At 36.0% G+C, this 72,089-nt stretch overlaps 2 protein-coding genes and 4 long non-coding RNA genes across 12 annotated transcripts; 2 read left to right on the plus strand and 4 right to left on the minus strand.

Moving 5' to 3' along the window:
- Positions 1 to 10,369: 10,369 nt before the first annotated feature.
- On the minus strand, positions 10,370 to 20,823 carry LOC147476364 (uncharacterized). Of its 5 annotated transcripts, none has more exons than XM_086582645.1 (4): positions 20,177 to 20,235; positions 17,894 to 17,961; positions 13,407 to 13,487; positions 10,370 to 10,905 (listed from the first exon to the last, which is right to left on the minus strand). In XM_086582645.1, exons 1-4 carry the CDS (start codon positions 20,205 to 20,207, stop codon positions 10,477 to 10,479), a joined length of 609 nt encoding a protein of 202 aa, XP_086438771.1. In that variant the 5' UTR covers positions 20,208 to 20,235; the 3' UTR covers positions 10,370 to 10,476. The 5 variants fall into 5 exon arrangements, 2 of the variants coding, with proteins under 2 accessions (XP_086438771.1, XP_086438772.1); XM_086582646.1 differs by lacking the exon at positions 10,370 to 10,905 and adding an exon at positions 11,321 to 12,679; XR_015207700.1 differs by lacking the exons at positions 10,370 to 10,905; positions 13,407 to 13,487 and adding an exon at positions 16,924 to 17,114 and having other exon boundaries at positions 20,177 to 20,823.
- Positions 14,486 to 17,968, plus strand: LOC147476365 (uncharacterized). The gene is made up of 2 exons (XR_015207702.1): positions 14,486 to 14,545; positions 15,268 to 17,968. It is a non-coding gene; the product is annotated as an uncharacterized LOC147476365 (long non-coding RNA).
- Positions 20,824 to 23,330: 2,507 nt separating the features above from the next.
- LOC147476366 (putative hexosyltransferase MUCI70) lies at positions 23,331 to 30,020 on the minus strand. The gene is given in 10 exon segments (XM_086583199.1): positions 23,331 to 23,738; positions 24,218 to 24,417; positions 24,509 to 24,696; positions 25,870 to 25,973; positions 27,722 to 27,921; positions 28,012 to 28,121; positions 28,281 to 28,494; positions 28,682 to 29,041; positions 29,585 to 29,804; positions 29,807 to 30,020. Coding segments are annotated over 10 exon segments (1,887 nt in total). The 5' UTR covers positions 29,882 to 30,020; the 3' UTR covers positions 23,331 to 23,522.
- A 13,950-nt stretch (positions 30,021 to 43,970) lies between these two features.
- LOC147476367 (uncharacterized) lies at positions 43,971 to 55,480 on the minus strand. 2 transcript variants are annotated; one of them, XR_015208250.1, is made up of 6 exons: positions 55,357 to 55,480; positions 55,188 to 55,253; positions 54,903 to 54,979; positions 54,627 to 54,680; positions 54,071 to 54,195; positions 43,971 to 44,414 (listed from the first exon to the last, which is right to left on the minus strand). It is a non-coding gene; the product is annotated as an uncharacterized LOC147476367 (long non-coding RNA). The 2 variants fall into 2 exon arrangements; XR_015208251.1 differs by lacking the exon at positions 54,903 to 54,979.
- A 7,490-nt stretch (positions 55,481 to 62,970) lies between these two features.
- LOC147476368 (uncharacterized) lies at positions 62,971 to 63,580 on the plus strand. Its single transcript, XR_015209100.1, has 2 exons — positions 62,971 to 63,012; positions 63,091 to 63,580. It is a non-coding gene; the product is annotated as an uncharacterized LOC147476368 (long non-coding RNA).
- Positions 63,581 to 64,675: 1,095 nt separating this feature from the next.
- On the minus strand, positions 64,676 to 65,666 carry LOC147476369 (uncharacterized). Of its 2 annotated transcripts, none has more exons than XR_015209142.1 (4): positions 65,585 to 65,666; positions 65,418 to 65,473; positions 65,187 to 65,327; positions 64,676 to 64,966 (listed from the first exon to the last, which is right to left on the minus strand). It is a non-coding gene; the product is annotated as an uncharacterized LOC147476369 (long non-coding RNA). The 2 variants fall into 2 exon arrangements; XR_015209141.1 differs by having other exon boundaries at positions 65,118 to 65,327.
- Positions 65,667 to 72,089: the final 6,423 nt, after the last annotated feature.

The following is a 72,089-nucleotide window of genomic DNA, read 5'->3' on the forward strand; positions in this document are numbered from 1 at the left end:
AATCATGATGTTTACAAATATAGAAAGTTTATTATAAAGTAGTGACAAAAGTGGGGAGTTTAGACAAATTAATCCTTCTTTTTTAACAAGGATCACCTTAACAATTGAATGTTGTGAAGAATCTCCAAACCATAGAAGCGGTTTTTTCGGTTGATACAACCATAGTTTAGGATTTTGGATTCCAACTTCTAAAATCGGAATTCCAACATATTCCGACCAAAATTTGGAATTTGCATTTTTCAACCCATACTGTTAGGGGTATGCATAAAACCATATAAACTGTTCAAACCAACCGAACCGAACTGAACCACGTGAATTGGGTAGGTTATCCATCTATAATCGTTTTGGTTCGATTTAAAAAAAATACAAAACTGACATAGTTGGTTCGGTTATCGGTTTTTAGAATTAAAAATCATATATAACCGAACCGAACCATATTATTACCAATATTAGCATATTATTACCAATATTAGTAAAGTCGATTTTTTTTACTTATAACATGCTTGATTATTCAACAATAATTTTCGGTTTGGTTAAGGTTAAGGTCGGTTTGGTTACATAATTGTTCAGATCAGTTTTCAATTATGTAGAAATAGGGAGGTTTAGTTTTGGGTCGGTTAGCCATAGGGTGACAGTTTGGTTTGGTTTTTGTAACACCTAAACCAATAATATCAGTTCGGATATCGGTTTCAACCTAAAACTGAACTGACCCGACCCATGCACACCTAAGACCTACATACTTTTTTTTTGCTGGAAATAAACTTTATTTATGTAAACATAATACGAGATTTACAAAGTCCCTGAGCATTAAATGCGATATCTCTAGCCGCAAAAATAGGTGCTCTAAACAACCATACAAAAGAAAACTGAGGCAAGAAATCTAAATTATCTAACGTCCACGTCGAGGTTTCAGCAGTGGGTTGTTGCCTCCAGGAATCCTTGGCCGCCAAATTTGCAGCGTAAGATGCAAAGCTATTGGCACATGAGTTTCCTTCTCTATAACACCACTCAATCTTATACTCTTCAAAGGTGGTTAGCAAGGAAATAATCTCAGTACTGATTTTTCTCAAAAGCTAATGTAGAAAGCTCCCCATTAATAAGAGATTTGAATAACATTTGCGAATCCGTCTCCAAGATGACTTTTCTTATTCAAAGTCTGCCCAACAATTTAATCCCATAGAGCATAGTAAGAAACTCTGCAAGGTTGTTTGTAGTATGTAGAATTGGTATTGCTGCCCCCATGATGAAGTGTTCGTTAGCCTTGCGAAGAACACACCCCACACCTCCAAATCCTAGATTTCCAATAGCTGCTCCGTCTGTGTTTAATTTTTCCTAATCATCACTAGGGGGATGCCATTTAACATACAAAGCAATAGTCTGTTTCTAAAGTCCCTCTGCCAAAATATTATGCAGTAATTGCATCATACCATGATCAATCTTCCTGACATAAAGAATAGGATTTGGTGTGCTATGATTGAATCTCGAATCGTTTCTAGCCAGCCAAATATGCCATAAGCCCATACCCAGCAAGCAAACTTGCGTAGTTCCTTCATGTTTTGTCCTGATTTTATCAAGCATCTTAACCATTCTTAAAGGAAAAACATGCCCAGTAGAGTAACTCACATCTGTCACCATCTCTGTACAATTAATACCACACCAAACGGCTTTTGCAAAGTTGCACTCAAAGAAAACATGCAATGGCGTCTCCGGAGCAATCTCACATAACGTACACTGATCATACACTTGAAAATGGAGGGATGCCAAATGATCCACAGTCGGGATGACACCTTGCAAGCATTGCCACAAGAAAAATCTGATTTTAAACGGTAACTTTATTTTCCATATAAACTTAAACAGAGCACACTGCTCCCCCTCACCATTGTTCACATGATTCACCAATTGAAGGCACCCATTATAAGCCGATTTAACTGAAAAGCACCCCGAAGTGGTTCACTTCCATTCCAATTTATCCGTTTCATTTGTGTGAAACAAAGGAATTGAAGCAATTCTATTGACAAAAGTAAGTATTTAGTAACTCTAACTTCCAAGTTCTGTTTCCCTGATCTATAAAATTAGCAACCAACTCCAACAGACAATCCTGAGGCTTTGAAGGCATTGTCATGTTATTATCCAAATTTAGAACCCAACAATCCTCCCACGCATTAACAGATTCACCATTTGCTATATTCCAAATACCACCTGCGCGAATCACCCTCCGCATAGCACATAATTGTTTCCATATGATAGAATCCAAACATCTTATTCTTGCTTTGAGGAAACTTGTTGAAGGAAAATATTTACCCTTCATTTGTGTTGCCCATATAGATTTTTGCTGTAACAAAACCCATGCTTTTTTTTTGCAAAGAGAGCATAATTTTGGAGTTGAAGATATTTAACACCAAGTCCTCCATTGGACTTTGTAATACAAGCCAGCCTGCAAGGAAAATAATGCAATTTTTGATCAGTTGGAGAGTGTCCCCAAAGAAAAGACCTTTTAATAACTTCCATATCATCTATGATCTTTGCAGGGAGGATTGCACAAGACATGGCATGTGTCGATAAGGAAGATAAAACTGAATTGACTAAAGTTAGTCTACCAGCTTTAGATAAAATCTTCGACTTCCAGCCCGCCAATTTATATTGGAACCGCTATAGTAAATGAGCAAATTTATGAATGTGGCCTCTACCAGTGAGATTAGGTATCTCTAGATATGTCGGCATGCAACTTGTGGAAGTCATTTGGAAGGATCTTCAAGGAAAAAAAACAATTCTCTGATGTAGCTTGGGATGATGAATAATCTGTGATTTTCCTCTGTTGATTGTTTGGCCCGACACTCGACAATATTCTTTCAACAAATTGTTCAAAAGATATTGCTCATTGAAACCACATTTGCTAAAGACAAAAAGATCATCTGCGTACATGAGATGTGAAACAGGCTCAGAATGCCTTCCCAGCTTGCAACCATGAATTAAACCTTCCCTTTGCATCTTCAGAAAATTTAAGGATAAAATCTCTATATAATGAATGAACAGATATGGAGATAAAGGGCTCCTTGCCGAAGACCACTTGTTGGCTTGAAAAAACCATGAGCTGTACCATTTAACAGGATAGAGTAGGACACCTTTTCAACACAAAACATGATACGGTTGATCCAATCCATAGGAAAACCAAACTTTATAAGCACCATTTTAAGAAAAGGCCATTCAATTTTATCATAAGCCTTCTGCATGTCAATCTTTAAAGCAAAAAATTATGAATTCCTATTGCCACGCCCCCGAATCTTATGATAGAACTCATTTGCTAAAAGTGCATTATCATGTATACTCCTCTGGGGAAGGAAAGCCGTTTGAAAAGGGCTGATGACTCTTTTAAGAATAGGTCTCAGTCGGTTTACAATGATTTTGGAAATTATCTTGTACACTACATTGGTTAAGCTGATGGGGCGAAAATGTTCATGAGATGAAGGGTTTGGTATTTTTGGAATTAGAGCAATGAAAGAATGGTTTAATTGAAGTGAAAAAACTCCATGACTAAAGAATCTTTTTACTACATCACAGACCGGAGACCCAACAATGTGCCAAAACTGCAGAAAGAAAATTGCATGATAACCATTCGGCCCTGGCGCCTTGAAAGGATGGAGTTGCTTAAGAGTAAAAAGAATCTCCGCATTATCAACAGGCTTCATAAGACTAGAATAGTCATCAGGAGAGAGAGAGAGCTGGTGTCTCAATATTTAGTACTTCAGAGTTTAGGCAAGGCTCAGAAGTAGTCATTATATCTGCAAAATAGTCCATCAATCGATCACCAATTTGCTTCCTCTCTGTAAGTATAATGCCTGTAGGATCTCTAATCCTGTGAATAAAAGATTTCTGTCGACGACATTTGACCATGGTGTGGAAGAATTTAGTATTTAGATCACCAAATTTGTACCACTCTGAACAAGATTTCTGTCCTCAATAAGTAGCCTGCTTGACAAGCAAGACATTGTGTTCTTGCATCAACCTCTGTTCTTCCGCAATCAATTCATCCGCTGGATCCGCACTAGCAATAATAATATCTTGCACGCTCTGAAGTTTCTGCTGAATATCCTTGAACCTATTTTCTAACTGTCCAAAAATGTGCTTGTTCCACCATTGTAAATTTCGCTGACAGTGTTTCAGCTTGTTGTACAAGGTAAATGATAGAGAGCCAACAGTATCAACATCGAAAGCCAAACGAACTTGTCATGAGCAGCCACTATCCTGTAGCCACATAGCCTCGAAACGAAAAGGTCTAGAAAGACGATCATGTACATTATCAACTTTAATGATCAGAAACTTATGGCCTAAGCTAGTAGCCATTTCATGATAAACTTTGGTATTTACAAACCTCAACATCCATGCAGTATTAGATAAACTTCTATCAATCCTTTCCCAGATTCTGCGACGCCCTTTTTGTTTGTTTGTCCATGTAAAGGTGTTACCCATGAAGCCCAAGTCGATTAACTCACAACCATCAACCATATCCCTAAAAGGCATAGCTTTGAGATAATTAAATGGGCGACCCCCTTGCTTTTCAGCCTAATTTAGAACTTCGTTAAAGTCCCCCATCACCAGCCATTTAACATCATTATGAGGTTTTAACAAAGAGAAAACAGACCATTGTATCTGCAGAATAGAGAAATTTGGATTCCCATACACACAAGACAAAACAAAGCTTTCATTTATCCCATTCAACATTAATTCAATCTTACAGTGAATAAACCAACTATCTGAGTTCAGTACCTCCACTGTCACAAAACTTTCCCATATTAACCACATACCACCAGCTAGACCAATACTTGGAACCACAAAACAACTATAATCTCCTAATCTCCTGATCATACTAGTTGTTTTACTTACATTACTACATTTAGTTTCCATTACCAAAATAACAAAAGGCCCAACAACAGCAATCTTCTTTTTAAGCTCCTCCAAAGTCGAAGGTCAGCCACACCCTTGACAGTTCCAACTTATGAAATTCATGACTTGGGTTGGAGCTGTTTTGCGTTAAAAGTTGCCTTCATTTGTCGACTTCTCCTACTACTACCGCCGATAGGCACAAGGTATTTCCATTCGAAGACATGGAGTTTTCATGGTCCTCCCTGATCATGTTTAGAGGAGTTTTGCGCCTCTGCTCCCTTTCCCTGTTGTAGCTTTCCACTGCTTCATTCTGAACTTGGACATAAGTTTCATCAACCTCAGCCGCTTTTCCTTGACTAACTTCCTGTCTTTTGAGTTGATTTGGTTGTCCATCAGCACCTTCAACCTATATAGTAAGATCAATCAAAGGAGCATTATTTTGAGTAGAAGTTTCTACTTGCGAAGCATCATAGTAAGCTTGATGGGGAAGTGTGGTGTTGAACTGGAGTACAGGGAGTTGGGTGGTGAAAACCATTGAATCAGGAAACTGGTTTTCTATGTTAACAAGGTTGTCATTGATCATCCATTCTCCATTGAAATGTTGACCGGTTCCCAAATTTGACTCAGGCTAAGTCCAATGGTGCGGCAAAAACACCAAATTTAACGTAAAATGTGATCCAATGGTACGTTAAAACGTTATACCACCAACGCTATCTTTATAAATTTCTCTATTTTTGCAGTCAATTTTAACGTTATAGTGTATGCTCTATACGCCATTGCCAGTGGCGGGCAAGGAAAAAAATCCAAATTACTCTGCACGCCGTAGCCAGTGGCGGTTAGGAATGTGATTTAATTCAAATAATAACCTACACGCCACTCACAATGGCGGACATAATTCAATTATGATTTTCCACCCGCCACTCCCAATAGCGGTTAAAATTGATTTCTTTTTTGTTTTGTTTTTTTAATAACTTAATTTATGCAATTACCATTCTATCCTACCCTTTTAAATTTTTTTTGATTTAGTTGTATTTCTTTGTTATAATTTCAATTTTAAGATTAAATTTATTCCAATTTGCAACAACTTAATTAATTATTTAAATAAAACATTTATTGAAAATAAAAAAAAACAACAAATTAAAAGGAAATACATTAAAAATACATCAAATACGTACGAAACATTTAAAATTCTTAATCAAATTAATCAATCGCTATCTCCGTATTCTTCAAAGTGCAAATTTCTTGAAGGAATCCGTGCATTGCGAAGAGTTTGATATTTCAAAATTTGTTTCTTTGTGTTTTTGTACCATTCTTTTCCTTGAGGTGTCATAGTCGATGTATTTGTGCTCATGATCTCCTTTTCCCATGCCATTGTCTCACGGAATTCTTTTTTTTTTGCAAGTTTAATCCTTGAAGGATTAAACGGTTCACTTTCATAGAATTTTTTCCCACGGTTAGTTGCTGCCTCAATGGCTTCCATCGCCCGTTGAGATTGTCGCGTTAATTCTTTGAGAGAAGTTTCGTTTTGACTGTCTTTTTTTTTTTTGTTTTGATTTGTCTCTTCCACAATCCGGTCTTTTAATGAACCAGTCTTTGCATTTCAAATCAGTGTTTCCCCATGCCATCTTGTTCGCTTAATGGAGCTGGAGACCCATTATGAAAATTAGTTTGAGAGAAATCAGGTGTAGTTGGAATTGAATGGCGCGCCCATTTTTCGTAGTCTTTCAAAATAAACCACGCATGATCAAATTTGAAGGGTTTATTATTTGAAGACCTGGTGACATACAACTTCTTTGCTTGCTCCATCTGTAAAAGAAAAAAAAAATAGTTTGAGTTTAATCAATTATATTCTAGCTAAATAATTGATATATATATATATATATCTTACAATGTCCATTTCGTTAGTTCCTGATCTGTTCATATCTTCGGCTTGATTCAAACATCCACGAAATAAAGTAACTGCTTTATTTATAAGTTGCCAACGACTTGTAACACTTCTCATAGTTCTTACCTCTGTAAAACCCCGTATCATCCTCTGATTCTCAAATTGTTCTTTAATTTTATCCCACAATATGTTGCCTGATTGATTTGTTCCGGTAATTGGATCAATTGAATTATCCAACCATGCTTGGCATAATACTGTGTCTTCATCAATGCTAAATGATGATCCTCTGCTTGACATTGTTACTGAAAGAGTGAAAGAGAGAGAGATAAAGACAGTATTATTGATAATACAAAAATAAAATATTACTGATGTTTGCGGGAATGTGCCTTTGAGAGAGGAAAAGATATTCTTTTTATAGGGTCAGATTGAATTATTGAATTTTACTTTCTTGTGGTCTGTACGCTATTGATTAGGGTCATTGGGTTGTGGGCAAGATTGTAATGAATTATGTAAGAAATTATTGGGGTGTGTGCAAGATAAATAATTGTGGGCAAGATCGAAATGAATCATGCATGCATGGAATCTATTTATTGGGGTGTGTGCAAGATAAAAAATTATGTAAGAAATGCATGTAATCTATCTAGAGTACTAGAGTACGCATGTTGCATGTGTACTCTCCTGGCCCTCCGCCAGCATATATAACATAACTCTCCACAAGAAATTAAACCAATTTGCTATCTCACACAATTTTTAATATTTTCAATTTTTATTCCATAATTTATTTACTAGCAAAATGAATTCTGATAGTGATAATGATTATGATTCTGATTCCCAGAGAAGACGACGTATTGAAAGACACTTCATGCATGAACAAGAAGTGTTGACAGCAGCTGCACTCGTAATTCAAATGAATCTTGTTACAGCAGCTCATATCATTGAAAACTCTAATCAACCAACTCTCCAGATTGGGTCGTCCGTGACGCTTATAGGAATCGTAATAGGGCAACGGGAAATGCTCTCTTAAAGGCCGATTATTTCGGTGTCAATCCCACATATGATGAAGTTTTATTTCGGAAGTGCAACAGAATGAGCAGTCACCTATTCTTGAGGATTAAGAGTGGTTTTAAAGAACATAGTGATTTCTGGATGAAGAAATATGATGCAGCCAATAAACCCGGTTTGTCGTCACACGGCAAAATAATGTGTGCATTGCAAATGCTAGCAAACGGAAGCCCAGCTGATTCAATGGATCAGTATTTTCGTATTGCGCAGTCAACAACACTCTCCTTTGTTAAAATGTTTTGCAAACATGTGGTGGAGAGATTTGGTGCACAATATCTGAGATCTCCAAATGAAGAAGACATTGCCAGATTGCTCCGTGTTGCTGAGTTAAGAGGTTTTCCTGGCATGCTTGGCAGCCTAGACTGTATGCATTGGACGTGGCAAGCATGTCCAATGGAATGGGCGAGACAAGATATCTTGGGCGACATGGATCAGCAACTCTTGTACTCGAGGCAGTTGCTTCTTTCGACATGTGGATATGGCATGCTTACTTTGGTTTACCAGGTACTAATAATGATGTTAATGTTTTGTGGCGCTCTAATCTTTTTCACAAACTAACATTAGGTTTAACCCCTCCGGCAAACTATTCTCTCATGGGTAAGGACTATACTGTCGGTTATTACTTGGCTGACGGTATATATCCTCAGTTGTCTACACTAGTGAAGGCGAAAAGGAATCCTAAATCAAGAAGAGATAAAAATTTTACGCTGATGCAAGAATCTTATAGAAAAGACGTTGAACGAGCATTTGGGGTTCTTCAATCTCGTTTTGCAATTGTTAGAGGCAAAGCTCGCTTGTGGGACAAAGATGTGCTCCATGATGTTATGTCGGTGTGCATTATTTTGCATAACATGATTGTTGAGGAAGAACGACATAACTATTTGAACGCTTACGTTTATGGAGACTCTGAGCCTATTATTAACCATGATTACTTTGAAAATCCTAATATAGCAAAAATTGTTCTCGACCGAAACCCCAATTCAGCTGAATTTCGCAGAGTCTTGCAACACGTGGCATATGTGCATAATAGGCACGAGCATGTGGAATTAGAGCAGTGTCTGATTAACCATTTATGGGAATGGCGTGATCAGAATTAAGATGTTTTTATGTCATGCATTTCTTATATGTTTCTAGTGTACGTTTACTCGTGCATTTATGGGAATGGTAGTATTTAGTAGCAACAATACATCATCTCATTATTATCAAATTTCGGTCTCGAGATATTAGAAATACTCCACAATGATAATACACTGGGTGTCTGGGTTGAAACACGCACTAAATAGATGCGCTGACAAAATGGGCAAAAGAGATATCCAAATAACTTTCAGTAACATAATTAAAATGACCAGTAAGTAGCAACAAGGTTTTTAGCACCCGTTTTTAGCAGTAAGTCTTAAAATTGCTCGGAATTCCAACTTCCAACAACTCATTGCGCCTAGCTCCAAGCGCCTAGCTAATTTTTTCTTGATCTTCGCAATAGCAAAACTTTCTTCTTTTTTGTCGGTTAAAACCAAACTTTCTCCCATAGAAAAAATGAATCAAGATGGGGCGACTCTTGCTTACAATCTACACGCAAGGAAGGCTAATTCACGATTAAAATCGATAACTTCCAAGATACTCATGACTCATCCCGTGGTGTCCCGAAACACATCGATTCGAAATTTGGCCACACAAGGCCTTCATAATACCGTTTGATCAAGTTCTAAAAAATCAGCCTATTCTCGATTGGAAATAAAAAACTGTCAATTTACATCTCATGGTCCAATCAGTGTGAACACAAAATAGAGGTATCAGCTATAAGAATATGGTAACACAATGAAGTTACAGTACACTTTTTTTGTTTTTTTTTCAATGAACATCCATTCCCAGAAGTTACAGTACACTTATTTACTGTAGTCTTTTGAAAAGGCATAATTTAGATTGTCGTTGGATAGAATTCCACCACATAGTTTTGAGAGTGAATGAAGGAACAGATGTCAACTTATGAAGCTTTTAAAGACAATGTCTCAGGGCCATTCTTAACAAAGTTGAGTGCAAGTATATGACATAACCAACATACATTAAAACGGAAAGCACAAACTCTTCAGATACAAGTATACAACAAGTGAACCTCGCGCTTCGTCTTCCTCGAACTTCCTTGAGGCAAATTCATTAGGCCCCGGTGGCTAGCTATTGAGTGCCCAATCTAGGAAACTTTAACCAATAAAATGGGCATGTCGAGCATTGCCAGTTACATTGAAAAATATCGGTGTCATACAAAAAGTAAGGAATGAAAGAAATTTAGCATATGAGTCTGAATTTTTCATAAATGGAACTTCAAGTACTATGAATGACTTCCATGTAAGGATCGCGATCCAACAACAACATTAAAATGTAAAAATAGGCTTAAGAAGGAACTCATCCTTTACGTGTTACTTTCATCCGAAAAGACATGACATAACCAGTTCAATACAACATATATGATAGTACAAGTTAACTAATACAACCGCATAAGGTCGAGCAACTATGGCAGGCACTATGAAAGTTTATATCCATGAAAAAGTTCCTATTGCTTATAAAATAAAATATAAAATTTCCAGGAAACAAATTAATAGTAAGTAATGCATATTGAAGAATGCAATAACTAAATGTTCAATAACAAACTTTCACTAAGATAAATTATATGCAACTTTGAGAGATAAATTGGATGTAGCTTTGAGTTCGAGTAACGCATACCTGCTACTTCCTTCTCCCTGTGAGCTCGAGTAAATACTAATAGAAACCATAACTGCTACTTCCTTCTCCCTGTGAGCTCGAGTAACGCATAGATGGATCAGTTGATTCACCCGCAAAATGAGGGACATATACATCCTCCCTTGAGATAGATGGCCGAGTTTGAACTTGTGGGGGGGGGTCATCTGAGTCGCAACTACTTCAGTGTATTCAGAATATGAAATGTCATGACTATTCAATTCTTGACGAGCGTATTCCAATATATCATCCTTATTAGGGTGCAACCCACTATTCATTTTGCCAATAAGACTAGCCATAGAAGTCGTGGCATGCATATAGTCCTCTAACATCATCTTCAACTGTGCCTAAATTGATACCATAATTAAATAAATTAAATATTGATACAAAAAATAAAATAAAATAAACTATTTAATTTACTTACTGGTGTCAAATTGGCATCAATAGAGAGATGTGGCACCAAATCTTTATCAATTGGTGGAACACGTAAATTAAAGATTTCACCATTACGACAAGTAATAGGGATAACCCAATTGGCTTTAGGAGTAACAACTGCCTCAACTTGTGACAATGGGGGATATGATGAGCGATTAAGGGTTGCCCCCATCGGCTGTGAGATACCTACATCCTCCTTAAGACCAGATGCACCAACAAAGTCCACATTCACACCTTTATAAGTTGGGGGTAGAAGCATCCCCACAGAGACACGAGCCCAATAGTCGATTAATATTGTTTGCTTTCACTAACCTGTCTAATCAAAGCATCAATAGAAATGCCGCCACTGTTGTACCATTGGAGCAATACATCAGTCTGGCATCCGTTAAGATTCATATGCGAAGGGGGATCACAAGGAACTGAAGGAACGCCAGTGACTTGGCGACGACAACGCTTTCCTAAATACCAAACATTTAAACATGGTCCAAACAAGATGCATCACCGACTAGTCAACTCTAATGCTTTCCGAACATATGGATGATTTATGCGTATGCATGTGGAATCTACCCATGGTAGCCATACAATAGAACTCCGAGTACGAGACTCTACTTGCTGTCACGCTAGACTTAGATTACAATGGGTTTCACCCGCAACCTTATAACGGTAAGTTGGACCCCAATTATTTATAGCAGGAAATTGGTCGGGCTCTTCAAGTATCCGAACGTGCATGCCATTTCGAAAATATGAATAATACCAGTACTGAACAAAAACAAATATATAAGCACATAACTAACTAATCAAATCCATTTAAAAAATAATTAACTTTAATTACCTCAATGACTTGCCACATCCCCACCACAGCTTTACTACCATTGACAATGCCAAAACGGCATACCAAGTCCAAAGACCCGATCAGATGCGTATATGCAGCTCCTCCCCAGTCATAACTACCGATCTCATCTATCTGAATAAGACTAGCTAGATATTCCAAACGAACCTTGCTGTGGGAATTTGCTAACAATACATTTCCAATAACATACAACATGAAAGCACGAAACCCTATTTCTCTTTCATTAACATCATCTTGCACTGCATAAGCTGTATACATCTCTAAATGACTTAGTTTGATGCTACCACTATAAATCTCATCCTCCGTTAAAAAAGGTAAATATTTGACAACTTCATCAAATAACTCATATTTTGAATCAAAAGCTACAATCTTTCTTTCTCCAACACGCAACCCCGTAAGCATTGAGAAATCAAGTGGCGTAAAGCCTATCTCGCCACATAGAAAATGAAATGTGTGGGTAGAGTCCCACCATCTCTCTACAATTGCTTCAACTAACTATCTATCGGACTTTTCAATGTCAATTTGAGCAAAGACGTCAAAACCAACATTCTGAAGCATCAATTGAAATTCTCCAAAGTTCACTTGGCTCAACCATTCCATAACAGGGGCCAAAGTCCCTTTCTTACCGACTTTTTCCTTCGTTTCACCACATTCACGAAGAGTAAATGATATGTGTGTACTTTCCTCTACAACAACACGGTGATAAGAACTAGAATCAAACTCAGAATAAGAAGTCCCTACACGTACATCTTCTGGATTTGGGGCATTTGGTGTCCCTGACTTTTTCGACTTTGTACCCTTACCTCTGAATTTGTGTAAAATGCCGAACATTGTAACTGGTGAGAAATAAATTAACACCAAAATCAAATATAATTTATAATATGAAACTAAATAAATTGGTCTTGCATTACGACAAATAAAATTAAGTGTCGCATTTTCTTTCTACTGAAGGTATGACACAAAACTAGACCACAATATAGTATTCTACGTATATCAACACACAATCGTAGTCTCCTTAACCTAGAAAAACTTCAGTTATCCTTCAAAAGGATACTAACACATCATTTACCAAATCAAGTGGACGTATTGCTGAGACTTAGACAATGTGTTTCTAACCTTGGCTTTGAATGAAGGAGCAGCTCGCTCTTGGATTTCTTTGGGTAATATGTATTGAGAATCCAAGTCAAAGTGCTTGAAGAACTAGCTTGCTGGGAAGTTATTAGTACTAAATTGTCCCACAAAAACTTATGGCGTGCCCAATATAACATAGCAAAAAACAAATAGGTTTGGGAAAATAGACTTTTAAACATATATTCGATCTTAGACATTCTACTCATTGATTTTTCTCCAAAAACAAAAAATTAAGATTCAGCAAATAGTAGTTGGAGAAAATAGCAAAAATACTTAAAAAATACCTCATTATTTAAAGTTACAGGTAAAAACCATGATCACCTAGGATTATTTTGGAAAGGCCAAAGACAAATATATGGAAAACCAAAAAGTGACTGCACAGTTTAGGTGTACCACCAGATGCAAGGCTCTATAGCTTATACTCTATCTTACCTCTAGATCTTTCGTTGCTTGTTCTCTTGAGATTTCTTTGTGTTGTCGAGCACATTTAAGAAAACCAATGCATAGTACTCCCTGAGAAATGATTGAATAAACCATGGAACTTCAGCAACTCAAATTCCAAATATAACTGAGAACTACAATTAGAATTAACAAAAAATATTTCATTGTCAAGTACATAAAACTTTGCAGTTTAAATACAATAAATAATCACATAGAGTGGCAATGCATCCTAATCAGAACAGATGTTGAACAGGAAGATCACTAAGAAGTGTTGCGATCTACTCGCTATCCTCATCCAATCCTCCGACGGCGAAAAACTCCCACAATTTTAAAATCGGTTCAAAAAAAAACATGCTTTAGAGGAAATTGAACAAACAATTGTCGCTCAATCAATGAAAACAACTATAAATCAAAACAAAGGGATTTCTTTATTCACATTTACAAATATAAAAGGGATTTCTTTATTCATCATGTTATCAATCTTTACTTGTTTGTCAAGTTTCTAATCTGTTTTCATGTTATTTCAAAAAATGGACCTTGAAAGTTTCCATTCACTGTGAAGGCTGCAAAAGAAAAGTCAAGAAAGTATTGCAAAACATAGACGGTACTACGTCTATTAGGTGTATTTTGTCTCTGATCAGTTTAGAGACAAAATCCCAATTCCAATAACATAACCAACATGCCTTTTCTTCTCCACAACTGTTCTCACTTTAAAATACCCAATCTTATTCTCATCAGGGCATCTCCAATGGGGGGTGTAAACCGTATAGAGTGGAAATTTTACACCTCAAATATCAAAAAACTCTCTCCAATGGGGGTGCTAAACCGTAGGTAATAGTGTATTAGCTAATAGAGAGGGTGGGAAATTCCCCTCTCACCAACAATAAAAGCCCGAATTGGGTAATCAATCTTAAATTAAAGAGGGGGGCGTAAAAATCAATACCCAGTTATACAATACTATACAATTAGAGGTGTAAAATCCCATTAAACACACTAACTAAAGATTGAATTGGGTAATCAATCTTATAACAATACCCAGTTTTATTAAACACCGAACCCCAACAACTACAAAAAATCTTCACATGCAACTAAACTATCCATCTGTTCAAACTCCATTAACTTTTTATAAGGTAAGTCAACTCCATTTCTTCTTAATGTAAAATAGTATATACCATAACCATAAGCTCCTACATACTGGACAAAAGTTATGCTACTTATTTCAAGAAAGTAAACTAACACAAACTAAAATTTGTTTTTATTTAATAGGCACTTCATTTCAGCTCAAAACTCAAAAAAAAAAAAAAAAAAGGTTCATCAAAATCATACCTATTTGTGGGAAGTGGCGATGAGAGATCCAAAATTCGCGCCAATTCTAGATTTCTATTTTTCTCGCACCAAAGTCATGTTGAATAGTGAGAATGAGTAATTTATTTAATTTTTTTTTTCGGTGTTTTTTTCTTTTTGATGAGAGAGACCGAGAAGGGTAAAATGGGGAGATAATTATCTACACGCCTGTGGGAGGCGTATACAAAAACTTGTTTTTTTTCTCTTGTCCGCCACTGCTGATGGCGGATAACAAAGATCGATATTTCGGCGGACAACAAATAACGATATTTAATAAAGTCGAAATTTTGGCTGCACGCCAGTACCACTGGCGGCTGAAAAAACAAACCATTGGGTCTTGTTTCGCTATCCCACTAACGGTATATACTGTGCTATTGTGGTTTTGTGTTTTGCCGCACCAAACCATTGGACTTAGCCTTAGGAGTGTTAATTTCCATAAGCATTGGTCCTTTGCCTTTACCCTGCATATCTTGAGTGTAACCACCTTCATTTGGCCCTTTTGTTGCAGCATACATACCACCATTACTAAAAGAATTCCTTATTAAAAAGGATAATGTCCTCTAGGTGGTTCTATCTGCAAAGAAAGTTGAGTTTCAAGAACAGGACGCTCAACAATAGGTTTAGGAAAGATGCGGGTTTTGGCGTTGTAGAGTTCAATCTTCAAACCAGTTGAAGTAACCTGGGGTTCAACACAGAAGTCCACATCATTGAAGTTACAAGCCGCCTGAATATGTCCTATGAAGCCGCATATGAAGCAGAAAATAGGTAGAAACTCATAAGCAAACTAAATCCATTCTATCCCATTTATTGGTTCATGTAGTTTGAAACCAAGTGGAATGGGGTCCTTAATATCCATCAGAACTTTGACTCTTATCATTTCAACAAAATTATTATGTTTTGGATGCAATTCCAAGTGCAGCAGCTGAGTAGGTCCAAAGCAACCGGATTCAATTAAATTGTTCTCAACTATTTTCCTATCTTGAAAAATCTCAGGGAAATGTAATAGTTGGACCCATATGAAGAACTTGTTGAAATCAAGTTGTTTGCTTTCCTTCGTATCCATCCATGGAACAATTTGTAGGATATGCTGCGACACAATCCAAGGTTACTGTTGAGAATAAGTTCAAGTTGGTGTTGATTCTCCATCCAGACTTGAAAGATTTCGGGTTTATAGAACTCCATCTTAACTATTTTAAAAGGTGCCCACAATTTGTCCAATCCAGCTCGCAGATTTCTAGCAACTATTTTACCATCTAAAACTCGAATAAACATGCTAAGCTTATGTGCTCCAAAAGTTTTGCTTTCATGAGATCTGAATAAGCAATAGTAAGGGCTGATTTATAAGGCAGACGAACTTTGTGTGCGAAATCAACAAAAAGATTTTCAATATTGTTTGAGTGGGCCTGATGAAAGGTAGATTTATCTTTGGAATTGGCCATGGCAATTGTGATAGATAGAGCGTATATGGTTTTTGGATGATGAAGAAACAGTGAATGTGGTTTTAAATAGGCCTTCCATCACCTTCTCCAGCTCGCGTGATAGTATCTCATTATGCAACTATCTCATAACCCAGTCTGCAAGGAAATAATCCACCAATATCTTAGAGTTCCAATACAAACCAACATCGATAAACAACCTTCTCCACCGTCTTGTTATGCTAGTGCTTTGATAGGCTAATCATGATTAGCTGCAGTCCCATTTGTTTATTTCAGAACCAATGAAAACACAAACCACTTATTTAAAACAATAAGTACTACCTAGTGCATCTTTAAAATCGAGTCCCAAGACACGTAAACAAAAACTAGCTGACTCTCTGGCTGGATCTGGGCTTAGTTGTTTGGACAAAAGTCCGTGAACAGAAAAAACAACATGGAATTATAGGGGTGAGAGGAGAGGAGGTGGAGGTCGAGGAGGAGAGGAGGTGGCGGTGAGGTCCATGTGATGAACAGAGTTGTGAATTTGCGAATGAGCAGAGTTTCACTATTCTTGAGTCTAGTATTCCGTGGAAGTCATTTGGAAGGATCCTCTTGTTTCTGTCTTACAGTTTTTTCAGCTTCCCTACATACTGTATTACTGTTATATCGATACCGTTTTGATTTTTCCAAAAACCAAAATATCCAACGGAATTCTGACTTCTGAGGTCCCTTCGAAATCACAAACTATGGACACAGCTTACAATATGACGTTTTACAATATTTCAAGAAGTTTTACAACATGAAGCACCTGTACATCACCAATATCCGTGTCTCATACAAGTGCAGAAGCACTAAAAACAGAAATATGAGAGCCGCGGGGGAAGGGGGTAATGCACTAATGCATTTTGAATAAAAGAGCAAGCCTGTGGACCAGAAGAAACTACACAACACATGAAAGAGTTATTCATCACAAGCTCATAGATAAAGGAATGCCAAAAGCAAAAGGTCAATGAACTGTCACAAACAAGCAAAAATATATTGAAAACCATGACAATATGGACTCTGCAGTGACATGACACAGTGAAGAACTACATTGATTGAGGGGAGGACATGAAGAATTACTAGTCTGGGCGCTTATCAAACGAAACATCTTAGTTAAGGGCAACCAAAGTAACTGAAGGTCTGTACACCATAATACCATATAAATATTTACTAATTGGTAAAAAATGCCAAAATCATTCATTCCATTCTTAAGTTTTCATATTCAGTCACTTCAGTGTCCTGCTATAGCAAAGCTTTTCCGTATACGGATAATGAAAAGTTCATATATCTTACTAGAATTATAGAAACATATAAATCACATATGTCAAAAGCTGAATATGTTCATTCGCAGAGCTGCCATAGAAGGCTGTTCATAATGAAACTCTGCCCTGCATCATGAAACTCTGCAACTCAGTGCAATTGATACAGAGATTATTACCCACGACGTCACTTTCTCAATATATTCATGAATGCTTAGACGAATAAGATGTTGCAATATGCCTTTCTGCACATTTTCTTAAGTACCGGTCTACCGGAAACACCTTATAAAGCGGTATACAGTGCAAACCTATTTAATGAAAAACACCTAGGTTACATGGACACGCCATATTTTGAAAAAAATCCGTGTCGGATACGTATCCACGTGTCCGTGTCGGACACATATTGCATGTAATTTACCTCGAATTTTGATATTTTGCCATGCCCGACAATTCGTATCCGTGTCCAATACGGCGTGTCAATGTAACCTAGTGAAAAACACAAGTTCGAAATCATTTTCCAGTTCCTGTTTTAATTGAGCTCATGCATGGAATGCGAAAAAATAGCTAATTTCCACATATAGCATCCGGAATTCCAAAAATAAACCAACCCCGGAACTAAATCAGATATAGTACATTAATTTGATAAAAGTTCAGAGTAATCAAACACAAAGTGGAGAACAGAAAAAGAAGGAAGTTCCACAGAGCTGAAGGTCATACTTTAAACTAGCTACTGAAGCAAAAAGAATCTGTTAAATGACGTAGTTCCCTCCTGGAGATCAATTCAAAACTAGTAACTACCATCACACATTTGTTAGTAGATCGTTTCTGCTTTTATGCAGAGCTAATTCCAAGACAAAAACACTATGGAGACAGAAAGAAGTTGTAGTGCCCCCAAATTATAAAAACAATTATAAGGTCATTCAAGATAAAGCACGCCAAATTGAAACCTAACAGATCCTCCGTCGTCTATACATCTCATTTCTTGGTGTGTAGCACTCAGCACTCTTTCTATGAGAAATGACTAAACACTTATCATTACTATATATGGAGAGCACATGCCAGTGAACCGTAACATATGCTTTAGTGTTATTTCTGTTTCTAAAAATGTTTGTCCACGATTCCAAAATCAACCACTGAAACAATAATCCCCAAAACACACGATAAATTCTTTAGTTATCTTCTTATGATTAGAGTAATTCACATGAATGCTTTCAACACGGTATAGTCTACCATATATACAAAGTTTTTAATGGTCCATAGCAAACGCAATGCCTGCATCTGGAATCTACTTATTTACTTCATCTTTATCCAATAGCTTGTTTGACTTGTTTCAATTGATATTGTCATCAATGTCGATTTGTTGTTGCTTGTATCTTTACGAACCTAGAGCACTCAAATCATTTTCCAACATAATAACTTGAACAACTTTTACATCCTATACGAAGATTCTATACGCTACATCTACTGCACAGGCTTTTTACAGCTCAAGTTACGTAATACAAACCAGTATTGTGTTAGGAGTATCATGGATGACTGTCAAATATCTTTAAGGTCTAAAAACTGGTGTGCCATGTACTAACAAAGAAGAAGCTTCAATGTCGATTAATCCAAGTTCACTTGAGAACCAGATTAGCGTATCCTAAGTCCTAGTAGTTCCTAAGCATTCATGCGTCTCTTCTTAACAACTTAAAGTTTGTTTATGTGTCCGTGGAAGCTAAAGCAAATATCAATACCTAACACATTCTTAACTGTAAATAACAGTGACAACCAAACAACAGATTTTTTTAAAAAAAAACAAGACAGTTAATAAAACTAAAGACGAGTATCAAGTACTTCATTTCATTACCTCCATCATATATCCATCTTTTTCCTCAGTAGCACTCAGCCATCTTTCTATGAGAAATGACTTAAAACACTTACCATTGCGCTATATACGGAGGGTAAATGCCAATGAAACTAACCATGTTGCAGTGTTTTTTTTTGTTTGATAACGAAAGTTTTGTTGCTTAGGATGTACATGGGGTACAAATGTGAGAGAGAATCTCACTTACAGGGTGCAACCAATTATACACTGGAGGACCAGACACCTCATGGCTAATGCCCATTCTAAAGAATTCCTTTAATAAATATACTCCTCTGTGACGACCCAATTACAAACTCCAAACAAGTATACAACCCAGTTAATAACCACGTTGTAGAGTTATTTCTGTTTCTAAAACTGTTCGTCAATGGATCCAAAATCACCCACGCAAGCAAATAAAACCCTTAAAGCACACCATACAGTTCTTTAATTATCTTCTTATGATTGAGCAAGTCATGTAAATTCTTTTATAATAAATTATTCTTATCAAATCAAATCGCGTAAACAAAGGGGCATAAGGATATATAGTAACAAAGAAGCAGTTTTGGTCTTACTATTACTCCAAACTCTTTTGAGAAGCAGATTAGTTTATTCATCAGGTCTTAGTACGTCCTAAGCATTCATTCTCCTTTTCCACGACAACATAAAGAGCAAATCAATAACCATACCCAACGCATTCTAATTGTAAATGGCAGTAACAATGAAACAGCACATATCCAAAAAAGAAGATATATGATATGCTTCATTTTCATTAGTACCAAATAACATGTACAAGGAAGACTATTCCATAAAGTTATAAAACAAATCAAACCAACATAATTTGTTTACACAAAATCTTACAGTGTATAAATCCAGTAGCAGAATCCAGCATTGCAGCCCAACACGCGATTCGACATGAATCAATCATACTTCTCTCTCCAAGAGTAAACAAGAAAGAAAACCCAAGAAACAGCTAACAATATATCACCAACAACTTGTCTAGGCCAATCTCTAGAAAGATCTTCAAGTCTCCTCTCAAAATAAAATCTCCAAACAGCAGCCATAACATGAATAACCACACACCCTTTAGCAAAAAAAGACTGAAACTCTCTATCTTTAACAAAAGATACCATAAACAAAAAAACACCAATAGCACAAAGTAACAAACCAGCAAATGAATCAGTTGTTTGTATCAAAAGTGTGTCATGTGGTGTTGATCCCAATAGTTTATTAGCTGTTTCTATACCATGTGTAAATATAGAAACTTCATTTACATAGAACATCATTAATACACCTGATGTTAAGGCTATTACTGAATGGAGAAGACATATTATGAAAAAACCTGAGGTGCCCATTGTTTGGAATTGAGTTTTTAAGAGTTTAATTACCCATCACTGATTTTGTCACCCTAATTCCCAAATTTCCCCCTTTTATTATTATTACATTAGAACTTGTCTACTTTTTATAGATTTTTCAGACAGTGTTTTTAGTCTCACCCTCTTTTTCCTTTTTGGTATTTTTAACTGTCTCATGTTAGTGATGTCATTAATTAGGTGTATATATATATATATGAGTTTAGTTCATATGTATTTGTTTTTTTTATACACACAAAGATAATTGGATGGTAATGATTGGATAATGTCTTACTTTTCTTTTCTTTTTTGTTACTTTTTGACAAGAGTGTCTTAGTTCACATAGAGATATTTCTATTGACTAAATTTTATGTAGTGGGGGCTATTACTTTGTGGACGTTCTTTTATTTGAAAAGAAGGTCTTGACCCTTTTGTAAAATGAACTTTGCATAGAACTATGAAATTTGGGAACTATTTCATCTATAATTAGGGCATATTCGACACAACTGCTCACTCACTCCTCTTGGAAATTGGATGCAAATACCAGAGTGACTGGTGCTGGACTGCTGTTTGGTATGGCTCTCAGGTGCAGGAACCAACCTTAGAATCAAGAGGTACCATTAGCAAGTGGCTACCTGTATTTTTCCGCTTTTGATTATTTTGGGGGACAAATTTATTGCCAATTCAAGATCCTAATCATGTCGATCCATTGTCTCTATTGTGGGCAAACTGCCATTGTCATAGTACCATACTACGCCCATCATAATCTAGGTCCCATTATCTTGTCCCATTGCCATGAAAATATACCATTGGTGGTAGGGTGATGTAGTCTCACTTCCACGGTCATAAATCATTGACTCGTAAGTTTTAATTAGGGGCACTTATAAACGGCCCTTAAGTTCAATACTTGTATATTGTACTCAAGTATATATGCAAATATACGTGTGAGGTGCACTTATCCAGTTGTATACATTTACATAAAAAATAAAATAACACATCGGTCGTACAAATGACAAATCTTTTGAGCTGCCAAAAATCCACGACTTTCCTAAAAGAAACTCAGCTCACAACGTTTTTTCTTAAGACTTGGCAATTGAACTACATAATTATATGTAAGCAAGTAAGATATCATTGTTCATCAGATCAGAGTAAATGAAATCAATTATAAATTTTACAATACATCTCTGGATGATTTTGAAATGTGCTTAAACTCGTCAGCTAAAATTTCCAAAATACTAATGTAAAGTCATTTTGCAGGAAAAAAAATGGTTCTACACATTCACTAATCACAACTCAGGAGTCCAGATCTGATAATACTAATACTCATCAAGGTTCGCCGCGTGCACATTTTCTTCATTAAAATTCGTTGAGGGTCGACATGGCCTACGGAGCACACACTCTTTTCATTCTTATCTAGAAATGATAACAGAAAGAAATGTGTATTACGTGCATATAAATATAAATACAGTAGATGGAGGGAAGGAAACACTACAGCAGATGCGCTTTCCAAAGCTGGAGCTAGACTTACAAATACAAATGCTCAAGTGGTCAATGGTAAGCCTGACTGGGTTAAGAAATGGGAAATGCCTTATGGGGTGTTTTTTAGATACTAATGAGTGACTGTACTGTTCCTTCGGTGGGAAACAGAGAGTGCATGAGAGCTTGAATCAGGGAAGATCTCTTCCCTACACCATGTAACTTCTTTTATTTATATTTATTCATTCTTACCTAGCAAAAAAAATATATATATATATATAAATACAGTAGGGCAATCTTCTTCTTTTTTATATACCAATAAGACAATCAAAATATGTCCAAAGCATACATGCTATATTATTCAGTTGTGTTGAAGCATCGGAAACCAAAATAATGAGGTGTACTGTTATTATCAGACAAAAAGAGATACTGAATTATTCGTATTGGCTGTTCAAAATGTGGAAATCATGACAAGTGGAAAAGAGAGAGAGAGCGACCATTCGACATGTGGAGCTAAATCGTGGATGACAAAAACAAGCATAAGCAGAAGCAATTTCATATCTGTATGTGGGTGTATAGTAAATGTATATCTTGTGAAAGTATGTGAAGTATACAATGTACACTAATTCACTGAAGCAACTTTGATTTTCCAAATTTAAATTTTAATACATAACTTGGAATAAGTAAGAGATTACAGATCTTGCCAATTTAACCATCAGGACTTTCTTTTAAAGCAGTTGCTAATTGTTATCCATGACAAAATTGCGTCTCATAATCTCATTACATATTCCTCCTCCACTCTGGTTACTAGAGTGTGGGATGCAATCATGAGTGAGACAAAAGGTAGGCTCACTTTCATGGTAAATAACCAAAAATAGAGGGGGTGATGATTCAACCAACCCCTAGATTTGAATGGATAAAAATCAATAAACAGGGCTGATATTTTTTATTAAGTCGGCCGAAGGGATCACTGAAGGAGTGGGCCTGCAATCACAATGGAGCTTCTGAATTCCAAATCTTCTCCTTTATTAATATCATAGCATTATCCATGGAAGAGTATAATATCCTATCCATGAATATATAATGCGGCCTACTTGAAGCCTTGAAGGGGGCCTTTTTTACATGGCCTACTTGAAGTTGAAAGGAATGGGAATTAATGAATTATATAAGTATTTCAAATTAAGATATTTACAACCAAAAGTTATATATGTATATATATATATTAACAGTTTCATACAAAACCCAGAAATCACTTTCTTTTGAAACAAAGACACTACACATTTGTCGGCCCATATCTGCTTCCGAGTAACAAATGATCTTAAGCTTGGAAGAAGGGGAAAAAATAAATTAATTTGAACACAATAAAAAATGTATTGAACTCAATCCCTCGTACCAGCTGTGATTTTGCGGTGACGTCTTGATCTCCTCTCTTTGCCACGCCTTGGGGGGGTCTTCCTGGCTGGAGTCCTCTCAACCCGATTTGTGGTTATCACAGGTGATGATTTTACTGGCCTTTCCTTTGTCAGAATTGGTGGGGGATGAAGAGCAGTGGCAATTGGAGGAGCAATGTGCTCCAACAAATCCCTATGGTAAGCCTGCACATAGTGAATCACGGATTGAATCATAAGCATGCCTGATTTCACTCAATAGAGCCAAGTACTCAACTAAATCAGGTATCTGTATTTTATGTTTCGAATGCTGGGGTTACAAACTTACAGGAACGAAATCCTACTGAGAATACTAACGGGATGGAATGACAAAAGGTTCATGCTAGTTTAGCAAATTGAATAGACGTTCCAGTTATGTGCTTTTGCTTTCACATTTGCTAGTTCCAAACGGACAAATTTCCGATCTCTAATCATCTAAAGAAAGTGAGAATCCCATCCACTTGGTCCACAAATAGCATTAAAAGGTTGGGTATAGCACTTCACTTGACCGTCATAAACTCATACATTCAAACCCAGAAATAGAAAGGCATACTTTTCGAAAATAATGGCTTGTCATGAGAAACTTCGTAAAAAATACTTACATACCAAAAACAAATGCTGCTATAGGTTAGAGAACATAGGAGTACCTGAACCACAAAGTTGCGCCTTTCGCAATCCTTAAACATGTTGAGACGCCAATTTACTTTTTCCATAATTTTGTCCCTTACAGTGGAAAAGCTGAGCTGGTCCCTAGAAGTAAAACGGTCGACTTCATTGAACCAGAGACAGGTGAAGAGATTGGTGATAGGTATATGCTCTCTAATAATTACACATCCTTCAGGAACGTCTACAGAGACCCAGTCACAGCACCAACTCATTTTCAGGTTGAGGAAGGGAGGAGTCAAACAAACAAAGATACAAAAGGGTCATGAACTTACCACTGGTTATTGGAAGCTTAGCTACTGAATATGGAGTCAAACCCTCTTCTTTGTAAAACTCCACCTGTGAATCAATGGATGCATTACTGTATTTCCCAGCAGCTTTATTAGCCTCCGCCTCCTCAAACACGTCAAAGCGTCTGTAGTGCCTAGAGATTGCAAAGGTGCCCCCATTCCGCCACAAGAATCTGAAAATTGAATGGACTAATTAAATATTCAAATCATCAAACTGGTAAGAAACACTGGTAAGAAAATGAATATAAAAGCATCCATTTTTGTTCCTTTAGCACAAACATAACAAAATGAAGATAAAAAGGTAAAAAACATTTGCCAAGTCTAAGTTGGATAGATTAGTGTCAAACAGCTGAGTAGTCCAATAAACAAAAAAAACATTACTGAATTATATGCATATATGATGGGTAGATATTCTAACTTCCCAAGCTTGGCTTAAAAAGTATGCTTACAAACCATCACGCAAAACTTTTAGGCAGAGTGCTTGGTAAAGGCACTGGGACTGTCGAAACACAAATGCTTTGGTTCGAGAGAAAACTATGTGAACTCCCTTTCAACAAGGGTCCAGAAGTAGAAGGACAAACTGAAAACCAAATAACTCCACCAACACTAAAGAAGCTTATTCAATAAGCCAAAAGAAGAGAATCAACCTCAGGAGTATTATTAACGAAGTGTTTCGAGCTCTAAAATTTCCAATCTGCAGTACATACGAGTATTCAGTCTCAGACTATCAGTCAATAACTGTTTACACTACATTTTCTTTTGCTTCAATCTTTTTCTGGATTTCTGTTCCAGATACTAAAAGCAAGACAAACAGATGGTCGAGATATTATACCGGATTTTTAATACATTTTTGTTAGACACTAGTACACCACTACTTTCCATACACTAAAAAATAATAATACACTGAACAATGAATTTCCAGGCGTAAGTATCGTTCTACCCACCCCCAGAAAAAATATATAAAAGATCCTCACTCCCTGATCAAAATGAGCAATTAAAAAAGGACCATCTACATTCTTTGAGCCGAGAACGAATGGATTTGTACTTATGTTATGATGTATGCCCACCCTTGCCTAGGTAAGACACAGATACTACCAAAGAGAAAGCAACACTCAATCACAATCGTCATAAACTAAACCTGCACAGGTTGTACTTTTCAGCAATTTTATCCAGTACAGTCTCAAGCATCACTCGATACATAAGAGAACCAAAACAGTAGATAATTTCAGATGCAGAATTAAGTTTGAATAATCCTTATAATTTGCTAATTTCAAGGCTTGAGGTGGAAGTCAATCAAATGCAGGTAAAGACATTAAAGTATCTTTAAGATTATAGATAGTTTATACCTCTCAAGAACTTGATAAGGATCCACAACCAGCTCAAGCTTTCCATCAATCCATAGAGAATACCGTGCATTTGGGAAAATCCTATGAAGAAGAAGCTTTGGTACCTGCAACAGGTTTTATGTTACTACAAATCATAGAGACTACTAAACTTCATAAAATCCTTCTTCAAGTAAGGGGAAAAGGTTGAAAGGAAAAAATGAGGGAAAATTCAGAACAACAACATAATATATTACATAAATTTTCAAGTCACGTCGATACTTTCTTCAGAATTGAACATTCTTATCATAGCTCGAGAAAATATTTTCCAGGGGAACCATTTGTGAGGTTCGCCAAACTTAATCCGTAATAAACTCTCTAGAAGAAACAGTGCGACAAAAAGGACTGTTATCAGTAAAACACGAACAAGTAATTTGAGCTAGCTTGCAATACAACAACCAAGATCCGCCCTCAAAACAAAACAGAATTCATCAAGTCTAATGTCTAAGGTCCCGCACATTTTAACCAAAAGAAATCATTAACCCATTGCACTTTGATGCCTTCATAGTGAGCCAGATCCCCAAGATGATAGAAATGGCATGGGTCTCCATTATCTATCCTACAATTAATACACTCTAGACTCTTGAGTACCATGGCAACACCAAACCAAAGCCTAAAAGGAAAAATAGCATTCATTTTATTTTAAGCCATTTGTTGCAAGATGGGGGGAAATGTATAGAGATTCGTGATTTCGGGTGTGTTAGGGTTTTAGTCTTTGGTGATGTTCTTGTATTTTTTGCTTTTTCCTTTTTTTTCTTGTACTTGTAGGTTACCTCACCATACTTTTTATTTGGATGAAAATCTTAACTTTACCGATTAAAAAAACAAAGAGGAAAAATAGCATACTTGCTACCAAAAAAATGGGAAATTAATCCATGGAATCAAGATACATACATGACATGCCTCAAAGATAATGTTATTTTTCTTCCAAAGATAAGCAATGATTAGAAAGCAGTCCAGTTTTGCGCACCAAGAAAGAAAGGAAGAGAACTTATGAGTTAGGAAGAATCTACATTTCCCTAATCAATTAAGGAAGCTAAATATGCAAAGAAGATTATATTGATAACTGGCCCTACAAAAAGTGCGGTGGGAAAAAAATACAAAATCTAGTTGATTCGACTAGATCCATCTATTTCTACCCAGTTTCAAAGAAGAAGGCATCCTGCATTTTATCACAAAATTCGACTAGATCCATCTATTTCTACCCAGTCTTATGTACTTCTGTTCCCCCGAAATAGATGATGGAGATCAATGGCTTCTGCACATAAGCCTCTAGCTCAAACGGATGTTGAACCCTCCCTTTATGTGGGAGGTTGCGGGTTTGAAACTCACTAGCGTCCTAAGGAGTTTTCACTCATGTAATTGCTAAGGCCCATTAGGCTGGGTGACAAAAGCCTGCAAGCTTGGTTTTTCTAGAGCCAGGTGGAATGTGTGGCTGCCAAAGCAAAAGCGAGTCTTCGTAAAGGTCGGACCTGGGGGCTGGAGGTGGTGAGACTACTTAGGTGGCAACGACATGTGTTGTGATATATAGTTTAAATGTTGTGGTTGTCCATGAAATCTCTTTAAGGAGATGGTAATCTTCTTGTAGTTCCTAGTTCTTGGTAATCATTTGGACTTGAGATTTTAGAAGAGCATTGTACATCAAAATATCTTCGTCGAAAGATCAATTGGTTCACTGGTATTTCCTTGTCTTTGTGACTTTTCTCTACTAAGGTATCATCTTTCAAATTCCTCTAGCCTACGGTGCATCACTAATTTTGATTTATCTCATCTAAATTAAAAAAGAATAAATAAATTATCAACAAGGTACACTAACCTTTCCATTGCGCCTTGCATCAGCATAAGGAAGGTTGCGTATAACAACAACTCTCCATAATCCAACTTTCTTTATGTCGTTCAAGGCACTAGAGTTCTTTATATATGATTCTGTCTTCTCGTCCACAAACATATAGAAGCAAACATTGGTTTTGGCAGCATCACTGATATTCTTTGGCTGTTGTAATATATCATAGTTTCCTGGTTAACAACAAAATATTAAAATATGCAAGACAATAGGTAGAACCCAATGAGAAAAAGATGAGAGAGCTCTCAATGCTCATAAATTACCAAATATGGCTGATGCAACAACAACTCCACGGCACTGCTCCATCTCAGAAAGGTCAGCATCATCAATGTCAAATCCAGTCTGTCGACCAGGTTTAAGTCCTTTAACAAACCTATTTGATATATATTCATCAAATTATATTAAAAAAAGATGCAGCAATGAGCCACTTTAAAAAGAAAAGGCAATTCATTACTCTGCACATCCAAAGCAAATAACTCATAACAAGAATCTTCTTCAATGAAAAAGACTCAAAAAGTTTTAAAAGCCATACCCACAATGCACGTTCATTGATTCTTTAATATCATATGATGCATTCCTTTGTTGTAGAGAAGGATATCCACCAAAATCTGATCCTCCAAACAACTCCTTTCTAACTGGATTTTCATCCTGAACGAAAGTTAGGTTCTCAAGTACAGGAGATGTTGATGGGATCTTCGGCATTTGAACTATGGCCTGCTCAACGGGAAGGTAACATACAGCACATGCTGAAAGAACAAATAAGAATGAAAAGTCAGCAATTCAGCATCAGCATCATGAAATTGACAAGTGTATACACTACATTTACATAAATTTTCTTAATAAGTACATGTACTGTTCATTCCACTGTGGTAATATCAACATTGCAGTCATAAAAAATTCTAAGATATTACGATTTCGGCAAGTCAAACTTACGTCGAGGACCAGTTCGTTTCCTATCAGTTGGAGGGGATCGAACAGCAAACTTGCCACAGGGATGCTCATGAGGAAAGGCGCTTCCATCAACAGCAGGAGGCAGAAGCTGGGACTTATTTTCATCACTTACAAGCACGATTTTGTGTAATGTAGAGTTATTGTCCTTGTTTTGATCGCCACTGATCTTTTTGATATCTTGCTCTTTAACAATCTGAGAAATTTCCCTATGTGATATGCCAATGGATATATTGTTTTCAACATACAGTGTAGACCTATGTGGTAAATCAGTGCCTCTGGACCCAAACAATGGGTGGAAGTCTTTCTCCTTCAATAAATCAGAGCCTGACGGTGCAACGTCATCTGAAAACAAAATGTTAAGGAATTATTTCCTTCAACAAAACTAAGTATCCTAACAATACGTATTGATAACTGAAATAGCACAATAAAAAATTTCTGGCAGAAAGAGGTCAAGGTTCTGCATCACATTGGCAAAAACTCAATAAACACAAGTGATGAAATGGTTCCTTTGATAATATTATACACACATCACGCCCTAAAGTCGTATCAAAATCAACAACAACGCAATATGCAATCACAATATAACTATACATACATTACGTCCTTCGAAAAAATTATAGTGATCCCATGTTCATATCAATACAAAGTTCCATACTATACTTGAGGTCAGGGTTCTGCATCACATTGGCAACAACTCAACAGACACGTGATCAAATGGTTTGTTCGACAACAGTATACACACACATCATGTCCTAACAACATATCAAACTCGACAACAAGGCAATATGCAATTGCAATACAACTCTACATATATTTGAGGCAATGCAAACACTACAAACATAACTAAACCAGTTTTAAATAAAAAAAGGAAATACCAAACCTCACCTTTACAAATTGCAGATAAAACAGACATACAAACTACAACAGAAACAACTACAAGAAGCAACATTCCGAACCCTCTTCGACCCGTAAACTTAAAAAATCTAGAAATAGACTTCTCCTTCTCTCTTGAACTAGATATAAACATCTTTGATGTCTTACGTATGACAACTGGCGTTGTAGTTTGAATCTGCAAAACAGTACTAGGACTAATATTATTCTGTAAAATTGTTGTTGTTGTTGTTGTTGCAATGATCCATAACTAGTACTTGTACGTAATCCCAATACCCCTCCTCCTGTCATTGTTCTTCTTCCATCTCTTTCCTCAAAACTACCAAAATAAAAAGAATGCCCCTTTTCTTATTGTTACTAAAAATAAAGAGTTTCTATAATGGAATTGGCCAAAAAAAAAAAATGAACCTTTCTATCATTTGGAATTTGATTACAATTAATTCTATGAATGGACTACTTTTCTGAATCGAAATTTTAAGATGGGCACTTGGAAAACGAGTAGGAGAAGAGGAAGAGGAAATATCGGTGCACAGTTTGTGGAATGGTTGGAATTTTGATGGGTTGGTTTTGGAAAAATAAATAAAAATAAATAAAGGCTCATAAGGAAATTTTAGTTAATTGGTTTTATTAAGGCGCGCACGGGCGGGTTTGTGTCAGGGCTAAGTTTCTATCTCTACGCCTACGTGATGGCGAACCTTTCAAGGAACCTCCCCCAATGTATTTGATTTGACTCTCCGGACAAAATTAGAAACACTTCATTCACTAGTTTTTCTCAACCAATAAAAAAGCTGGATAAAATTAAAAACGCCTCTTTCACTATTTATCTCACAATTTTTTTTTTTTAAATATTGTGCTAACAAATCTTAAAAACCTTCACTTTTTTTAACTTTATTAACTCATTTTTTTTTTCCTAGGACAGTAATTTATTTTGATAGATCAAATTTTGAATTTAGGTTTTTAAGCATTATTATTGCCATATTAAAATAAAGAAGTCTTGCCCTATCTAGAATCCAAATAAGAACAAGATTACTAAGTTTTATCCTAAACTAGTATTTGCCCGTGCCGTACGGCACAGATACGCGTGCTTTCGGCGTCCCCAACGTGCACCCGCCCCCGTACGGCACAAATATCCGCGCTTTTGGCACCCCCAACGCACATCCGGCCCCTACTCATGTTTCCAAAGCCCAACAGCCCGTCTAGGCTTTTTTTGTGTGGGGTGGGTGAAATGAAAAAAACTTTTAAACTCACTCCAGAAAAATATTTTAGTGGCTATGGTTAGAGAGTGACACAACCACGTATCACCTTATGAGGTGGAATTTGTCAACCCACTTCACCCTTCTTTGTTATATAGATAATAATATATAATAGATGTTCAAGCGACGAGTTTGGATATATTAAAAAAAACATACGCTTATCACCATCGGCATACTTGTAGTCTATTTGTTTTTAAAAAAAAATACTATTTGGAGACTTAATTTAAAGATCAACTCTTGTTTGTTGTTAGGAATATACAACTTAATTATACTTACTCGTTACCAATTACCAAACTATACAAACATTTTGTCTTGTAAGTGTCTTGTACTTCTTAATTAAATCCGAGCCTAGTGTAGATACACTATGTCTTTAAGACAGATTTTCCCCCTCACGGTGCTTGAAGGTTGATGGGAAACTGTCTCCCAAGATAGAACGGATTTCCTTCTATAGAAAGCTAGCACTTCAATTCTATAGAATCAGCGAACATAACATAGTATTTGACTAAGAACAGAGGGAGAAGAGAAAGATCATAACTCTGTGTGATATGGTTGTTTTTCTCTCCAAATTCATCCACTATTTATAGGTAAGTGGTGCATATTCGAAACAACACAGTGACTCTTGGAAAAAAGTAAGCAACTCTTTGAAAAGTCACATATTTCGAAAAGACACACCATTTCAATATAAAGCACTGTTTCGAACCAGTGCCTATTTCGAAAGGTCATACCTTTTCGGCATGATGCACTGTTTCGAAACAGTGCACATTTCAAAAGGTCGCACCTTTTCAGCATAATACACTGTTTCGACCTAGTACATCCTTTTGAAAAGGTTTTTCTCACTTTACGTACTGTTTCAAGATAAACCTATTTCATCTCAAGTGGGGTAACTTGGGAGACAAACTACTCATTCATATTTTAATGGATTTGTGCAAATTCATTTTTCTAACAATCCCCCACATGAATGAAAATTTGGCTTCTTCTATCATAAACATCGGATTTATGTTCTTTTACAAATAAAAAGATACCGCATCAGGTCAAGTAGCATGGGAGGCCTTGAACTTGCCTTAGTGAAAGATGATCGGATTTAATTGGACAATCAGTAGACTTCAATTAATGTCCTTGAACTATCAGCCATTTGTATAAACCTAGACAATTATCTTCAAGCAGTACCTTCTCGAATACTGTTGGTTCTCACGTTTGTGTTCATTTTGGCCTTGAACACTTCTTGGTTTCAGATAGTGCTTTTGAGACATTTGCCTTTAAAATTCTCATAGAAGTGGCCCCACTTCGCACTAACATAGGTGATTTCTATAAAGAGTATCCTGCAATACTCTACTTGGATAACATAACTTTCCAAGATATATTAAATCATTAAAAGCTTGACTTATCCTGGGTCTCGCGGCAGATATACACTGTCTTAAATAGGAATGGGTTAGAGTATAATATTATTCTCTAGTGCTAACTGAGTCACAAACATAATTCAGTTGGCCCTTTAAACCTAGATCTTGGGATCTCCAGTCAACTAGGTTGGTTTTTCCATTATGATGACTCCTGGTTGATTATCTCAAAGGCTTTAATCACATTCCCCTTGATAATCTTTCAACTTGCTCTATTGTTAAACTTTTTGTAAGCGGATCTGCAATGTTATCTTTTGACTTACATAGTCGATTGAGATAACTCCATTTGAGAGTAATTGTCTAACGGTGTTATGTCTACGACGTATGTGTCGAGACTTCCCGTTATACATGCTACTCTGTGCTATACCAATAGCAGATTGGTTGTCACAGTGTATACACACTGCTGGCACAGGTTTAGCCCAGTTTAGAATATCCTCTAAGAAATTTCGAAGCCACTCTGCTTCTTCTCCAGCCTTGTCCAATGCTATGAATTCTGATTCCATAGTGGACCTCGCTATGCACATTTGTTTTGAGGATTTCTAAGAAACAGCTGCACCTCCAAGTGTAAAGACATATCCACTTGTGGACTTTAATTTGAGTCTTTAGTGTTAGATATACAATTAGCATCGCAGTACCCTTCTGGAACGGCTAGATATCTTGTATAGTGCATACCAAAATTCTGAGTATACTTTAAGTATCACAAAACTCTCAGTATGGCAGTCCAATGATCTCTGCCAGGATTACTCGTATATCGACTTAGCTTGCTCACAGAGTATGCTATGTCAGGCCTTGTATAATTCATGACATACATTAAACTGCCAAGTATACGAGAGTATTCTAGTTGAGATATGTTATCTCCAGTATTTTTGGCTAAATGAAGAATTACGTCAACTGGTGACCTTTTTGGTGTGATGTTATATTTCTTAAACTTTTCAAGAATCGTCTCAATGTAATGAGATTGTGATAGAACAAGTCCATCTTCCGTCTTAGAGATCTTAATTCCTAGGATAACATCAGTGACACCTAAATCTTTCATGTCAAACTTACTAGACAACATTTGTTTGGTAGATTTTATGACATCCATATTACTACCCAAAATTAGCATATCGTCTACATAGAGACAAACAATGACACATCCCTTTTGAGTGCTTTTGACATAGACACACTTGTCACACTCGTTTATTTTGAAACCGTTTGGCAACATTGCATTGTCAAATTTCTCATGTCATTGCTTAGGTGCTTGCTTTAATCCATATAAGGATTTAACAAGCTTGCAAACTTTCCTTTCTTGTCTAGGAGCAATAAACCCTTCGGGTTGTTTCATATATATTTCTTCATCTAACTCACCATTCAAGAATGCCGTATTTACATCCATTTGATGTATCTCAAATCCATGTATTGATACTATTGCTATTAGCATCCTTATAGAAGTTATTCTTGTAACTGGAGAATAAATGTCAAAATAATCCAATCCTTCCTTTTGTCTAAAGCCTTTAACCACAAGTCTAGCTTTATACTTGTCGATTGATCCATCAGTCTTAAATTTCTTTGTGAATATCCACTTATATCCCAAAGTCTTGGAACCTGGTGGTAAATCCACCAATTCCCATGTATGATTTTGCATTATGGATTCAATCTCGCTATTTATTGCTTCTTTCCAATAAGTAGCTTCTGGAGATGACATTGCCTCCTTGAACGTTTGAGGATTATTTTCCAACAAGTATGTTAGAAAATCAGGTCCAAAAGACGTTGACGTCTTTGACCTTTTGCTACGTCTAGGTTCCTCCTCAATTTCGCTTTGTATAGGATGGTTACTAGTTGTAGCGTCTGAAGTTCTCTTTGTTGAACTTGGCTCTATACACATGTTATACGGAAATGTATTTTCAAAGAATGAAGCATTCCTTGACTCAATAATCGTATTAATATGTATATCATGAATCTCTGATTTATGAACGAGAAAACGATATGAACTAATATTGTTTGCATATCCAATGAATACACAATCAATAGTCTTGGGTCCTATCTTCACCTTCTTAGGTTTAGGGACTTCCACTTTAGCAAGACACCCCCACACTTTTAAGAATTCGTAGGAAAATTCGTATGGTGTTTTAAGCGTCTTCTTGTTAGGAATCTTGTTGAGAATGTAATTGCCGGAAAGCAAAGCTTCCCCCCACAAATTATGGGGTAAACTAGAACTTAACAACATAGCATTCATCATCTCTTTAGAGTTTGGTTTTTGCGTGCCGCAATACCGTTTGATTGAGGTGAATAAGAAGCCGTAGTTTGATGAATGATTCCATGTCCACAATAGAAACCTTCAAAAGGTGATTCATATTCACCTCCTCTATCACTCCTTATAGCCTTAATCTTTTTGTTTAGTTGATTTTCAACTTCATTTTTATAGTGTTTGAACACTTCAATTGCCTCATCTTTACTTCTCAACAAGTAAACATAACTATATCTAGTGCTATCATCAATAAAAGTAATGAAATATTTTTTACTATCTCTAGTTTGCATGTACTTAAGATCACATATATCTGTGTGTATTAAGTCTAGAGGTTCAGTACTTCTTTCAATGGAATGAAAGGATGATCTGGTCAACTTGGATTCTACACAAGTTTCACATTTATGGTGTGGGTCTATTTTTATCTTTGGTATATAGTCCAAATTAATTAATCTTTGCAAAGTATCATAATTAACATGTCCTAATCTACCATGCCATACATGTGAAGACTCAATCAAGTAAATAGAAGATTCAACTTTATTGGCGCTCTTTGGCCCAATAGTAAAACAAGACATCCTAAAGAGCTTATCCTGAAGATAGCTCTTTCCCACGAATACATCATTCTTAGTTAGTACAAATTTATCATAAACAAAGACTAACTTAAAGCCATTCTTGCTCAGCAGCGACCTAGAAACCAAGTTCTTGTGAATGTCAGGCACATAGAGCACCTCATTCAGAATTAGTTCCTTCCCAAAAGTCAACCTCATCACCACCTTTCCTTTGCCTTCAACCTTGGACGTAGAAGAGTTTCCCATAAAGAGTTGTTCTTCCTTTTCCACAGCATGATAAGTGGTGAACATCGACTTGTTGGAGCATATGTGGCAAGTAGCACCAGTATCCACCTACTATTCCCTTTCATTTCCAATCATGAGACATTCAGAAACCACAACAGATAGGTTCATGTCATTAACATTATCAGAAAGCGTGTCCATTGTCACATTCGCTTCAGTCTTTTGCTTTTTGTACTTCTTTGGCTTGCGACATTCGCTTGCCTTATGTCCAACCTTCCCACAATTGTAGCACTTGCCCTTGAACTTAGTAAGTGTACTACTCTCTTCGCCTTGAGCGTTGTCTTGGCGCTTCCTCTTTCCCTTAGCACTTGATCCTTCCACAATATTGGCCTTTGCCACCATGGGATCCTTGCCCTTCTTCTCAGATAGGCGGTTATCTTCCTCTATCCTTAGACGGACAATCAGTTCTTCAAGATTCATATATTTGCATTTATGTTTAAGATATATATATAGTTCTTAAAATCCTTCCAAGATGGTGGTAATTTCTCAATCATAGCAGCCACTTGGAAAGATTCTCCTAGTGTCATTCCTTCAGCAATGACATCATGGAGGATTACTTGAAGTTCTTGGAATTGGCTTATGACGGTCTTACTATCCGTCATTTTGAAATCAAGAAATCTGCCAACTATGAATTTCTTCATGCCAGCATCTTCACTCTTGTATTTCTTGTCCAACGAATCCTAAAGGTCCTTAGCAGTCTTGAACATACTATACACATTGTATAATGAGTCAGCCAACCCACTAAGGACATAATTTCTACACAAGAAATCAGCATGAAACCAAGCATCCTTGGCCAAAACCTTCTCCTTGTCAGTTTCATCAGGGCTTACATCAGGAGTCTTAACCCATAGAAACCTTGCCAAGTTAAGGGTGGTCAGATAGAAGAGCATCTTCTATTACCAGCGCTTGAAATTAGTTCCATTAAACTTTTCAGGCTTCTCCCCATGAGGAACAGAATGGGAAACAACATTAGGAACAATAACAGCAGGAGTAACTGATGGTGTTGCCATATTCTGAAATACAACTACACTTTGTTATTCCCTTAAACCAAAAAAGAAAATAAAACAGAAACAAATTCTGTTCGGTAAAGAAGAAAAAGAAAAAGAGATTTGTCTTAAGTTGTTAGGAATATACAACTTAATTGTACTTACTTTTTACCAATTACCAAACTATACAAACCTTTTGTTTTGTAAGTGTCTTGTACTTCTTAATTAAATCCGAGCCTAGTATAGATACACTATATCATTAAGACAGATTTTCCCCCTCATGGTGCTTGAAGGTTGATGGGAAACTGTCTCCCAAGATAGAACGGATTTCCTTCTATAGAAAGCTAGCACTTCAATTCTATAGAATCAGCGAACACAATATAGTATTTGACTAAGAACATAGGGAGAAGAGAAAGATTAGAACTCTGTGTGATCTAGTGTGTCTTTCTCTCCAAATTCATCCACTATTTATAGGTGAGTGGTGCCTCTTCGAAACAACACAGTGACTCTTGGAAAAAAGTAAGCAACTCTTTGAAAAGTCACATGTCACACCCCGAATTTCGACAGAATTCGGAAAAACATTTTTTGTCCCCGACTCTTCGATCTCCGAGGTGTGACGCACTCTCCACTTCCAAAAACCCATAAACAGTTTAAAATATGCGGATAATTAAAAACCAATAAAAATTTCAATTATACATAAGTCCTCTTCATTACAAAAATTCCCAATTAAGATTAGGTTACAAATCTCTTTTCAATAACTCTTTAATTAAAATATACAAATGAGAATACAAAAACATTGTCTAGCTGAAAAGCTATATCACCTCAAGGGAAAACAAAACGCGATCCGAGATGTAACGCTTAATGCAAACCACAAGCGCTGACCTAACCTTCTTCAACACTAAACCATCAAAACTTATCAACTATGTTCATTGAATGAACACACCCGATAAGCAAACATGCAAATCGGGTCAACATTATAAACAATGCCGGTGTGAGTAGCCCTAAAAATACTGAATATACTTATACATATATATACACAATCCATATATGGCGCTTAGTTCCTCCATCGAGGCTTTACCTTTCAACGACTACTATACATCCTTAAACACAATAATTAAAGGCGGTAGTTCCTCCACCGAGGCTTTTAACTTTCCACTAACCACAACCAACAAAACTATACACATAATAAATAAGGCGGTAGTTCCTCCATCGAGGTTTTAGGTTCAATTAAACAAATAATCAACCAAGCATATTACCATAATTAGATTATTTCGGACTTTCTTTATGCGTGTCCCTAAAATCACGTCGTATCTATGTCTTTACCTAGTTTCCCGGCTACCACAATCGCAAACCCAACGCCGAACATGTACATCCACATGCCTCCTTTACATAATGAGCCACTCCGTGCGTAACCACCCCGAAATGGATGCCGCGACACCGTAAAATCCTCACACGGAAGCCAAATCTATGTAAGCACCGCCACTATTCGGCATAAAATATTATGCATCATCGTTCTATTTTGCGAACGGAATATATCAAGCCACTATTCGGGCTACGCCCGGGGGTCACGCCGAAGGCCATTCAAATTTTAATCGAACGCCGGAAGGCCGCCGAAGGCCATTCGTCTTAACCAAACGCCGTATGGCCACCAAACGCCGGATTTAAGCAAACGCCCAATCACATGAGTTGTGGTAGTCGTTCTAGGATTTTCGTTATGTAATTTATTCGGTGTCATACGTTAATGACTCATAATCATGTTCCACTATATCACGCGTCGCGGTCAATTACCTTATTGCACTAAGCCACTATATATAGAAACATCTCAATATATCTCATAACCATATTTCATTCTTTCACGCACCAATATATTATTGCACTACACCACACACCCCGGTAGCAAATATTCACCAATACTATATTAGCATCTCACATATAAAATAATGGAGTGTATATATATTTCTCCAAGATATTGCATTAATACAACTATCCCAGCATATTATATCATGTCACAATGCTTCAACGTATCGCATACATCTTTATTATAACGTATTAGGAATATAATGTCTCCTAACATCTCAATATCGTCACGTGTCAAAAATACACAACATAAATGTCAAATCTTTCTTAGATAATGACAACCAAAGTTATAAGCTTCCTTCCACAAAGATTTTATTACTATATGTGTCCATATAATATACACATAAAACGTAGTACAAATTAAACAGTTCACACCCACAAATCAAAGCCCAATATATAAAATGCTTTTACACACTACTCACGCCAAATCTAAATTAGATAATGACCAACCAAGTTATATAATATTCGATAATATTTTATTACTATATTTATCCATCTAAATCAAACATATGAAAAACTAGAAAAGTCAACATTCCACAAAGTCAATCCGGTCAAAGTCAACGGTCAACGGTCAAAGGTCAACACCTCATGGTCAAGGTCAAACTCAACATGTCATGGTCAAAGCCAAACCGGCCATCATCAAAAGTCAAAGGTGAAAAAGTCAACCGTCCATGGTCAAAGGTCAAAGTCAACCATCAAAGTCAACGGTCGATGGTCAAAGTCAAACCGTCTCAAAAAAGTCAAAAATGCCGTTTTAGTTGTTCGACGGTTTCATAGTCATAGCCATGGTTCATGGCTAAGGTCAAAGTCATGGCTCATGGGCTCATGACCACGGGTCCCGTTCCTCGGACCTAACCGCCAAGCCCAAACCTTAGAACCCAAAAGTCTAAAAGTCCACTTTATTTATTCTAATCGACCCAATTGGATCTATTTTAAGTCCTATGACCGCCTCGCAATATTAGAAAACGGCCCAAAAACTTATAATCGAACCGCCCAAACAGTTAAGTGGTTCGGTCCAAAAATAATTGGATTTGGCCCAAAAATAAAACAAAGAGAACTGGCCCAACATAACTAATGTGGTCCGAAAATTAAACTGAAATTTCGGCCCAACTACCACTGAAATTTCGGCCACATAAAATTAGAGCTTTTGGCCCAACATACAAAACAAGGTAAGGCCCAAACCCGAAACCAACCAAGGTTTAGGCCCAGTAGCAAGTGGATTCGCCCAAGGCCCAACCACGCCTACAGTTCTTCTTCTCCAACATTTCTCTCCTCCACCACCACCAAAATCGACCGCCACAATCGGCCACCATCCTTCACTTCATCAAATCGGTTTTGACACAAATAAAAAAACCAACAAACTTTAATAAACACCAAATCCTCAAATCATTAAATCAAACAATCACCAAAACTAGATCTACAAAAATGTCGACCTCCATTAAAGCTTGTTACAAGCTTCCAACCGCCACCATGGGCACCCTCTCACACTACCATTCATCAAACCCATTATCCATTAACCAATCAACCAAAAAAAAAGTTAAGAGTCAATTTATTTGGAGGACGCCTCGGGCGCCATTGATGCTCCTCTCCGAAGCCCAAATTCTATTCAACCCAACATCAACCCAACTACCACCATTCATCAACCCCAAACAACAATAACCAAAATCGCTCAAGGCAAAGAAAAGAAAGACAAAAAACGATTTTTCGAAACCGCCGCTGGCGTTATTGCCATTTCTCTTCCCCGAAGCTTTGGCGGATATGCGGCTAACACCCAAAAAAAGTTCATAACAACAACTACACTAGTATTTACGCTCAAAGCTCACGCCATTATTAACGCCGGTCGAAGCTTTTCGACGATTTGAGTTCATAGTATCACGCTTTAACAGTTTAACTAGAGTTTTAACAACTCGACGAAACACGACGTCGAATAAAAACAATATAATGAATAGTACAAAAAAAAAAACCTTAGACGATAACCGATAATCGAAAACGATAAATCCGGTGATATAGCAAAATAGCTACTCACTTGTATGAAAAAAATGACGAATCCTCCTAGCCGATTCGTCTACCCAACGCCTTCCAAAAACCAAACTTCTCTCTCTCCCATTTTTTAATTATTCTATTCTCCAGGAACCCTATTTTCTAGAAAAAAGTGTTTATTTACTTGGGTCCGAAACCCAAGCCCAACACAGACTCGGGCCCAAAACCAGGCCCACGTATCCCGAGTCCAATCCGACGAATTTTGAAAATAAATAAATTTAATTAATTAATAAAATAGAAAAATACGTATTTAAAAATACGGGCGTTACATCACATGTTTCGAACCAATGCCTATTTCGAAAGGTCACACCTTTTCGGCATGATGCACTATTTCGAAATAGTGCACATTTCGAAAGGTCGCACCTTTTCGACATAATGCACTGTTTCGAACTAGTGTATCATTTTGAAAAGGTTTTTCTCACTTTACGTACTGTTTCAAGATAAACCCATTTTATCTCAAATGGGGTAACTTGAGAGATAAACTACTCATTCATATTTTAATGGATTTGTGTAAATTCATTTTTCTAACATGTTTATCATCTATTTTAAATTTATTGGACGTTATAGATAGGTACACCCTAAGATATTACATATATATATTTGTTGGTGGTTAGGATATATTGGGATCTTAACCTTTTATAACATACAAATGTATCCCTATACAATCTTTATTTACCAATATCATAAACACGGAAAAACAGTAGCACGGATAAAAATAGTCATCGTCTTCTTCATACATATGTTTCTCCTCTCTATACCCAAACTTGAATCAGTAGTATTTTGAGTAACGCTTTTGTTGGTTGACCATGTTTGTGACCCGTTGCATCAGTATGGGTGGTGGCATCAACCATGGTGTTAAAGATTTGATTACATCTAAGGTCTGGACATACATTAGTGGTATTGGGATGCCCATGATGCATGTAGATAAAACCCCTTGACACTATCAAAATAAAGAGTTTCTATAATGGAATTGACTAAAAAAGAATGAAACTTTCTATAATTTGGAATTTTATTACAATTAATTCTATGAATGGACTACGTTTTTGAATTGAATTTTAAGATGGGCACTTGGAAAATGATTAGGAGAAGTGAAGGAGAAGAGAAAATACCGTCGTACAGTTTGTGGAAGTGTTGTAATTTTGATTCGTCTGGAAATTTTATCATTGTTGTTGTGCTGGTTTTGGTTTTGTTTTTTATTATTAAAAAAATACAAAATAAATAAATAAATAAAAGTGGGAAATTTTATTTAATTGGTTTGAGAAATTTTATTTAATTGGTTTTATTAAGGTGTGCACTAGGTGGTGCGGACGGGTTTGTGTTGGGTTGGACGTGGCACATGACTATATATGTTGGGACATGGTTCTAGTCTTTTCAGGGCCAAGTTTCTCTACATGATGGCGAACCTTTCAAGGAACCTCCCCCAATGTATTTTATTTTACTCTTCCGCAAAATTAGAAACACCTCATTTACTAGTTTTTCAACCAATAAAAAAGCCGGATAAAATTAAAAACTCCTCTTTCACTATTAATCTTTTAATTAAAAAAAATGTTGGGCTAACAAATCTTAAAAACCTTCACTTTTTTTTTATAACTATTTTATTAATTCAGTTTTTTTCCTAGGGCAGTGATTTGTTTTGATAGATCGAATTTTGAATTTATATTTTTAAGCATTGTTACTGCCGTATTAAAATAAGGAAGCCTTGCCCTATCTAGAATCCAAATAAAAACAAGACGGCCAAGGTTTTATTCTAAATAGTAATATATAATAAATGTGCGAGGCAACGAGTTTGGATTAAAAAAAAAAAACATATGCTTATAATCGTCCGCATACTTGTAGTCTATTTGTTTTTAGGATTTTTTTTTTTTATAAATATTGTTTAGATACTTAAAGATCAACTCTTTCGTTTTGTGTTTTGTTTGTCATCTATTTTGAGTTTATTGGACAGCCGTTATAGATATGCACACCCTAAGATACTACATATACTAGCCAAAAGTGCACGCACGTGATCAGGGTAAACCATTTATTGCCCATAAATTCATAGCACTGAAAGACCTGCCACGTTATGAGGAAAAAAGAAAAAGAAAAAACACATTGGAATATTGGATGACCTGCCAAAGCAAATATATCTGCTGGAACTGTGAAAAATGTCTACATTAGGTGTCATACATATAATGATAAAACTAATTAACCTGAGCAAATTTGTAATGAGTCTTTAGTTTCCTAGCTGTATAAAATAAAATTATAACATTTATAAAAGGTACAACTGATCAATTGAATCTCAACACACACAAATTACAATTAAACATCAATATGAAAGTTGTCGAATCTACTGCATCTCCATGTCTTTGTATGAATCCAAGGCCTATATATACCACAATTACTATGAATTAGTTGTATTACAAAGTAAGGTAAGTATGGCAATATCGATAGACACGGCTATTAAAAAGTACATGTAAGTGTGGTTATCATCTTTACATTCAATCACAAACTTTTGTAAGAGAAATGTGTATTGAATATTCCAACTTTAATGGTAGACCATCATAATGTTTACCTCCACAATGAACACCACTACAATTGACATAACTTAACATAATAATTGTCACTAATTACTCCATTGTACTTGATATATTTCTTCCGTAAAATCTTCAGTCACACCTATGCCGAAAAATCAAAGCTCTTCCGATCCACCAAGCAATGGGCTTGACTCATATAACAAATAAAAATTTAGTTGTATATCTGAAACTCAAAAACCTTAACAGCTTGTGTATCTTAAAACACTACAAAATCCTCTGTGAACCAAAAAAATAAACATGAGCTAGACTACCATATTCATTTTTGCATGGAACTTCACAAACCTAACTATAAGCAACAAAGAGCAAGATAAGCATTAAATCACACTAACACCTTTTACTTTCCATGGCTGAGAGTATTAGGAAATGGTAAGATTGTTACGTTTTTAGACATGAATTCAGTGTCTATATACCTCCTTAAAGATGCCAATGGACCAATTACCTCTGGAGTTGATTGTTTAATTATATTAGGAGTAATCAACTGAAAAGCCACAGGTCCTTAATCTGGAAGTTGCTACAAATTGTTATTGACAAAACTATTCCAAACCAACACCTGTTTCATGCATAGGTTTGTGCCTCTATATAAATCATATTTGGTGATTGTCAAATGTCAATGTACCTTCAGCGGATAACTATAAGATAAATAGTACATACACACCATCCAATTCACATAGGCATTGGCACTCACCTGAACTTACCAACTTATTGCAACTGCAACATATCTGGATCTTATAGAGCATTTTTTTTTGGGAAGCTTAGGCTGTAGTAAGAGAATAATAATTTAGTTCAAAATGGATTTTTATGAATCATGATCAAAGTATTATGTTGTGGCATCCTTGCTTATTGATGGTAATAGAATAGTGGTGTTTAGGGTTGTCATGTTCATCTTGAATTCATTGTTTAGAGGAATGGGTTTGATGGATGGAATCTACTCTATCTACTTTTTTCTAATCTTTCTTATGGTTCTTAAGTTGAATGGTGGAAACACTAGTTCTTATCTTAACTTGTTGAAATCTTAAACACTTTCAATAGAGAAATATGGAATGAACTTGGTTTTGATGATTATCTTACTCACAAAGTTATACTCATTTGAACTTGTCAAATGAGTATGACTTGTGTTTGTGGTTGAATCAATATGAGATAAGTAGAGAAAACTTGTATATAAGAGAGGATGAAAACTTGTATTTATTGAAAGGACTAAAAACTTGTATTGAAAGATTAATAACTTGTATTAAAAACACTAAAGCTTGAAGAACATAAAAATGGAAAACAAGTAAATAACAATTAAATTAAAACATTTAATCTACTCCTAATGACCAAAGATTAGCTCTAGGATAATGTTCTTTCTCTACAACTTTGGTTTATATAGGACATTATTTACAATTATGTCCTTCTTTCTAGAAACAAACTTGTGGGCTTTTGACCTAAGCCCATACAATTGAAGTTTTGATTTTGGCTTTAGGTCCCTAAGTCCGTAGCTTTCAGCCTTGAGTCCTTGAGTTTTTTACTTTGACAGTTGACTTGACTTTTGATTTTGACTTTCTTGAACTTTTACTCCTAAGCTAGAATCTTTCCAAGCAGCGTGAATAGCCATCTTTTTTGTGCTAAAATGTATGTATTAGGAATATGCCTCCTAAATGACATGTATCCTGTAAACGGTAGCAAAAGCTATAAGTTGTCTGTTCATTAAGCATAAGAAGGGCATAATTGAAATATTGTAAATGTAATAAAATGCATATTTGGGGACTGATCACTTCTCACATTCATAAATAACATAGAGCAGAAACATCATAATAAATAGTCTTGCCCAATACCAAATAGCAGGAGCTAGCTACGCCAAATAGCCAAGTCGATCATAAAACATATCTAAGACCCCTTCTCAACTAAATAATCCTTGTTTACCATTCATTGTTGGTAAACTCTAATTTTTCTCAATGACCAAAGGGATTCGATCTAGACTTTTACAGAACCACGGAAGTAGTAGAAATCATGTTCATCTTTTTTAAAAAAAATGGTTAAGATTTATTCATGTTACTATAATCATAGCTTGCACATAGCTAATAAAATTTCAATTTTTTTTGTTCTAATTTCTTAAGCTTACTTGTTGTTGTTGTTTTTTCGGACTTTGGTAAGGGCGTGCATGTGTTACTTTTGCACACTTACTTCCTCTTAGCTAGATTGATCATAATGAATAACATCAATTTTTGGTACTGTTTCGACCCCCACATACGTGGCAAACGTCCATTAGTAGGGGTCTCCATTTTATTCGTTTAATCAACAGGGCTAAAGCCCAATTTGCAATACCATAGATCAATGTACAGGCCCATTAACTCATGTGTCTAAGACTGAACCTTAGCCACATGGCTTGCCACTAATGTACGTTAATTTATGTCCAGATTCGTTTCTTATCAAAAGGATAATTATCAGTTGAGAGTTATAGTCTATCACAATTACTCAAGCTACAAGGACTCTCTACTCTACCTATATAAAGACCACATTATTTTTCATAAGGAACTACGTTGAAACTTGATCCCTAGAGCCTACCACTGTTCATCAAGTACTATGAATAATTGCATGACGGACATGAAAGCTCTGCACAGCTTCAATCTTCCACATAAAGCGAGAAGAGCCCCCCAAATTATTGAATGCTATTGGCTTCCCCCAACCCCGGGGATTCTTAAAGTGAACGCAGACGGGAGCTCAAGGGGAAATCCAGGTATGGCGGGATGGGGCATAGTTCTAAGGGACTACAAAGGAGATTTCTTGGGGGCAGCAGTAGGGGGGTTGGGTATTGCAACTAACTATATGGCAGAAACTGTGGCAATTGTTGAAGGAATTCAGAGAGCTTTGGACTTGAACTGAAATACATTTGGGTTGAATCAGATTCTTCCTCGGGTTAAAGCCTTTCAAGAGGACACGAGACATTGGAAAGTTAGAGCTAAATGGAGGCAAACAAGGAGAAAGCCACATGGATTAATGTAATTACAACATGGCGAAACTAACTTAGGAGAGCCGACAGGTTGTTCGAGGCATGGAGCAAAGATTACAAAGGGGGAAAGTAAATGGTGGGGCACAAGGCCTCCTTTCATGAGAAACCTGGAGAACCAGTTCACTACCTACTTTTGTTTCTCTAACTAATTTTGGGCTGTAATAGGTGGGTACACATATGAAGATACTCACACTAGGCAACTTTTACTCTACTTATTCTTTTCTTTTGTACCTTTTCATTTTATTCTTTTAATCAATTACCTTTAAGCAAAAAAAAAACTTGATCCCTAGAGAATAGATCTTGGGTACGTAGGCAGCCATTATTTGGTTCAGTTTCATCTCCCCCAACATCAAATTCCTCTGTTTCTTAGTGCGTTCGTCACCATTGCTCTCGTTGTGTTAAAGCAGGTTACTGCCGAAACATAATTGGCACCATCTGTGGGGAATTTAGAATTCATTATCACGTGAAACAATCAAGATGGTAAACACAAGAAGCAGACCAAATAGTCGACATATTCCTCCTGCTAATAGGACTCGCAACCCTCGAAATTCAAATCGGTCAATGCAAGAACCGTTGAAAATCAAGTTGCTCCTAGTGGTAGGATCAATTCTCAACATCCAATCAGAAGCGGCAAGAGCCACCGCCACCGCGAAAAGGCAAGACAACCGCCGCACCAACCCTAACAGTCTTGCAACAAGAAAACCGACAAGTCGGTAATCCTCCATGCGGTCCGCCCGTCCCATGTCGATCCTTTAGTTGACATGGATATGGACGTGGACATTACTCTCACACCAACTAACGGAAAAGGTGATAGTAATGTTCCAATTCACCCCTAATACGGTTGGCGTGAGTTACTTAATTTAATCAAATATTTAAATAGAAACTTGAGAAGGAAGTCGGCAAATAGGCAAAGGCGGTGGACGATCTTTGCAAATTCAACAACATCAGGCGACCACGAAGGGACGCAGGGCATTCCAGTGTATGGGACCGTCTTGAAGAACCACTTCATCGTCCTCAACAAAGTGTTATTTCTCAAACACAATCAACCAATGCACACTCTAAGAGTAATGACCCTATTACCCGTACTTATGGGGAGAATCGGATTGGCAGGGATAACTACTACCCTAGACATGTCCGATCTCAAATGGAAGATTTACCTATGAGAAGCAATTTCAGGGAAAATCGCCATCCGAGATATGTCCGACATGACTGGGAAGGCGGGCTTCCCAGACAAGAGCAACAAAACATGGAGAAGTGGTATAATTATACCCCACCACCCGCCAAGGGTGACTACCGCCTAGACAGTCGGGTTATAGGGATAGACAAATACAATCACCGGTCGAGCCGATCGTATGCATCGCCAAAGATCTCTAACTCCAATAAGAGATAATGGAAGGTATCCTTCTCCACATGGGCACGACCGAGGCGCCCAGGTTGTTCGAGCCAATACTTTAACTCTAACGTAACAACAATTGAAAGAGTTGATTGCAAAAAGAACTTAACGATAGAGAGTCGAGGGATGTAAGAATGAAAAACTTGACAGTCAATGATGGCGTACTTGATAAGTTTTCGCTCAAAATTCAAGAAGTTTACCACCATCCCGACTTCAAACAAACCAATTTTGAACTTTATGATGAGTCGGAAGGAGATCCTGGCTTGCATGTTCTATCGTTCAAAAATAAGTTGGTGTTATGAGGTGGAGATGATCCGCTCATGTGTAAGCTCTTTCCATCAACTCTAAAGGGAGAAGCATTACGCTGGTTTAGTTAGTTTCTTTCAAGATCAATTCACCAATTCAATGAACTAGAAAATCAGTTTGTTAATCGTTTCCGCCACAATTGCAAGACGCCAAAGGATGTCGACTCACTTCTGAACATCAAGCAAATACGTGACGAAAAGTTATGTACTTTTGTTACTAGGTTCCGGAAGGCAGCAGCACCGCCGCCGACGCTACCGCAAACGGCGGTACAAACGCCTTCGAAAGAAGGCGTCACGGAAGACAGTATAAGGAAAACCTTCATCCCAGATCGACCGGCCGACCGACAGGAAGGCCGACCTCGCAGATTTGAGGAAAATTGTCATCCTAGACAGGTCCGACCAGGTAGGGAAAGAAGGCGTCACGGAAGATAGTATAAGGAAAACCTTCATCCCTGACTGGACCGACCTGACAGGGAAGGCCGACCTCGCAGATTTGAGGAAAATCGCCATCCTAGACAACCAGATAGGGAAAGAAGGTGTCACAGAAGAAAGTATAAGAGAAACCTTCATCCTAGACTGGACCGACCTGACAGGGAAGGCCGACCTCGCAGACTTGAGAAAAGTTGCCATCCCAGACAGGTCCGACTAGGCAGGGAGAGAAGGTGTCACAGAAACAACTAGAGGGAAGACCACAATCCCAGACAAACTACTGACCTAGATAGACTGATTACACGCAAAGAAAAAGACAATCTCCAATCGGACCTAAACGTATGTACCGCCTAAAATCTCTAACTCTTGTAAGAGTTGATTGATGATTGATGATTGATGATTCTCCTATTGACAATTTCTTGCGCCAGAAAGAATCTATGGAAGACATTATGCCACCAATAACTGGGGGTGACGAAGACCAACATGAAAACTCAATTCCTAATCCCATTGACCTATGGATTGTTTACTCATATGGCTCCCATAGTAAATCTGGGTCTGGAATTGGATGCATTTTTTGTTAAACCCGGCAGAGAAAAGATTGGGAAATCTGTGCGACTTGGCTTCGCCGCTTCAAATAACGAAGCCGAGTATGAGGCTGCCATTTGTGCCTTAAGAACAGCTTTGACACTGGGGGCGCGAAAGCTCCAGTTATACACGGATTCTCGCCTTGTTGCCAATCAGTTTGGTGGGTCTTTTGAAGCAAGAGATGAGCGTATGGCGGCTTATCTTAGTTTGATACATAGTCTTGCTCGACAATTTAATTGCATCTCTATCACTTAAAGACCCAAAATGACTTACGTCATGCCGATTCATTGGCTTATCTCTCCGCCGCCGTTAGAAGTAAAGGGTCAAGACACATCACTTTTGCAGTCATCTTTTCGTCAGTCTAATAGTTTGAACGTTTTTACGCTCGCTTAATTCGTTATTTTCATTACGAAAAAATCTAACGAAGTTACCACATTTAGCTTCGTTAGTTTAAGTTTGAATGCTTTTACGCTCGCTTAGTTCATTACTATCACTACGAAAAAAATATGACGAAGTTACCACATTTAGCTTCGTCAGCTTAAATTTGAACGTTTTTATGCTCGCTTAGTTCATTACTATCATTATGAAAAAATCTGACGAAGTTACCACATTTAGCTTTGTCAGTCTAAGTTTGAACGCTTTTATGCTCGCTTAGTTCATTACTATCATTACGAAAAAATCTGACGAAGTTACCACATTTAGCTTTGTCAGTCTAAGTTTGAGCGTTTTTTACGCTCGCTTAGTCATTACTATCGCTACGACAAAATCTGACGAAGTTACTACGTTTAATTTCGTCAGTCTAAGTTTGAACGCTTTTACGCTCGCTTAGTCCATTACTATTGTTCCGACAAAATCTGACGAGGTTACCACGTTTAGCTTCGTCAGTCTAAGTTTGAACGCTTTTATGCTCGCTTAGCCTAATTTTGCAAAGTTAAGTAGGCATTGGGGGCGACTCGTTCTATTTCATTTCAACTGCATAAATCTACAACATTGTCAGTTTTCCGCAGGTATGTTATCTGACACAACAACAATATTCAATAACAAACCCATCTTTATTTTTATTTTTCATCAAAAGAAGTTTTAGCTCTATGGTATTACATTCACACAATTACCTAATCAATTATCTCTGTAAATTGTCTTACGGTTGTTCGATTAAATCTTCATTTTCTTCTTCGAAATCTGCGTTTTCTTCGCATAGTGCTTTCGGTTAACTATTTTCCGCAGTCATTATTTTTTCTAAGGCATTGTGCCGATCTTTTTACGAAAAATTTTCCGAGCGAAAATTTTCGTCATCTTCATTATTTTTTCTAAGGCATTGTGCCGATCTTTCTACGAAAAATTTTCGTCAACTTCATTATTTTTTCTAAGGCATTGTGCCGATCTTTCTACGAAAAATTTTCCGAGCGAAAATTTTCGTCAGTGTCGTTATTTTTTCTAAGGCATTCTGCAGATCTTTCTATGATAAATTTTCCGAACGAAAATTTTCGTTAGCGTCATTATTTTTTATTTTTTTTTTTCTAAGGCATTAAGCCGAACTTTCTGAGCGAAACTTTCCGAAGCTCGTACAACCGTCGTTTCTCCGTGCGGCAAAAATTCGCATTACGTTAACTTTCTAAGCGAAAACTTTATTCAGCTTCTTTATTATTATTATTATTATTATTATTATTATTTTCTACGGCATTGCGGCGCGGTCACCCTGAGCAAAACCTTTCTTCAGCTTCTTTATTTTTTTTCTAAGGCATTGAAATCTTTCCGCTCGAAATTTTTCGTCAATATCTTTTGCTCGTAATTCCGCCGTTTCTACCTACGACGACAAAATTAAACTTTTCATCAGTCTTTTAGACTTAACCAAAATTTTAAGATAACTAATAAAAATTACTAACATACCTATTTCATGCTGTCGAAAATCATTGACACCGCTTTATCATATTTTCCGAAATTATCCGTGTTTTGGTCACACTTACATTATTTATTGCGTTTATCCACGGTGAACGACAGTTTTTCTGCGGTGAAACAGAAATAGTATGCCTCACCCATAAATATCACCCAAACAAGACCCTAAACAGATTTGGTGCTCTTGCCAGTGTCCACCTTGTATATAGAAAATTTACCCCTTCCATAATCGTTGTCAACACAAAACGAGTTTTCTCCTTCTCGGGCTCGTCGTTTATCGCTTCTCTGTAAACAACAACAAACTTTCTTCTAGCATTGGATCTACCCTCACGAACCTTCTCGAGTTTGGCACTTGTCTTTTTTCTCGTCTTTATCATGTGAACTACTTTCTTCTAGCATTGGGTCTGCCATATCTTTTACTATGTGCCCCTATGCTTGAAACCGTTTAACCATGACCTACATAACATTAAGTCTATGAATAGGTCATGTACGCATATCTTAATAGAAGGTGCAAATAATTATGATAACAATTAATCAGGGAGGAACACCAAGATTACGATCTTTATCTGATAATAATCTATCAATCCTTGCCCGGACCCAATCCAGATATAAAAGATTGTTATATGTTGCCCCACCATTTAAATTTTCAGTATTAGTAAAGATATTGTTTCCAAGTTTGTTACCCCACTTGACACACTCTCAAAGATTGTTTGATTGCACTTCCCAGATATATTAGAACCTATCGAATAAGACGGAACAAAAACCACCACGGAGAAGCGAGAAAAGAAAGCACCTTGTATCTGTTTGTACTAATACGTACTCAACGTGTTCACGTTGTTATTATTATTATTATTATTTTTTTTTTTGAATGACTCGCCCATAGTTTGAGAAGTAGCATCTAAGAATGAGAGAAGAGGAGAACATTGCGAATCAGTCTAACCAATTTATACTAACCTTTTTCGTTCCAATTCCTCATGGCATGCTGCCTTGCCACGCCATATCACTCACCCTTGTATCTTTCTCTACTTAGTTTTTTTCCGTTATACTGTTTGGCATATGGAGTTTAGCCAGCACTTATATAATATTTTGTAGATACGTTTTGCTGGTTGGATTCTTATCTAACCCGGATTCTTATCTAATTTGGGGTGGCATACAGTTTTAGTCGCTCAAGTCTTCACCTTGGAATTCAATTCGTATTTCACTTCTTTTTCTTCATATTCTTACTAAATTGCCCTTACATTTAATTTCAACGGTCTAATCCTAATATCAGTATTCCGCTAGCATGCGTCATCGAAATCAACTTTTGTATTGTTACGTAATGCGTTCGGTACAGTTTCCGACACTCAATTTCTTTCGAAATTTTTTCTGTGCATTTTTCAGCCATTTTTTAAACTACAATGCGTCCCGTATACGTTAGTTTGACATTATTTCGTTCCCGATAATTCACGAATTTTTCCTGATTATCCATTTTCCTATCGTTAACGTTCACACGACACTTTGTTATACATTTTGCTCACTATTTTCGTATTCCATTTTTTCCATACTTTTTCTTCTCTTCTTTGCCATGTGACCTTTGTTCGCATGACAAAGAGGGGGCGGTGTTTCGACCCCCACATACGTGGCAAACGTCCATTAGTAGGGGTCTCCATTTTATTCGTTTAATCAACAGGGCTAAAGCCCAATTTGCAATACCATGGATCAATGTACAGGCTCATTAACTCATGTGTCTAAGACTGAACCTTAGCCACATGGCTTGCCACTAATGTACGTTAATTTATGTCCAGATTCGTTTCTTATCAAAGGGATAATTATCAGTTGAGAGTTATAGTCTATCACAATTACTCAAGCTACAAGGACTCTCTACTCTACCTATATAAAGACCACATTATTTTTCATAAGGAACTACGTTGAAACTTGATCCCTAGATAATAGATCTTGGGTACGTAGGCAGCCATTATTTGGTTTAGTTTCATCTCTCCCAATATCAAATTCCTCTGTTTCTTAGTGCGTTCGTCACCATTGCTCTCGTTGTGTTGAAGCAGGTTACTGCCGAAACAGGTACCAAAAAAAAAAGAATGATAACATCATGCCTTGGCTTATGCATTGTAATAATTTAATAGGGCAGGGCAACAACAATGTTATTAAGCTTATGTAATCTTACATTTTAATATAGCTTTAACCCTTACAACACTTGGCATAGACTCAAATCTCAAGTGAAGCAACAATGGCTTTACAAAAGCATATATAGGATTAAAGGACTACCATGCCAGAACATCATAACATCCCCAAACCATATTAAATAATCTTAAAATGAATTTTATCAACACTGCAACATATTAAATAAATTTTCCCCTACATGCTCTAAGAGCAGTATGAAAAGTAGCAATATTAAGACATGTACCACTTTCATCTAAAACTTTCAAAAATAAACAAACACCCGGGCGATACAATTTCTTTACGAGAAACACAAATAATATACCATTTGAAGAATAGGCATTAAATACAAAAAATGAATGAAAAATTGATTACATACCTTCTTATTTACCGTTACGCAAATAAGCATCCATAGGCTAGAGTAACCAAAGTGTAGCTTATTAAAAAAAAACTAAGATGGTCGAGGGTAGTACAAACCCGAAGTTAGACAAAAAAAATTAGAAGTACCCCTTTTGGACCGTTTCCCAACCACTCTAACTTCCTCCTAAGCCTCCACGCCACAGGATCCAAATAGCTTTAGAAGGAAAACCAAGATATTTGGAAAGGAAATGACTGAAAGCCACATTCAAGCACCTAATGCAAAGTCTCAATCGATATTTCCAATTCCTACTCCAAAGATGTAGGGGATTTTCTGAGTATCCCCTGATCCTTTTTTGTGCCTTGTGATTCAGAATCTTTTTCTTGATAGAGAAGGGATAAGATGATTTAGTGTTCAGGGTTGAACCGCCTGACAGCTGCCTACGTATCTCTTTGTTTATTTAGAAGAATCAAATCCTATTTTCCGTAGTTCCTAAGAGCGAATTCTTATGGTTTATATAGGAAGAGCTTTGAGAGTCCTAGGGTTAGGGTTAACCTCACTACCGCTTGTGAGTTTCCTTCCATCTTTGGACTCTGCCTTCCTATTAAGAATCATCTTCTTATGGAAGTTTGAATCTGGATCATATCTTATTAGAGGTAGGTTTCCTTGTTGGTCATAATATCCCATCACATATGAGAAGATTAGATCTGAAGGTAACTCTTAAAGATATGTCATTATGATTCATTCCTTATTATCAAAGATCACCCTTTTCAGTTTCCTTATGTTCAGGAACTACCTTTATCAGTTCCTAACGACATGGAAAACTGGCATATTCAGAGGCGGGTCGTCACGTGACTAACACATGCTTACGACACACTCGTGATAAACACGAGATAACTTATTCCCATAACTAATCCGATGGTTCTTGTCTTATTCCAGGTATCCATAGTCCTAGGTCATTTCCTATACACGTGTCATATAATCAATGACGGGAAATCCCCCTTACAAAAGACCTTTCTTTTACGGAGGTTTTCCTAATCCCCGAAACCACTTCAAGACACCCAAGAATAACACTCAACCACCTAAATTGGTCAACACCAATCCCTAAAAATGTATGGTTCCATTGGCAAAGTAAACAGGGGAAATGACCACGGTTTTTTCGACCAATTTTAGTAAACTTAAAAAGAAACTAGACAAACCTGAGCAATGTGCATTCGAACCAATCATAGGAAGTAGATTCATCTTCCTCTTGCAGTTTTCCTAACCCCGCCTACTTTAACACATTCTTCACCAATACTCACTATATTCTCAAATCTTTCATCTACTGTTGCCCCACGTACAATGGAATCAAACAAAAAAATTAATCAATTCCCAAAATCTACGCCCGAATAATTAAAAGAAAAATAACAAAAAAAATATACATGGATAATTTGGGGTGGCTACATCAATGACGTTAACTAACTATGGAAGTATCTAAGAATATAGCATGTGATTGTATCGTGAGGCTTCAAACACCAATAACATTATATATATAATCAACAATATCAATGCTTTTACAACACCATCCAGCAAGAGAATTAAACAAAGAAGAAAATGAAACAACCGGTAAAACAACTCAAGAAAGTTTCGAAGAAAGGGCTCCCATAGTTTTTCGTGTTTTTCATGGCTAGGGACTTAAAACTAAAAAAAAATTGTACATTGAAGAGAATACAATTGATAACAATATCATACAATCAATTCAAACTAACGCATCACCTGAGAAGACTTAAGCCATCAAAGTGCTTTAAGAGGCCTCCTTCCAACCATCCCCTATTCCAAACTCAACCAAAAACATATGAAAATCAACCCTTCTTGAAAATAATAACAAAACGCTCTCAGAAATAAATATTCTCAACACCAAAATCTGAACCAGATTTACAAACCGGAATATGGATAACTCACTTAAGTTCAAGTTCGTTATTAATGGGGATCTCTTATTTCTCTCTCTTTTTTTCTTTCTAAGTTTAAGTGAGTAAAAACAGTAATTAATACCTTAATGTTTCTAGACAGACTTGTTATTCTTCTTCACAAAGCTTCTCAATGCAGTTATTGAACAATGTTATTCTTCACTGAAATTCATAGAGATGTCCACGACCAATTTCTTGATTAAAAATTAGACAAAGCAATAAATAAAATCACAATCGGATAAAACTAAGTGAATACCTTTAAATCATCAGAAATATTAAATCAAAACTAAATCATCATAATGAAAGAAATAAGGTATCATGAACAAATGAAATTTGGGAAAAAAAATTGAAAAAGAATTAAAAATCTTACCTGTTGATTTGAAGGACATGATCTGAAAATTGAAGAAGCATAAACCTTAGGAGTTACGTCATGAATCTGAAACACAATCAGGTAGAACCCATAAAAATTTTAAAAAAAAAAAAAAAAAACCAAACTTTTAGTTCATGTCATGATTTCTAATTAAAATAAATAAACTTACTGATATAATTTATTGAGTAGACAGAATCACTTGTATAAAAAAAAAAATCAAATGGCAGTAAAGATTTTTTTGGGCGAGAAGATTTTTTTGGGCGAGAAGAAAAGAATAGTAGAGATTAGGTGCGAAGAGGGAGAAGAGAATATGATTTTTTTTCATTTTGTTATCTTTTACTTTTGGCAAAAGAAAGTGGAAGACAGAAAGAGATTGAGATGGAGACGGAAAGAGAAAGGACTCTGTGTAATTATGGTAATTAAAGACACGTAATTTATATTAAGTGGGCTTTTATTGTGTGGGCGTACAATTCAAAACAAGAAATGGGCCTTAACCCCCTCGTTTCGGTTCAATTACATGTAAACCTCCTTATTATTCACGTCCAACCAATTAACCTCTCTGCTTTCTATAATATAAGCAAATCTCGGTCTAATTTTTATCTCCACACTTATCTGTTTCCTTTTTTGCCCTTCTCAATAAATAACCACTGTATATTATTTCTTTGTTGAGTTCGCTCCAACGAAGAAGCCAATGAAAACACTGATTTTAACTTCATTTTTTTCGCCATTGAAGAAATTAACAAAATAGATTCCAAACGAGAGCCACTAGTATTTGATTCTTATGTGAAAATATTTTTTACCACATACATCTTTATGATGATATTTATAAACCAATGAGACATTTTATAGACTTTGAACTAGGGCGTTATTAGCACTCGATGATTGATGAGAGATCAGTAGATTGAGTGGAATTTGTTTGATGAAATGTTTGTAAGAAATAAATAGTTGTTTACTTGATCTGAAGAGGTTAGTGAAGTATAGTAGGAGATCTTGCATGGGAGAGAACAATCACTTTAATCTACTCATAAGTGATGGATAAGGTGAAACCAAAGCAAATGCAGAGATAAAATTGGAGAGTTGAAATTGTTCGATGCCTTGACAAAATATATGTAAATCTATATTTACATAGTAGCTTGACATATGTAAATACAAATTCACAAATGTAAATGCAAATTCACATATGCAAATAGAAATTCATATAGTTTATTTAATTTACATGCAAATACAAATTTGACATATGGAAATTTGAATTTACATATGAAAATTTAAGTTTACAGAGTAGTTTGATATAAGAATTTTTTTAGAATTTACATATGAAAATTTAAGTTTACATAGTATATTTATGAAACAAAATAAGCTGCCTGATGAAAAAAATATATGGAAATATATTTTTACATATTAGTTTTTGAAACTAAACATCTCGGTAAAAACTTAGATAATGTATGAAACTTTATATTTTCATAGTTGTTTAACCTATGCAAATTTGTATTTACATATGAAAATTTAGATTTTCGCAATAGATTACTAAAATAAAACAATTCTAATATCGGACGTATGCTATGAAAATCTTAACTCGCATAAGATGTAGGAGTTCTTTTTATTCAAGATAGATAATGGATATTGAAAAAATAAAAAGGTTTGGGGTGTTTGGATCCTATTTATTTATTGCCAAAAACTGTTTATTAGTGAAAAAAATATTTTTTGAAAAAATAAATGTGTTTGGCCTCTATTTTTTTTTAAAAAAAATCATCCAAAAAACACTTTTTGGTAAAAAAAAAACTCGTTTTATGATAATTAGGTAAAACTTATTTTTCAAGTTAAAAAACTGTTTTTCTTTGAGGGTAAGACTTTGGCCGCTCAAGGCAAATGAACTGCCCCGGATGTTTTACTTTAGTACTTTATGCCATGATATGCCAAAATATATCGAGAAATATAGTGCGAAATCTGGTTTGATAAAATAACTTTTAAGAAAAATCACAGCCAAACATGTTTATTCAAAAACTGTTTTTAGAATAAAATTTTTTTTATAAAAATGTTTTTTAAGAAAAAATAAACCCAAACACCCACTAACATTTTCTTTCTGACATTGGACTATATTTATTTCCACAAATATGAATAACAAATATGACTCATGAATCACCATTGTAATCATACAACTTTCACCCAAACCAAATGCTCAAACCCTCGCATTTTCTTTGTATGTGATGACCTTGGATTTTTTGTTGTCAATTTATCCTTTGTTAGCTTCCCAATAATTTAAGCTTACGCAACATACCGAAAAAACTCAACATTAGCTAAACATTGGTACTATGCAGACTTAAAAATGCATAGTAGTAGTACTATGCAAACTTAAAACTACATAATAATATCATTGAATTTTTATAGATGTTTTTTCTGACCATCTAAGTTTTGAAAGGTAACATAGACTATATATGTAATGACAATTCATATTTTCATATGCAAATATGAAATTTAATATATGTTTTTTCTGACATCTGACACAAATTATGTAAATATGAATATAGATATGAAAATATGAATTTACATATACACATGGATTTTTATAAACGTTTTTTTTTTTCATCATCTGCCAGGTGACACAGTCTATACAAATATGAATTTACATGTGCAAATATGAATTCTCATAAACTTTTTTCTGACATGGCTATGGAAATCTGACAAACTGCCAAACGCATCAGACTCATTTTTTTGCATTACATCCAGAATTCAAAGATCAAGAATTCAAACAAAATTAGTATCCAAAAGTTACATTCAGAATCCAAAAGTTTCATTCTTTTGTGATGGAGGACGACCACACTATAGAGCTTCCTCCCCAAAAGTTGAATACCCAAGTCATATTCACTTTTACAAAACAATAAACAAGTAATTGGCTTGTTACGTTTCAGTATTTTTACAACTTTATTAATCTATCTCCATGCACACATCTATATACGACCAAGCTATAAAAAAAAAACTCGGCATGTTAATGACTTCAATGTAATGCATTTTATCATTGGAGCATCTTCTTTTGAAACTTTTGATTTATTTGTTTTGTTGGTTCTCTCCTCTTTTTGGGTTGTTTTGCCATCTTATCTTCTATGTGAATTTAGTTTTGTAGGATATCTAGGGTTTGCAAGAAGAGAGGAGGTGGCGAGAAAGAAAGGGATAAGAGAAAATTTAGAGATAGGTTTCACGCGTCAATTATGTGTGGGGTATTTTAGTCAGTTCGGGTGGTTTAAAAAAAGAGGGAGTTTTTATGGGTTAGTCCATAGTGAAGGGGTTTTTATGTAGGTTCTTCATGAGCCAGTGATCGGAAATTAAACCCAAAACCTGCAATTCAAAATGGTGTGGATTTGGTTTTTTAATTAACCACCACATGAAATGACCGATTACCGCTATTAAACAATGTTAAGCAACACTTTAACTGAAGGACAATATCGGCACTACAAATTTACATGGGGTGTAAAAATACCAAATAATCATTCTTAATAGTATTTAGGTGTTTGATTTAATTATTCATTTGGAGGTATTATGCGTAAGAAAAATACTCGGATGAATTTAAGAGTCCATGTTAGTTATAGGAGATACTACTAGTAGAGATATATTTGTTGGTGGTTAGGATATATTGGGATCTTAACCTTTATAACATACAAATATATCTTTATTTACCAATATCATAAACACGAAAAAAAAAATAGCACAAAGAAGAATATTCATCATCTTCTTCATACATATGTTTCTCCTCTCTATAACCAAACTTGAATCAGTAGTATTTTTAGTAACGCTTTTGCTGGTTGACCATAGTTATAACCTGTAGCATCACTATGGGTGGTGGCATCGACCATAGTGTTAAAGATTTGATTACATCTAAGGTCTGGACATGTCTAGGGATGTCCATGATGCATGTAGATAAAACCCCTTGACACTATCAAATTCCTGCCGCAAGTGGAATCACTACAAAAAAATAAAATGACCACAACCAGTTTTGCATTTCCGTCCTAACTTCTTCTAATCTCAAATCTCTTTCATCTCGTCTTATTTCCCATTCGCTCATATTCTTGGTTGACAACATAATTCAATTAAAAAACAATGTGTATTGAAATAAATATTGAAAATACATATTAGTTTATTATTTTTTTTCCAATTTCCCCTACTTCAATTTCAATTTACCCTAATGTTCTAAAATTTAATTGAACCCAAAGAACCCTAAACATCAAGCAGATTATTGTTTAAAAATTAAAATAAGTTGATTGCCTCTCGTACCGCAAGAAAGAGAGCTTGAGTCAAATTTTAATCAACAACAAAAAAAGCGATCCAATATTTCATTTGATTAATATTTTTATTTATTCTTATATTTTATTTTTCTTTTCTTTTGTTAAAACAAAATTAAGATAAAAAATGGTGATGTAATAATTAAGTTTGTTGGAGTGGACCAATCAGCTGTTGGTGTCATATGGACAACAAAATGGTGTCTCTCCACAAATTTGCACTGTTTAGTTTATGAAGAGATACATACTACAAGTGGTTTGGTGTAAACATATCACACCTGTTTGAAAGGGTGTGATACCATTTGGTGTGACAATAGTGCATAGAGTAAAACAATTATACACATTAGGGACTATGGAGTGCATGATTGTGGACAATTAGTATTTAGTTATGGGTTTTTCAATTTTTAAAATGGTATTAACACGTTTGGAAAAGACAGTTTTAGTTACAAGTCATTTTTAGTATGAAGAGTATATTGATAAAAAAAAAGACATTGCAAAGGGGGTTAACCAATTTTTTTAATAAAAATTGTATTTATTGATATGAAAAATAAATCAAATAAATAATTGTTTAGAGGTCAAACACGCTACAATACAAATTGTACTGCTAGCCCTTTCTAAATTCAAACTATCCATGTGACGTGAGCTGATATCAACAATGAAAAGATCGGTGGAGTGGGAAAATGTACAAGTGGTCCCTTTCTATGAACCGAATGTTGAAAAACTTCTACAATAGGGTATGGAAAGTCATCGATTCGAATTTAGCAACAATCTCGATCTTGCTTTAATTAGCAAATGTAACAGTAATTGTTTTAGTCATGGAGGTGTCAACAAATAAAGTTAATAGAGAAAATGTAATGGATTTGAAAGAATGGGAGCTGGCTTGGAGACGGGTTGTGAGGGTAGAAAATGTTGGACAGTGAGTGCTTGAGAAGTCCACAATGTTGTTACTTGCTAGTGATATGATTGATCAGATTTTTGTTGAAAATGGAGTACTCGAGAACCAGCGACTAGTTGTAGCCTTAAATCTTGATTTTTTAGCGCTGAAACGGCTGTTTTTTATGCATTGAATCCCAAACGCTTGGTTTTCGGAAGGGACGTAAATCGTCCTGAGTTTCAAGGGTATTTGCTATTCTTTGCCGATAGGGTTGATATGGTGAAAATTATCATATATTTCCAAGAAAAAAATCTGCCATATTGTCGAGATTGACTTGTAACGCGTTATCTATATATATATATAAAAGCTTGCACCTTATCTCTCTCCTCACCATATCACTCTATTTTCCAAACCGTGCATTCTCATACACTCCTAAAAAAAAAGGGAACTTTATAAATTAGTTTGACCTCCCTAGATTTGCTACTTTCTCCTTCTTTTATTCTTTATTTATTTGGTTCTCCTAATCTCTTTTATTCATGCATATGTTGTTAAGATCAAAGTCCGGTCCTCTCAACTCGCCCAACCCTCTCTTGACCTTTTTTCTCCAAAACCAATTTAGCTTGAACCAAGAAAAAAAAAAAAAAAAACACCTCTTTAGTAACTCGAGAACCCTTGATTTAAAATTAACCTATGGTCGAATTTCCGATATATTTTAAGAGATGAGATAAATAGCAACGATAGAAGCTGAACCTATGGTCAGATCGTAAGATAGTCTTCTTTGCCTTACAGTCATTTCAGAAGACCAAGAAGCAAGTTTCTAAAGGAAATACCGAAACAATAGAGGTAGACCCGACTTTTGGATAAGAATCGGGCCTTCAACTTTGAACGAAGTTTAAGCCCATCTATCTCCTGATACAAGGATTGATCTTGAATGGTGCGCTTATCGCGCAAGATCTCGCCTTCTTCAAGAAAGGGAACTTGAGGCCACCTTTTCTCGCTTGATCCGCAACTACTTCTTTATGATTGATTACTAGAAGAGAAAGGAATAGAAAGAGGAGATCCCATTGAATCACTCCCTTCCGACTCCTGTCTTCATTTCCATTTTTTCGGCCCAATCGAAAGTAGGCTTTTCTTCCAAAGGACTGATTAGATCCAAGATCACCGACCGCTTCTTCGGGCGTAGTTCTTCTTGATACTTCCAAGGTCAAGATTTTTATTTTAATTTTTTATTGAGTCGCCAAGTAGGTCATATAAGGATTTTATATAGCTCTAATATTGATTATGTGGCCTAAGGATTATGGTTTTCACACAATTAGATGAATACCTGTTAGAAGGCGTCATTAGTTTCCATCCTTTTTCAGAAGAAAATACAAACCGATGGTCGTATTCCAATTGTACATATTTTATTTATGATCAATAGATTTTTTCATTAGAAGCTTAGAGTCAAGTGAACTCACCCCTATAGTCTTCCGGAGATTTATAGGATCCAAGGTATCCTCAAATGGGTAAACTCCTATCAACATCACATATAGAGTCACGCCACAGGACCAAACATCTGCAACCTCAGAATTTAAGAAGTCGAGGTAGTCAAAGAAACAACTTAGATAAATTCGTTGCTGTGCCCAATGAGGTCAGAAACGAGTCATCTACGCACCCATGATGAGACACTGATAAACGGATTATTGAACTTGAAGGGGTATACAATTCATTTTAGTCTTTTAGATGGTCAACTGAAAGAGAAATGATAGAGAGAAGCTTACGAAAGCGAGCTCTTGGTCCAGAGGACTTGAGGATCGATTGTCGAGGTGTTCATCATCAAGGCGCTTCCACGCTCGATGGACTTTATCGCTCCCCAACCCTTCGTCTCGTCTTTTCCAAAGGTCGCAAGGACCACTCTAGCCCTTCTATCCCACCCACCCGACCATAAGCATGGTACCAACCCCCAAAGATAGCAAAGATGTATATCGCTTTAACTTGCCACGAAGTCATTAACGGATCATGGCCAATGAAAACAGCCTTTGTATACCCCGCTTCTAACATGATTGTAAAGAAGCCCGAGTTGATGAAAGGCTTAACTAATGCCCTCCCTGCTTCACACCAATGAAGTTTGTTGAGTCAAAGCTAGCAAATTCGGCAAATGGGATGTGGAAGTAAACAAGCCCCGTGCGATCCTGCTTTGAGCTTCGGTTTTAGTCATGTACGATTTCTGCAGAAAACATAAAAATAAAATGATTCAAATTCGATTCATAAAACCATTTTTAGGTCCGAAGTTACCGTGATGGCGCCATGGAAAGACGTAAGTTTACAACTCCCATCGACTTCACCAAGCTCAGGGCGCTTTCATCAATGAGAGAGAGAAGCCTTTGCTTTTAAGAGTGAACAAAGTGAACTTGATTTAAACCTTTGGCCACGAATCAACAGGAAATTATGTTTCAAATATAATCAAGAGAAAGTCCACTACTAATGCCGCTCCAATTATTTGTATGCTCGATATTCGGGTTTGTATATTGTTTTGATAGGTTAATGAATTTTCATTAGCAATTAAAAAGAAGAACAAGCTTAAGTAGATCTCGGCTTGGAGGAAAGGTAAAAGCACCAAAAGTCCTAGCGGATATCATCGAACCAGCTTCTTTGCGCTACAGTATAATGGAATGCCAAATTTGATTTGAAGTTTATGTGGGAGGTAAAAAGTTACTCTGAGTTTTTGAAGATGCTGTTTTTGTTTTTTGTTAGTTATAAAGTTATATAATGTTGATGGTAGGTCTTTAGTCCACTGTTGGAGCCTATCGTTGCGCTTGAAAATCTACAACAACAACCACTCACAATGCTTTATTAGCTTTGTCAGAAACAGGGAAAAAATGTTGATATTAAATATTGGAGGAATGGGGAAAATAATATTACCAATATTTTGGTGGATGGGAAGTTTTTGGCTTCAGCGTGTTCAAAGCAGAAAGAGACATCGAATTTTATGAATTGCTAAATGGAGTGGAATCTTATGGGATCTTATACAAGGAGGACTAGAGCATGCTCAGATATCATAGGAAGTTTAACCTCATTTGACGTGGAAAGCTATATTAAGTTTGCTTAAGGTTGAATGGCGTTGTTCCTCTAGCAGCAGTAATCAGAAATATGTCAGTAGGAGTTTCTTTTGGTTGAAAATGTAATATAACTTTAGAAATTATTGTTGCAAGTCTTCAGGATTGTATGAATTGTCTATCTAATGGTGATCATATTGTAATGTTTCTTATCAAGTTTGTTTATTATGTAGACAGATTCAAGGTTTTAAGATTCTGAGTCATTCTATTTATTATGTAAATTCGATTTTGAAAATTAACGATATTGGACCATCATAGATCATAGATAATACGTACAAACATTTTCCACGATCTATTTCATTAATTAAAAAGATAATTGCCTTCATCCTCCTATTCCACTCCACAGTATTTGTATTTGCATTTTATTTATTTTATTCTCAGACAACATACTTCTCACATTGCAATCAAGTTTTCAGAGTTCCCGAAAGATTGATAGGCGCTCTCGAAAGCTCTCTTCCGGAGCTTGCAGGATCAAGTAGGAAGAGCGGAACTTGACAGATTATAAAAAATAAATATTGTTTCTATCCTTGCAGAACTTTTCTCATTTGCAATCCTTTGTAGGCCATGAGCATAGAGTCATTAGTATGGTCTTTGTGAATGCCACCGAACCTTTGTGCGTAAGCAGGGATAGTGGAAGTGGCATATGTGTATGAAGTATCTTATCTCTACACTCTTAAATCAAAAAGATATGTTTGTGTATGAAGATATGTGGAAGTGGCATATGTGGAAGTGGTATGAGCAAAAAGATTGGCGCTAGGTGGTCGCACACTATCGATCATCTCTACACTCTTCAATCAAGGGCACTTCTTCCTGTTAAGCAACATTGATACCACAAGACCAATATACTGGACTATACTGATAGAGTAGCTGTATAAGATAGTAAAAAATATGTTTCTTAATTTAGAGTTTCAATAAAAAATAAACAGACACGAGCTAAGGTTAACTACAATATAACACTTCATCTCACAGTTCTCACTACAGACCACCCAACAATGAAGCCCATATGATATTTAAAATCTCAAATGGCGTGGCCTCCAAAGGGCAAAGTCAACGGCTTTGTCTATTATACTATGCATTGGTTGATCCTGGGAATAAGGAAAAGTGACTCCTAATTGCTCAACAATTAAAGATTATAATTATCTGGTCTAAATGGTCTGATTTCACCAATGTTTCATGGGAATATTACTTCTACATCCTACCAAAAAGGATTATGATCAATGAATCTGAACAAATACTCAAAATGCACCGTTATTCACATTGGATTTCAGAATTCTGGAAAGGAGACATTATTTGCTATCCCAAATTCAAGCATTCTTCTAATATTAGGACTTACTGAAGTTCAGGAGATCAAAAGTCTAATCAGAAACTCAAAAAGAAGTGCTAACTTATGTATGAACAGTTACTATAGTCCATTGAGACTAAAATAAACTCTTAGATGAACAATTACTTTACTATAAGATTAGCGACGCAACAAATTCTTCATACCACAAGAAGATCAGCTTCTACCACTTCTTCGAGAGTTGCATGAAATGCTTCCACTAACTACAGGAAAAATGAAAAGAAAACCTTGAGATGTCACTCAGCAAAAAAATTGTACAAAAAGTAAAAAAAACACAAACACAAACACAAACAACCAAGAGGAAAACTTTTAACCCATGGAAAATTTAGAGTTTTATGCATCTCTTCCTCATACCTGCACAGTATCACTAAGAAGCACTTTCCTCCTATATTCATACAAACAGTACAAACAAATCAAACTCACTATTTGAAAGACGTGCTCCAAAGGAGCTCTGCTTCCTTCAAATTTCAAAAGGTTGGATATATAAAGTACTCAACGTTCTCATTAATAATTACCCAGATGGAAGCATAACACTTCTCACTCGAGGATCCACTGGCAAATAATCTGCAAATTGGTTGTACAAGCAAACATGCAACATCAGTAATATTTAACGTAATTGGCCCTACACTTGAAACGGGATCTGTGGGTAATTACCGATCATCACTGTACAGATCACTCTCTGAAAGTGCGTTAACTAAAGTTGATTTGCCCTGTTACAGAACACATAGGTCGATAGAGATTTGTTAATGAGACAATGGAACCAGATTCTCTGAATTTTTATTTAAGTCAATAATAGAACGATCAAATTTAGAATGACATACCGCATTTGTATACCCAACAATGGCAACAGTAGATAGGCCTTGACCTCACTGTCACCGTGAGGGATATATGATTACAAGGAAAGCTTTAAAAAAGACAAACATACCCAAATATACATAAGAGTGTATTGCACAATTCTTTTATATGTGTTTTTTTGCCCTTGGTATGCCATCCGACAAAGAAATTGGTCAGAATGATTCATATCAATCTGGATGATGCCACTTCTGTGAATTTGCTTCTATCAACCATCAACAGGGAGGATTTTAGAAACAAGAGGTTAGACTAAGCTGCCGAGCTGCTTGACTGAGAGCTGCAAAACCATATTAGGCATACTGAGAGGTGGAAGGTAAAGGCCATACAAAGGGATCTATATGGAGAACGTACTGTGCTGCAGATTGAGCGTTAGATCGATGCTTCAATCATCACAAATGGTCTTTCGAGGGCCTTTTCAACTGGAACATGGCCGCATCATGTAAGTTCTAGACAGAAGATCTCTGGTGTGGTTGTAACACTTCAGAGAACAAATCCCCTGCGACGCCTCCATACTTGCTTGACCCTTTGATAGCCGGAAGCACTTCAGAAGTGAGATCGTTGACAGGAATGAATCCACTGCCAGCTGCCCGAGGAGCAGCAGGTAGTCCTAAGAATATTTGAGCACCCGTGATGGATGTGGTCCATTGCTTCCATGCATCTTCAATATTGGTAATACTTCCTGAGGCATACTGACAAGGGAGATTGCTGTAAAATTGCACACAAACATAATCGAAAAGGCCTGTTTTCAAGGCACCCCCAACCCAAGCATCAGGAAATGGACATTGTGGTGCAGCAGTCAAATACACCTACTTACCTTTCTTGCTATATCCAGAGAGGTACCTAGCAAGGTCATCCCAATATACGTTTGAACATCCTTCAATGTCAAAATCTATTCCGTCCAAAACAGCATAAATTCACCAGTTTTGTCGGCTTTAGAGGTTGGACCCAAGAAAAGAACAACAAGCTTAACGTCATCTTTGTTGCATCACCAGGTAACAACACAAAAATGTAGGGCAATTGCATCACCCTTTTTTATTGCAATCACCTTCTCCCTCTGCTGCAGAAACTAATATTCAATGGAAATTTCCTGAAGGATTCGATGTCACGGGTTTGATTAATCGTCTTTGTATAAATTAAGTGGAAGTTTAATGAAGGATCGGATGTCACAGGTTCGATAGCCATGGAAGCTCCCACTACATTACAAATTCGCACCTTCTTATTTCCAAAACACACGTACAAACTTAACTTCTTATTTTTAAAACTCTACGAATCCTAATAAAACAAAATTCCTAAAACCTAATAAACCAAAAACTCCACTTCTTATTTCTTAAAACTGTCAAACCTAGCAGCTGAGTTAGATTTTGAATTCCTAAAACCTACTAAACCAAAAACTCAACTTCTTATATCAAACTCAAATTTCTAAAAACTCTCAACTGTATAGCTTCAATGGTATCAAAAGGAACATCAAAGCGCTTCAACAACGAAAGTGGTAGAGCATCAAGAAGGACAAGAATAAAATCAAAGGAACAAATAGGTATTGATTCAATCTTAATACCTATATTCACTCTGTGGGGAAAGGTAAAATATTTCAAGCACAAACATGCCTAGAATTTAACATATTGTGCTTTGAGTCTGCGAAAAACCTTGAAGTGCTGGATAAGCACACACACTGATAATAACAATAATAATCACACATATTCCTTATATTATGAAAGTAAATGTCAGAAAGACAGTGCTTGCTCTATTTTTTCAGCATAAACTATTAGATTGTTTTATTTTATTTTTCTTTAGTTTTCTGGTATGAAAGTTTTAAGTTTAAATCAACTGAATTGGAAATGGAATGATTTTATAATAATTATTATGCTATACACTATACCACATCTTTGCGTTTTTATGAGGTATATTATGTTTCCAGCTCTAACATTCTCTATGTTAACCTACTATTCTATTTGACTCTACACCTCCACTCTTTCAAGTGGACTTTTCTTGGTTGTGAAGTTATCAAGGTACCCAATACCTCATGATGATTCTAGCATTATTTGCAACCAGCCCAAACGAACTCATTCTATTGACATTTTTGCAGATGCATACGTAATATCTTTGTGTATAAAAACAGAAACATGCATTATTAGCCATTTTTTATCTATTGAACATGGTCATGCAATCTTTATTTTCCAAATCTAACGAAACATAAATTCTAACTATGGCCAACACTAATGTTAATACTTCAAAGAATAACCTAATGAGTTACAGGATAGCAAGTAAAGAGTCAAAAGAGCTTATTGAATATGATGAAAACACTAAAACTGTTTCCATTTCAGAAATTTCATGCTTTTGATTTAACTTAATACTCTCTACCCTGCTTAAGTGAATCTTGATGTTTATTGTTCTAAATCTAATCACGTGAAAATGAGTCCACCTGATATCAGTTCATATACCTTCTCCTCTTTGTTGAGTTATGTTATACACTAGCACAAATATTGCGGCAGAAAAACACTAATTGTTTGATTTTGCAGGCACTTCTCCAGTTTTAAGCAAAGCAGAATGTAAACTTAATCGATCTAATCGAATGCGTTATTTAGCGGACAAAAGAAAAAGGTCTCTTGGTATTGAGTGTATGCAAAATCAGGAAAGAAATGAATTAATGAAAACAATTTCCAAGCAAAAAAGAGCTGACCTGAAGAAGAAGAGGAAAAAATCCGTTGTTGTTCGAAAACTTTAAACGCTTCACGAACATGATTGTTCTGAATATGACCTGCAACCAAAGCTGTCATTGCCACAATATCTAGCTGAATGCCACTTTCCAACATCTCATCATACAACTTGCATGCTTTATTGTAATGAGGAAGCTTTAGGAGTATGCCCTGATTCTTTCATGCTCCGGAACATATCAAAAGCCTTAGAAACCTCATTTCTTCTCAAGTATCCATTGATAATACTCCCATAAATGTCTCCATCAACGACATTGTTTTGTTTCATAATGCTACAAATTTCTAAAACATCGGATATTTTACCATCCCTACACAACCCTTGAACTAGAACCTCAAAATTCTCAGGATCAAGCATTATATTCTCATTATTAAGCTCACAAAGCAATTGTAGCGATTCTCTTATTCTCCTTCCAAAACAAAAACTTCTAAGAATGCATGAATAAACCTTTTGTTGCGGAACCTGGGAAACATTAATCATATCCTCTCCAACCAATCTAACATCCAATATATTCCCCGATCTTGACAAGCAATTCATTAACACATTATACAAATTCATATCCACTTCAATGTTCTTGCACACCATCTCCTTATAAAACTTCATCACAATATCTCCTTTCCCCGCATTACATAGAGCATAAACGATAACTTCATAAAGCTGCTCCATCAGGCTAGAAACCACATTTCCGATTCTCTCAAAAAGCATAAAAGTTTAAATAATCAGTTTCAGATTCCCGTAACTAGATATAAGTAGTGTCCATGTCTTAATATCCTTGGGGCAAGATGCCTTCTCCATCACTCAATTGACTACATACCAACAACAAGTTCACAATAACAACACCATTTAATTCCACCCCTTCACAAACCATGTTACTATATACTTCTAAACTCAGCAATGGCTCCACATGTTTAGCATATCCAAAGAAACATACCAGTTGGTAGCACAAGCTCTTAAGACTAAAGGAAGAGTATAATACTTTGAGATATGAATTTTATATGATTACATATTTTGTGTGTTTAAGATATAATTTTATTGGAACAAAACAATAATAAATTAAACCAAAACCTTAAACAGGTGCCAATCAAATTAAGGTTTTGTATTGAGATAAGGGTTTTATACTTTAAACTTAAAGTAATGTCATACCTTATCTTCATCTTTGATTTTCTGCATAACAATGGGCATATTTGGAGCTTAATAGAACACGAAGTGAGTTTTTGATAGTGAGAGAGTTCAAGGGGAGAGATAGTATAGAAACGTTGATTATACAAATCCGAAACCTGTTTTAGTTTAGGATGAATCAATCCTATTTTGTGATGAGAGAAAGTTTTTGGAGCAATTTAGTGTGAAATGAAGCTGCGTGGGAAAAAGAGGTAGCAAGTCAAATTTGAATTGAATTTGAGATACTATACCCGCTTACAACATATGTTATAAATTTTGTTCGGGCTAGGCCCAATAGAAATAGTAAACCTACAGATTTCTAAACCCAATCACTTCTACCTAATTGACAAAAAATATATAATAATTTAAAATAGGGTGATTTAGCTTTAGGTCGTCCCAATAATATGGGTATTTGCATTGTACCCAAAGTTTTATGTTTCTTAGCTTTAGATAACTCTATCATTAGTTAACGATTCATTTACCAAGTTTGACTGTCTATTGTGGTGTGTCTGGTGGTATGCCCTTTCAAAATGCAACAACTACCCCTCACACGTTTTGCACGTGTCATAATCCATGCTCCTAATAGAGTCATAATCCATGCTCCTAATAGAATGGTGGCTGCAAAAAAGGAGAAGCTCACTGTTCCAAAATATCAAAATTTAAGAGATATACAAAACTAAAAAACTAGGAAAAGTGAACTTCCAATCACTTAGTAATACATAATCTATTAACCTAAAAACAATTTAACTGCATTATATCGAAAACCGTGTAGCCTATTTTTTCTTCCTCTTCACCATTATTTACAATTATTTATTGACTTCATTTTATTATGTATATTGCAGATAATGGCGTATGAAAATTACAGCTTATGTAAAAAAAAAATGTTAAAGGAAATTCTAGAAGAAGGACTTAACATTCAACAAGATCCGGTCTACAACACAGAATTAGAGAGCGGACGATTCAAAAGCACTGTGACATTAAAGGTACCAAAAGACTTATTCTTTAACAGTGAAGACGTCATAGTTAGAGAAATTGATGGAAGCCCAACATATTCTGTTGCAAAAGCAGAGGATTCCGCAACTTTTAACGCAATACAGTTTATAAAGGATGAACGTGATATGGAAATTGAATACTTCAATTTCAAAGAACTTATGAAGAAAAGAATAGAAGTTGAAGAGAAACAGAATCAACTCGACATTCTCAAAAATGTTATGCTAGATTGTTTCGTTGATGATAAACACAACAAAGATAAAATATATTCTCTCGAAGAAAAAAATTAAAGGAATGAAGGACATGGAGAGTTCCATAATAAAGAAAAGAAAACCATAAGGATTAGTACTTTGATACCAAAATTTTAGTATGTTGATCACATATAATTTTTTTAATGGCCAAGGTTTAACGCTTCTTATTTATGAAAGTTTGTCACTATTAAGTCCTTTAATTTTTAGTTTAAATTTATAATATTAGCACGCTCACTTTTCCAATTCGACTAATTCAAAAAATATAAGTTATTTGTCAACTTTGGAATAGGTATTCGTATCATAGCATTGTTTCGTTTGCTGACCTTCAAAAAGAAGTGAGTAAATGTAATCATTACCTATCCTCCCTTACTATTATTACAAACGAATTTACCAAAATAAGCTAACAATTAACAAATATCGATAAAAAAAACAAGTGAAGAATAATAGGTGATAAGCTATTTCCATACTGCAATAAGTGGATGCCCTGAACATTCTACAATGCAAATACTGGACAGTGTCTTCCAAATATTAATGAGATAGTGAGTTCCTCCTTCAGTATTCTAATGCCAAATAACAGATGATCTTTTAAAAAAAAAACACCGTTGGGAGTGCGAAAGAATTAGGCAGTCAGCAACATTCTATGATGTCTAGATTTTTTTAGTATCATCGTGGCAGTTTTGCAACTCCATTATATCAACTCTCCTAAATCACCACAAATTACTACAAGAGCACAATCCATCATGAAAATGGTGAAACCTCATGTTATCCCTCAACAATCTCTCTCCTCATAATCAGAGACACACCACACATCACAGTGTGGAAATCCTCACACACTCTGAGGTTCTTTACAATCCTAATGAGGGTTCCAGCAGTCGTAGTCAATAGTCCAAATGATGTCTGTAAAAGCTCCTCCTCTGCTTCCATCAAGCTGCAGCCAGGGTTCTTTCTGAGTCCTTTTTCTCTAATCAGGGTTTCCATGGATCCGACAAGCACCAAGGAGCAATACAATTACTCGGCAAAATGAACTTTACAATCCAACAAGATGACTAGATGTCAAAGTAATGCTTTACTGGGGATTCAGACCATTTGACAAATTATGCACAAAACCTATACCATCTTCATATACTTGGCAATGCATTTTTTGTTTAATTACATTTGTGTTCTTTGGTTATGACTATTTTGACATCTTATATAATTAGACAATACATGTTGATTCAATACCGTACCAATGTCTTCTGATTCATTTTATGTGTGGGAAAATTAAACAAAAAAATTAAGGAAAGTAAAAAGTCTCATTAGAAAGTAAAAAGTGGTATGTATATTGAGATTGTAATATGGTTAATTTATGTAAAAATATGGAGACGAA

This window comes from Coptis chinensis, chromosome 9 (genome assembly GCF_015680905.1).
Source record: "Coptis chinensis isolate HL-2020 chromosome 9, ASM1568090v1, whole genome shotgun sequence".
Taxonomy (NCBI): Eukaryota; Viridiplantae; Streptophyta; class Magnoliopsida; order Ranunculales; family Ranunculaceae; genus Coptis; species Coptis chinensis.

Coding starts and splice junctions, on each gene's coding strand:
- LOC147476364 (XM_086582645.1), bottom strand. CDS start 20,207: ATGCTGGATTCTGCTACTGGATTTATACACT. Junction 13,488..17,893: donor GCAAAATATCAAAATTCGAG/GTAAATTACATG, acceptor ATCATTTCTCAG/GGAGTACTATGCATTGGTTT. Junction 10,906..13,406: donor AAGCAACGAAAGATCTAGAG/GTAAGATAGAGT, acceptor GTATCAATTTAG/GCACAGTTGAAGATGATGTT.